The sequence below is a fragment of the Macaca fascicularis genome, chromosome 1, assembly GCF_037993035.2.
Source record: "Macaca fascicularis isolate 582-1 chromosome 1, T2T-MFA8v1.1".
In the NCBI taxonomy this organism is placed as follows: Eukaryota; Metazoa; Chordata; class Mammalia; order Primates; family Cercopithecidae; genus Macaca; species Macaca fascicularis.
Window position 1 is genome coordinate 56,608,346 of NC_088375.1, and position 60,948 is coordinate 56,669,293.

The 60,948-nt window shown below is 33.8% G+C and overlaps 1 long non-coding RNA gene across 1 annotated transcript; it reads right to left on the reverse strand.

The window, feature by feature from the left end:
• Positions 1–15,774: 15,774 nt before the first annotated feature.
• Positions 15,775–58,044, reverse strand: LOC135969425 (uncharacterized). The gene is made up of 2 exons (XR_010584688.2): positions 57,841–58,044; positions 15,775–20,814 (listed from the first exon to the last, which is right to left on the reverse strand). It is a non-coding gene; the product is annotated as an uncharacterized lncRNA (long non-coding RNA).
• Between the last annotated feature and the right edge of the window lie 2,904 nt (positions 58,045–60,948).

Below are 60,948 nucleotides of genomic sequence, written 5' to 3' on the forward strand. Positions count from 1 at the left end.
ATAGTATCTTATCTTTAAATATTAAGTCCCCAAAAACACTCTGGAAAGGTTTGAATAGTTCTTATCTGCCAAAGAGATGAGTAGATATTATCTGTGAAGAGAAACAGACAAGGTATGTGAGAGAAAAGGGTTATTAAGGAGGGCAACTTGGTATAACAATTCATATGTTAGAAAAAGGGCACATAAATATTAGACTGGTGTCACTGAAAAACAAAGTGAGTAGAGGGATAAGATGGATGTTTGAAGCTGCTAAATTTTCTGGGCTCAGAATATGAAAAATTTTTAATTCTTGGTAGGGAGTATGGACTTGATTCTATGGGTAGCAGAATGTCTAGACAATTGCAACACGAAGTTATCAGAGTCGTATATATTTTACATGGTCAGTGATACATCTACTTTATGGGCTACAGTAAAAGTCTATTTATTTATTTATTTATTCATTTATTTCTGTTTTGAGACAGGAGCTCACTGTTTCCCAGGCTGAAGTGCAGTGGTGTGACCACAGATCATTATAGCCTTGACCTCCCTGACTCAAGAAATTATCCGGCCTCAGCCTCCCAAGTAGTTGAGATCACAAGCGAATGGCATGACGCCCAGCTGATTTTTGTAGTTTTTTGCAGTGACAGATTCTCCCTATGTTGTCCAGGCTGGTCTTGAACTCCTGGGCTCAAGCAATCCACCTGTTTCAACCTCCCAAAGTGCCGGGATTAAGGGGTGAGCCATTGCACCCAGCCAATCAGTTTCTTATTTTAAAAATACTTTCAATTTGACTTGAATTGTGACAAGTGAAGGTGGAGAAGCAAGAGACAGAGTTTAAAAAGTTATTGGAATACATTACAAAGGTGTAAAAATAACTTTGGGAGGCCTTCCTTCCTCTCCTCTACTTTCTATCCTGTGCTGTGTCTTTGTAGACTGCAAGGCATGAGGTTCCTGCTCTTACACAGCCTATCACAGCATAGACGAGAGCATTACATAAACAACACAGAAACTCATTCCCCAAATCACTTGACCGTGTACAAGGTGTAAAAGTTAAAAAAAAAATCTAAATTGAATGAGGTGAAATTTAGAGCTTTTAAAAGGCTATGTGGACATGTAACGGCAATTGTAGAGAAGAGTTGTAGGGTTTCTTTAAGTAGTTAGTTCAATGGTCAAGAAAATAAAGAACAATGAAAGTTGCAGTTGCCTGTCCTCCCACACGTTTATTTTTTTCCCTCCTTTCTTTTCCCCTCCTCCTCACGCTTATTTATGCTTTGCATAGCCATCTGTGTAAAAATCTCAAAAAGCTTCCTTTAGAGACTGTGATTCACCAGTCATTGCACAGTATTGCATTTCTTGATGACTCACATGTTGAGTAACCCATGTGCACCCTTCGTTTTGAACTGGAGATTGTGTCTTCCCTCTATAGTTGCTGAATATCATTTATAATGTCAGTTGCACATGAGTTCATCTACCACAGAAGCCATAGGAAAAAATCAATATACAGTTTTCAGCAACACGATGTAAAATGCAGTACGGAAATTTAGTAGAAATCCACTTCAAAATAGATAAGTCAAAAAGAAAAAAAATGTAAAATGCAAATGCAAAGAAGTACAGATGTCTAGACTTTGACCATATTAGACAATTTCAGACACTTTCAAATCTAAAATTTTAAGTTAATTATTCAGTATATTTAAATTTAAATTTAACTACATTAAGCCAAACCACATTACCAACATAAAATAATGACTCCATTCTAGAAATGACTGTAGTGTCTATCAATATACTGTATTCAAACATGAAATTCATTGCATATGATAGTGATTATTTCTGTAAAGCAAAGGAATTATTGCACTAATGGTTTTGATTTGTATATGTATATGTGTAATTTTATATTATATATGTATATATTTTAGTAATATGCATATGTATCTATTTTTTAAATTATATAGTTGCCTTGCTTTAAGTAGTATGTATTTTTAGAAGTGAACTAATAAGTCAATATGCTTTATTTTCCTTTTCCCAACAGATCCTCATATTCTGAGCAATGACAACCACAGACACCCATATTATTTCCCCACTTTGTTCTTTTTCTTTCTTTGTTTACTTGACTGCCCTGCATATTTTAAATCGAAGCCTGAATTTACACACCTACCCTCATAATATTTTAGAATATATGTCTTGGTTACCTCCAAACTGTTCAAGTTTTTAAAACATTTTGGGTCTCACATTTTGTGTGTATTTTTACAGTAAATATTTTAAAGTGGGAGGAAGAATATCACAGAAAAGAATGACCACTTCCCAAACTTTAACGCAAATTGATTTTGGAGAAGTATTTTCTCATAGTCAGAATGCAGCTCTTCCAAAATAAATGACTATATCTGCGCCCAATGGCAGCAGGCTTTTCACAAAGTTGATGTCTGAGAGATAACTATTTCTACTTTATGTGAAAAAACTTCAATGCAATTAGTTGATCCATGATAAGGAAAACAAATGTTATTCATTTAAATGATGAAGACATGAGGGCAAATAACCATTCTCATTTAGAAATAAAATTGTGTTGTACTAATATTTCAGAATGTTTGCATTTTTAAATTAACGTTCATATCCAAATTATGTTTCTCTTTTTTTTAGTCAACTCTATTTTAGCTGCATCTGAAAATATTTTAGCATTATTACCAACTACTTTTTACCAACAAAATATTTTGTCCTTTATTTCAGCCTTAAGGAATCACTAAGCTCCATTTTGTTTACCACTAATGAAATAAAAATGTTGGAGGAAGTGAAATCAATTTAATAAAAGCAAAATGAACCTAAAATTGTCTGCTCCAGGAGACAGGCACTATGTGAGCATTGATAAGAGCTTGTTATAGCATAGGTATTACTGACAGGTTTAGAATACAGATCTCTTTAGTTGAAAATGTAGCCCAGCAGTTGTAAAGGTGATAACAAACACTCTTGTAATACCAAAGATGTAATACTATTATTTTTTTTTAAGAGAAACACAGGAAGGGGTTCTGGGGCTGTTTTTAAAAGTACCAGTCACATTTTATGAATTATTATATGAACTATTATTTATTTCATAGTTCCACATTTAAAAATTAACAGTGCCTTTTGCTCCTTCTTTTTGGAAATAGATTATGATGAAAGGAGCAAAGATATTTTGATGAAGTGACTACAGGGTGAAATTTTCAGGCCACATAAAGAGAAGGATAAATTCACTACACCTGTGCTTGTTCTTTTACATGAGCCTGTGGAAATCACAGTCCAGTTCTTTGACACGAAACTGGATTAACCCAAAGGATAATGAGTAGTTACCTTTAGGGGATTTCCCTCATGTGTTAAGGCATGAATGATATTTCTATTCACTAAAATTCAAAAAGAACTAAACTACAAACAGTCCTCATGATAATTACTAAACTTTTCCATGCATAGATAAGCACTTTGGAAGATACCAAAGTGTATTATTATCTAGAGTTACTCATAAAGATGACCTTAGGTGGCAACTCCAAAAGGTCTGGATTTGAAGCACCTATACAATTCCTACCATATCAGTTCAGGGCAAGTAGGATTTGTAACTAAGCTCAAAAATATGTTTAGTACCACAAAAGCATTAATGCTCCCTATGACTATATTGAAGGAGATTTCTGCAGTAATTCTTAAAGTCCATGGGTCTGGATGTTTGAGAACTCTTCCCAAACTCATCAAATCTAAATGTGGTGCTCAGTCTCCCGATTAAAGAAATATAGCATAGGGCAAGTTACATACTTAACTTAATATTTAAAATATGCATTCAGTATACATAGTTATGATTTTATTGCCTGGGATAAAATATTGTATGTTAACATCAGTAAAAACTAAATGGCAGTCATGGGTTGCATAGGTTATGGAACAAGTATAAATTAAAAACCAGAAGATTTGAGATATTATTATACCACTTATCAGCTATGAAATCCTAAGGAAATTATTTAATATCTCAAAGATCTATTTCTCAAAAGAAAATGAACAGCTGCCAACTCTGCTATCTACTTCATGGTGTTTTGGTGAGGAATAATTTAGCTAAGAAAGGCAGAATTTATTGTGGATAAAATGCATTTTGATACCAGGAAGACTAAAGTTTGAACTTTGATATTGCAAGTTTCTAATTGAAGGACCTTGCACACTTTACCTCTTAAAATCTGTTTCGTCTCCTGTAAAATGGTCAAGAAATGGTTGAACGAGACTGACTTGACTATCTATCTAGCTATCTATGTATCATTTATCTGTCTATTGGCTTATGTATCAAACAATCATCCGATTGTGAGTATTGGCAAATATTAATGAAGTAGAATAAAGTATTTTTTCATTAGTATTCCATGCAAATGTAACCCATTATTAAATGGAGTAGCATGAAAAAAAAGTGTTTATAAAATCTGCTCTTCAAATTAGTAACTTTACGTCTATACTTAAAATTCTAGTGGTTTCATACTATTGAAATTAGAATACAGCAACTTGGATATTGTATCAATAATGCTTGTTCATTTTTAGAAAATTAAATGCATTCATGTAACAAAAAATATTGTAAAAGAAAATATATAAAACGTGTATTGTCTCTATCCTTCCTTCTGCCAATCTAAAGAAAGTATTCTTAGGGTGTTTTGTTTTGTTTTGTTTTGTTTTGCATTGAGACACGGTCCAACTCTATTCCCCAAGTTGGAGAGCAGTGGTGCGATCTCGGCTCACTGCAACCTCTGTCTCATGGGGTCAAGCGATTCTCCCACCTCAGCCTTCTGAGTAGCTGGGACTCCAGGCACACGCCACCATGCCCTATGGTGTATTTTGTATTTATTGTAGAGATGGGGTTTCGTCATGTTGCCCAGGCTGGAGCTCAAGCGATTCACCTGCCTCAGCCTCTCAGATTGCTGGGATTACAGGCACGAGCCACCATGCCTGGCCAATCTCAGTTTTCTGTTAACACCTAGGATGGCAACTGCCCAGGATGATAACTAATGGGAGTTCTTAAAAACCTTCATAGGTAAAACTAATTGAAAGCAGAGACTAAAAAACATATTTGTATACCTCTGTTTAAATAAGCAGTATTTACAATTACCAGAAGGTAGAAGCAACCTACTGCCCTCTGTTCATCAATAGTTCAATGGATAAACAAAATGTGATATATATAATACCTTATACTGATGATCATATATATTTTATATATAAATATTTATAAATGTAAATATATAAATACATACACACACACACACAATGGAATACTATTCAGCCTTAAGGACAAATATTCTGCTACAATATGGATGAAACTTGAAGACATTATGCTAAGTGAAATAAGTCAGTCAGAAAAACATGAATATTACATGGTTCCACTTACATGAAATAACTAGAGTAGTCAAATTTATAAAGACAGAAAGTAATATGGTGGTTGCCAGGAGATAGAAGGAGGCAGGATAGGTGTTAGATGTTATTGTATAATCAGTACAGAGTTTTAGTTTAAAAAGGTAAGTAAAAGAAGAGGTAGAGATGATTGATGATGATGTTGCACATGCACAATGATGTGAATGTACTTAATGCCCCTGAACTGTATACTTAAAATGGTTAAAATTGTTAAATTTATGTCATATACATTTTACCGCAATGAAAAAAAATCTATCTAGCAATTTTCTGTACATTTCTCTGCTTTCTTTTACTTATGATTATAATTATAATCTTCAGGTTTGGTGTTAATATTCAGTATTTGCAAAAGTGATTTGAAAAGGGTATGGGAAGAAAAATGAAATGGGTCATTTTTGCACTGGCTCAATCCTTAAATTTTAATCTCCATTTCCTGAGTTTAAAATAAATTTGTTTAATTAATATTAAGATAACCAAAATGAATTCTGGCTTTGCTTCCTCTTCTAGGTAATAGATTTGGAGAGAATGCTTGTTGATTGATTTAGCAAGGCAAGTATTTTATAAAACCCCTCAAGTAGCTACTTATAAATAGAATTGATGCCTGTGTATAAATAATACTTGTAAAAATGATTAAAGTATTTAATATTGGAAAATATTTAGGTCTTTTAAAAAGAAGCTTGTCTAGTTTTATATTAATATAATATGCTTCATATATATTCATTAGCATTTTAAAGTTTTACCTTCCACGTATATACCTTAATCCATCCACAAACCTATGACTCAGAAATTTCTATTCTAGTACATACTTTAGAGCGTTTATTGCCCATGTGCACCAAGAGATGCATACAAGAATACTTACTGCAACAGCTTGTGTAATTCCAAAGCAGATAACAATTTAGATGTCCAAAAAAGAGAACAAAAAAATAAATTAAGAATACTTACATAATTTAATATTATACCCCAAGGAAAAAATTAAACATACAACTGTATGCAGCAATGTAACAATTAGAAACATATTTTGACTGAAGAAAAGCCAGTAGTTGTAAGAATATGTACAAAATGTTACCATTTTTGTAAAGTTCAAACCAAGCTAAACTTTCATTGAAAAGGTAACCCTGAAGGTCAGGAGGATGGAAAACCATCGTGAAAATTTGTGTAGGTGATGCATGGCACACTTTAAGGGGCATCGTTCATATCAGAACTGTAGGCCTTCCTTAGATTTGTAAAGTACACAACCTGCGCAACTGTGTGTGGAGACTTGGTAATAGTAACTTCTGAGAGAGAGAAGGGAGAGGAGAAGTACAGAGGTTGCTTTATCAATTTTGGTGCTGCTCTAGTTCTTAAATTGGATAGCAGATTTACAAGTGTTCATTATATTGCACATAATCTTTAGTATGTATCAAATAATATATTCCCAGAAATAATTCTGGGAATTATCCTAGTGCTGTGGGGTAGAAGAGAATGGGGATATAAAATTAACGATTTTCCACACAAAGAAAAGTGTTTTTTCACTCTGTTCTTTTGCCTCTGAAAGCCACTATTTTTTTTTTTTGCTCCCAATAAGAATAAAAGTATTTTAATGAAAATATTGCATCATATGTTCCCACTTAGCTACATAATATTCTGACAATAATTTCTTATTTGACAATGATTTCTTATCAAATGTCAGCCAAGTATGGAGACATCCAATCCTGATTCAATGAGAAAGTGTTATAATAAATCATCCCCATTCTCAATAAATACCTTCTGCATTTTTTACCTGGTTCCTCTGCTAAGTAAAATATGTCAAAGTTTCCTTGACATTTCCAGATTGAGAAAAAGACTTTGCTCCTCAATTCTGTTATGTTTCCAGTAGCCCCCTTTATTTCTACTCCATATGTAGCAAACAGAAGATGTTATTTTCTACATAAAAATAATAGGAATAAAAGTCAGTCGAAATCAGAATCAATTTATTGTAATGGTCAGCTTTTTCCAAGACAGATATACATATTCTCATAAATATTCTCAGTTGATTTTATCTAAGATAGTGTCACTTTAAAGAAATGCCTCCCATGGCCATGTTAAAATCACTTATCCTCAACAAGCATATTGCATCTCAATCTTAAAATGAACATGTGACTTAAAAATTCATTATATTTTCAAGTTATTTAAATCTACCCTTAAAAAGGCATGAAACTCCCTGTTGTATTTTGAAGCATGAAAGCAAAGTTATCCATGAGTTACTAATCTAGCACACGCTCCTGGAAAAAAAAAATGAGTTTTGCTTTTTAAAATGGCTGTAACAACTTATCAATATATATAATATTAGATATCATGAAGGTATAAGTTAACTGTGTATTCCTGATTATATCTATTTTTGAGAAAAAGCTCATTGATTCTGTAGAAAATGTAACATCTAGGAGGATGTACAGCTCAGTAGTAGAGTATTGGACTGCAGATCAAGAAAATGTAACATCTTCTTTTTATATGTACAGGAATATTCTGAGTAAAATGCTAATTTCCAGCAAGATTTTATTAAGTTACTATAATAAACATTCTGTTAGAAGTACATATTCAGATGAAAACTTATCTCTCCAGTGACATTTGAAACACACCATCTGCATTATGTGCTACAGCAGAATTCAGAAAACAGCTCCTTTCTTTTATATATAATAGTCATTCTATTATAAATCAGTTTAACATAAAATACTTTGCTTAGAAAAAGCGATACTTTAGCTATCATTTTCTGATGGGAACAATTTTTATTTTTCATGTCGCAAATGTCTATAGTATGCCATGTGCCGTGTGATACATTAGAATGAAGAAAATCCTAAAATCAAACAAACAAAAAGGTGGAAGAGGTGTATCGCAGAACAAAAAGAAGAAAAAAAATCTTTACGTTGGTTTAAATGTATTAAGTTGGAATAATGTAAGCCAAAGTATGTCTCTGTCTGTCTTGATTAGTTCAACTCATAAACCTAGTTTAAAAGGCAGTTTACTAAATTTTTCTACCAAAGGAGAAAAATGAGGGCAAGTACAGTATAGAAGAATTTTTAAATGAGACATACTGACAGAATATAACATGGTGTCCCATCAGATGATGTGGTATGATGTGGTGTTTTGACTACATGGCTACAGAGGGCTATAATTTAAATGCCATTAAAGACACATAGGCTTTAGCACGGAGACAGGAATACTGTAAAATCTTTTAGTCTGTAGTCACAATGCAGATAAAATTGTTCCTTTGATCTTGCAATGCCAAAGTCTGTTGTCCAGAAGGGAAATGTTTTTGTGCTTCCGTCGTAAACTAAGACAGATTTCATTTGTTTAATCGAAGCCATTCTGTGAACACCATGTAAAATAAAGTGCATTTTATCAAGCAGAGCTTAGTTTTCTTCCATTGTTATTTTAGGTTACATTATGATTATGTAGTGCCCAAAAAAATGTGCCCAAAATACACACATCTGGGTTTAGAGTGACGAGACGCTAACTTCAAACGTCTTGATGTGGACAGTTTAGTGGCATTTGTATGCTAAGAGTTAAGAACATTGTAGTTCTCTTCTTTATATGTGTTTCTTTTTCAGCAATAGTGATATATTTTGTCATAAGACTAAGCAGAACATAAACACACACATTTGACCTCTGTAAGAAACCTCAGCAACTAAAATCTGTAATAAAATATGTGCTGCACGATTTGTAAAATCACACCCAATGCTCTCCAGATCAAGTCTCTAAATTAAAAAAAAAATTGTAAAATGTTAACAATTTTTAAGCATTAAGTTGTAATTTTAAATGTACATATTACATGATTAAGGGGAAGCTACAATGTGGGAGATTCTCAGATTCATTGTGTCTTATTTCTTTAAAAAAACTAGGAAAAGGAAGCAGTTGTTGGGATTTGCACGTAGTCTTGATGGCTCATTGTACATGAACTATTACATTTATGCCAAATATATACATAATTTTTGAATGACAGTATGTCAATGATAGCTTCTAGCACCTAATGTATTTTAGGTCTTAATGGCTTATATTGTGATTCTCCTTTATATTAAAAGATGAGCAATATTATTTTTACAAGGTAGATAGTGAGTTTGAGTTAGATATACAGATATTTTCGCCAAGATTAAATCTAGTATTAAAAATGTTACTTATTTCTCTATTCTAATTAGACTTAAGAACTGTTTCCAGTTTCTTTCCTATGTGAAAATTTTGGGATGATTAAAGGCTGTATGTTTATTGGCCAGAACTAACATTTCCATTCTGTCAAAATTTATGTTATCAGGTGAGAAACTTTTGATAATAAACTTCACTAAAGTCAGGTTTGAGTAGCTTAAAGGCAAAATGCCTTATGCATAAATCATGTTTCTTTTATTTTCTGCCGTGATACATTTTATTTTATTGTGGCATAACAAAATTCTTAAAACCAACTTTCTGACCAAGAGGTCTTTGGAAAGTAAAGAGTGATTTTTATATGTGTAAGGAAAAGGGGGGGGGGAAGCTTAATCAGCACTATTTCTGGCACAAATCATGCTCAAAGTGAAGCAATTAAAACATATTGGGCATTTCTGCACAACACTTATCAACAAGCAAACAGTCAAAATCAAAACCTGTAACTGAACTCTTCAATCATACTGTTATAAATATTTGATAATTTCAACCATTTGTCATGTAGCAAAGGATATCTATAACTTTTAGCTGAAAGGATGTGTTTTCTTTGTTCTAAATATTTGAGATCAGTTTGTATTTAATAGAAACAGAGGCTCAGTTTGCTGTCTGGCCCAAAGTGGAGACTAATGGAAATGCTTCTGTTGAAAAGATTTCACTTAGTGTATTTTATTACATTTGACATATTATTAGTAAAGATTCTAGAGGATGAGAACAGTCTCCCAGGTATCCTCTTTGTGTTTCCCCCAAAGCTCAATATGTATGTCAAATGATGAGTGCCCTGACTACAGAATGGTGTGCCCATGTCTCCTTTGTGTAAGTGGATCCCTTGGCAATTAAAAGTACATCACTGGCATTTTGTCCAGACCTCTGCAAAACATCAATGATGTGTAAAGACACCATTATATAAAAATAATTCTGCTTTGCTGATTCTGAAAATAGTTTATCTGACTATGAATGCCCAGGAACAACCCCAGATTGATACAGAATTTTTTATGACTCATTGCAGGCTGATGAAAAGTGAATTTTAGTTAAGATAAGAAAGGCAAGCACCATGAATGGCAAGAAAAACAATCTTAGAAAATGTGTTGTATTTTTTTGTGTCTGATTTTGAAATAGCTTTTTAAAAACTTCCTATCAACGTCTTTCTAGAATCCATAATTGCTAATGGTTACAAGGATCAGCCCCAGGCAAATTGCCTAGTGAGATTTTCTGCAGCAGTGAAGGTAAACAAACCAGTCACTTTCTAAACAAACATTGCTTTTATGGTTATTTAAGCCTGCAGTATACAGTGGAGCATTAAAATAATATGAGAATGCACAGTATCTTCTGGTTACATAGGAACACTTGGATAAAAGTGATCAAATGCTTAAACATACACAGAATCAGTGTAATACAAAATATATTATAAATACATTGCAAAAATATTTTTAACCAGAAGAGGATATCAGAAATTAGTCACTGAATACAAGGCATCAGCAATCACTTAAGATGAACTATTAAATTGTGTGAGAGAGAAAGAGAGAATAAAAAAAGAAAGAGAACAAGAGAGGGGAGATTGAGATTTAATCACTATGAGTGTAAAATTCCAGAAGAAATAATTAAGCAAGGAGAAATATTAAATTTAATTGGAAATTAGGTCAAATAAAAATATACATTGAAAAACTTTGCCAAATTTTAAAAGAAAGGTAGGGAAGAGGGAAAATGGAAATAAATAAAATTTATAAACAAAATCAAAATCATATGTAATTAATTATATTTTTGCAGAGCTTTTCTGTGAATCAAAGCAATCCTCCATCTGTTCTGTCGCAAGACAGTCTAGTTTCTTGGAGATCATTGGCAATCATTTTGATTAGCAAAGTAATTGTGGGGCAGTACTAAAATCCATTTCATTCTTAATTTGATGAACAAAAGACACTAATGCTCTTAAAGTGAGAATAACAATTATTTGTAGCCATTTCAAAGATAAATTTACAGTAAATCAATCCAGCAGTGATCCCTTTGATTATTTTTAAAGAATAAGAGCACTCTGACTAAACAATATATAGGTTTATCAGCTCAAAAACACAAAATAATTTTAGGCATTTGGTGACGCTAAAATGCAGTTGGATTTGCCCAACATTGAACAGTTCTGCTCTTTTTTTGGAGGTTTCGATTTCTAGAAAATTAATAAGTATCTGAAAATCTCTCCTAACAGGGGTGCTATGTGGGGAAATACAGAGCAGGATAATTCTCGCAATACTTACTCTCTAACTTAAATTAATTAATTCTCTTCCAATGATTTAAATAGGAGTATATATTTGGGTAGTCTTCTTCCATGTTGATCATTTGAGAAAATGATGGCAGAAGTGAGTATGAGCAGAATGAGGTTTAATTCCCTACTATACTACTCTATATTTAAAATGATTACATTTGGAATATGATATCATTAAGAGAAAGACAACATTAACACCTGTAAGTTGTTCAGAATGTGACATGTTGTACATTTGTGTATAATTCCAAAATGTGGTTGCCACAAAATAATGTGTTCACCAATATCCAAGCTTTTTGAGCTGCCAGAAAATATCAAAACAATTGGTGCTCTTTGGAATGTGTAGTTAACTTCCTGCTAGGAGAGGAGTCACAGCTGCTACAGTAGCAGTGGGTTTCCAGATGTCAAGGCTGTGAGGATAGTGAGGTAATTGCAGGAAGGAAGGGATACAATTTTGTTATCACAGATTACCCTCCCCATTGAAAACTCTGGATACAGCATTAGTGTCAGTGCTTTGGATATGCACATTATGAACTGGAGGTCTTCATGTTGAAGTGTAGAGGTCTGTACATTTGCTTCAGTCGAAAAGGCTGGGCCAGACTTATTAAAATATGTGGGAAACAGAGTAAATGCTCTCAAAGCTGTATTATTGGATTTATAAAGCGTCTGTAAGTGTTAATATGCTTTATCAGCAAAAGTTGGTCTTATAAGGACAATAACCAAACAACAAAGTTTAACTATAAATGTTCCAGTACTATAGCTCATCCACTGAATTAAGAGAAAACAAAATGTTTAGATACCAATAAATTAATCAGCAAATCTGCTTAAGGCCTTCTTTGTATACTAGTGACTGAGTAGAGGAAACAGATGATGATTTTCCCAGTATTCAACCTAGAAGAATTTCTTTCTCAACTTCTCGTGCTATGTAGTCAGGAGAGTACAAATTACTGAAAACTCTGTTTTGCATTCAGAAGCTAGAATCACGGTGCCATATTTCCATATGGGAATTTTAAAGACTACAGTATTTTGATATATGTTAGTGTCAAAAACAATACATATTTGTCCACACAAATTAAAGTGAAATTAATTGAAGAAATTCACTTTGACAATTTCTGTTTTTTTTTTGTTTTTTTTTTTCGGTTGAAGGGTCCTTAGAACTTATTGTACTGAATATAGATATTAGCTTAAATTTCTTTGTATATGAGTGGAATAATGGGTGCATTCGTTTCACCTAAAATAAGGCAGGGTTGAGGATATTGCGAGAGTTATGTGAAGTTGCCAATTCTGGATTCATTCTACCAGCCATGAAGAGAGGAACTTCTCATCTCACTCATACCAGATACACTATCCTCTGCTAAAACTCTAAGCTTTTCCTAGTTTTTGAGGACAGTTACATATCACCATTGAATCACACTGAGCTATTAATGGTCAACTAAACAGCCGAAAATCCCATGTGCCATTCTTACTTCATGTCTCCCACATTCTGTAGAATTTTGAAGTTAGAGATAGAACTTTATGCCTGTCTTGCTAAACCTGGCCTATTATATCTGACTAAGGGACACTGGATTGTACAATTCCAGAGAGTGCCACTCCTATCATTAACTCATAAATTTTCTTCCCGAGGTTACACAGCCTCTATGGCTGCAGGTGGCCTTGTCTACCTTTGAATTTTTTTTTTAATCATGGATAATTTATTCACTATAGTGGATGCCCTCTAGTTTAATTAGTAATATACCTTAAATTTAATAGAATCCTGTCAAACTCTAAATAAAGTTATTGAATTAGTGGGGTCTTAAAGTACACTTAGGTGATGACATATGGAAGGACAAGAGCTATTGGTACTTTAGGGAGGGTTGAAGACTGAGGACGTAAAATGATTAATTCTTTTGTGGCAGGTGAAATAAGGACAATTGTGGGAAAATATAAAAAATATTGATAACAAAGTTTTTGCTAGTCTAGGAAGATGAACTTTGACTTTGTAGTAGGCATTTGAAAAAAAAGGTTTTGGCTAATTCAAATCCCCGTTTAGGAGTTGATTATCAGTTTTGTTTTTCTTTTAAGGTTTCCTGTCTTTCACTGGCATGTAAAGAATCTCTCATTAAAAACAACCACTCTCCTAAGTCATTCTTTCCAGTGGTAATGCTGATTTGGTCTATTGCAAATGAGAAAACCCAAATGAATACAATTTCTTTATTTTTATCTACACTGCCTTTGCTATTTTAATAAAAAGAAAGTTCTCAAGTCAAAATAAGTTGTACCTAAAACTAAGCATGTCTCCAGAACAATGACTCTCTATAGTACTGGATCACCAGAGAACTTGTTAGGAATGCAACTTCTCAGAAACTATGAACATGAAGCCCAGCAATATGCATTCCAATAAACCCTCCAAGTAATTCTGACACAGCTAACGTTTGAGACACTTTGGCCTAGCAAATCTATAGTAGCTGAGTGTTTCTTCAATAACTAAGCTGGAAGAACTAGTGACCCAGTACTTGGTTAAAGGAAATTGTAATTTCGTTTCAATTTGAACATATTCACTATAAACATGTTTTGTCACATTTCAAATATACTGGCAAGGATAAGTTCTCATATCCACTTTTCCCCTTTATTGCATGTCATATTATTTGTTATCAGGGAAAGACTTTACTGTAATTTAAAAGTGCAACATACAGAAACAAAGCATTGTTACCCTAAGCTCTTCATAAAGAAAAAACTTGAACTATAATCATGCCATCATTTTATTATTTAGTTACTACAAGTTGGACTATAAATCCTCCCAAGTTTAATATCTGAATTTTGATACTACAGATTCATGGTAATATGTTCAGCAACATTACAATTAATACCTGAAAGGAAATGATCCCATATCTATCCTTAGTGAACAATGCTGGGTCTACAAAAGAAAAATGTATTTTAACATTCATTGATCTAGATAGCTTATTAAAATCTCAAATTTTTTTGGCCGGGCGCGGTGGCTCAAGCCTGTAATCCTAGCACTTTGGGAAGCCGAGACGGGCGGATCACGAGGTCAGGAGATCGAGACCATCCTGGCTAACACGGTGAAACCCCGTCTCTACTAAAAATACAAGAAAATTAGCCGGGCGAGGTGGCAGGCGCCTGTAGTCCCAGCTACTCGGGAGGCTGAGGCAGGAGAATGGCGTGAACCCGGCGGGGCGGAGCTTGCAGTGAGCCGAGATCTCGCCACTGCACTCCAGCCTGGGGCACAGAGCAAGACTCCGTCTCAAAAAAAAAAATAAATAAATAAAATAAAATAAAATAAAATCTCAAATTTTAAAAATATAATCAAAGAGAAATACTGGTATATTTAAATTTTGGGACCTTCACATCACCTAGTAAAGGGTTTTAAAGTAAGTGACCTAGAGAGGTGAAGTGGCTCATGCCTGTAACGTCAATACTTTTGGAGGCCAAACTTGAGTTCAGGATACCAAGACCAGCCTGAGGATTTCATCTCTACAGATAATTTTTTAAAAAATAGCTGGATGTGGTGGCACACATCTATGGTTCCACCTACACTGGAGGCTGAGGTAGGAGGATTGCTTGAGTCAGGGAAGTTGAGGCTGCAATGAGCTGTAATCACAGCACTGCACCTCAGCCTGGGCAACAGAGCGAGAACCAGTCCCCTAAATAAATAAATAAATAAATAAATAAATGATAAATAAATAAATAATTCTCAGGAGCTTTGGGGAAAAAAAATCCATGAAAGTCATAAAGAATAAAGGGCAAATCAGCTAAGTCATTCCAGGTGCTCAATAAGGAAGCTATATACGCAAACACACACACTCATTAGATAGTTATAAATTTATACTGAAGGGAAATCTTCAACATTTAATAAATCATGAATAGTGCATGTAGCTTTTTTCTTTTTACAGATGAGCTAAGCTAAAAGTTACTGGTTTAACAACTTTCACCATTTTTAAAACAATAATGGATCAATTCCATATAATATATTTTTTTTTATTGTGTAAAGCTTAAGGTTTCATACTACTCTAATATTTCTCTTTTATTGACTTGCCTCCTAAGCTTCCATGTAACTATATTCCATGTAACTGTTATTTTTCCCTTTCTTATTTATTTCCACCAAAACAAACACGCGCGCGCGCACACACACACACACAGAGGTGTATTAAGTTAATAGCTTCTCTACCATCCCATCATTAGTTAAAAAAAAGTTGACAGTCCATATTTAAACATGATTATCAGCTCAATTTAATGATGATTTCCCAGGTTCTTTTCAGATTTTATCTTTCACTCTCAATATTTGTCATCTCCCAAGAAATCCGTGCTTTAATACATGGACAAAACCAACATTTATGGAAAGGCACAGTGGAGGCTACTCTTCGGTTAAAATCAGCTCCAGGTAGAATCATCATAGTAGGGTCTTGTTTTGTTCACTGCCAAAGAAAGTTACCTCTAAAAACCTATTACCGTATTTATAACACACAAGAAAACTTTTTCATGCCCAAAGGCAAACATTTTGCATCTATTTACCTTATTTACATTGCAAATTTTCAAATAATGCACAAAATATGAGCCTACATTCAACATCTTTCAACATTCAACATGTGTTGTATAGCAAATATTTCAAGAGATGAATATACTATTGATATTCTTATTTTTATATCCTGCAGAAATGTTTGCATTGTAGAGCTCTTCTTAACTTACTACATAAACTTTCCCTGTGCAACATTCCTATTAATGTTAATTCAAAGAACCAATCAAACTCATTTTGCATAAAGTTAAATGAAGAAAGCAAACTTGCCTAGACAAATAGTCTAAGCAGATTTTGTTCTCTAGGGAACATTTGGGAATATATGGATATCACCATAGTGGGAGGGGGTACTATTGGCATCTAGTGGGAGAGGTCAATAATCCTGATAAAAATCCTCAAATGCACAGCAAATTTCCTCAGGACAAAGAATTATCTGGTCCAAAATATCAATAGTGGCACCTGTTGAGAAATTCAAGCCCAGAGAAAAATAGTGTTCTCTAGGCCAATATAAATTGGCCATAGTTACTGTAATTTCCATGTTTCCTACTTGAAAAATGAAAGCCTTCCATCATAGCAGTATAACCCTGCAACATGAATGAAATTCACTTTTCTTATACTCAAAATCTCTGTTTCGACTCTAATTCTCAACTCCCAGGGACAGCTTTCCTTCTAAGTGCAGAAACTATGACTAATTATTACAGACCAGCATTGAATCTTTATTTATTAACTAATATTTTTGCACTGGCATTTTGAATTATGTGGTACATTGCCTTGTGTGAATGTTTAGCTTTGTTAATCACTTTCTTTTTCTGAAAAGGAAGTTATTACATTATGAAATTACTACTCCTTATAAAAATTAGTCATTTCACTATCTATATAATTACTATTCCTAATAAGACTTTTATTTCTATTTCATGACTTTCTAAATTTTCTTGTGATTGAAAATTAGTTGACAAAATACTAAATCACAGTCAAATTTCTAAACAATATAAGCTGTTGATCAAAATATACCTTCCATTGTGCCTTTTACTTTTTAAAGGCACAATGAAAGGTATATTTTCTAGAAATGTTTTCTCTAGTGTACATTATGATGTTTTTATTTTTTAGCCAAAGGATGTTTCTAGGCTTCCTTGTCTAAAGATGTCACTCAAAATTTAGTATAATTTGCAACATAAAGATAACAATAGACAAATGTTGCTGTGAATTTATAATTTATCTAGAAATATAAAAAATAAAAAATTGGGAATAATGTATTTTTGTGCAATCTGGTTTCAAGTTTCATTGAGTTATATCCTTCAGTGCTATTTGTAGAATATGGGCAGGTGATACACAGCTGCACTTCCTGTCCCTGAAGATTCTAGGAAAGGCAGTTGGCGTGAAGCCTAATTATTTCTGCTATATTTGATTATAGATACCTTTATTAATACCACAGATACTGCACACCTACAAATTCTGATGATATTTTCATATCAATTGTTACAGAGAAGTCTATAGAAACAACAGGAAAAAATAGTCATGTTCACTCTCCTTTGTGATGATTTCCCTCTACTTTCTTTGGCTAAGAGAATTCAATTTTCCATATATACAAATTAATTATATGATACTAGTTTATATTTTTGACATTATTATTTGAATTATGACAGCCATTGAGACAATTCAGATCTTGATAATATTCATCTGAATTTGGAGCCCATAAAATACAAATTAAGCCTGCCGACTGCCACATATTCTGATTTCTTAAAAAGAAAAAAAAAAAGATTATTTTTATTTCACTGAGATGTGTCTTCAGTGTTTTGAGACTGAAACATATGCTCTGAATAAATAATAGGTAGCACTTAATTGTGGAAATGGAGAACCCTTTAAGTATTGCTATTTCATCAAAATGTTCATCTTTAACTGAATAGATGACCATATTTTAAACATTTGAGTCAAAATATGTTTAGAATTAGAAAGCTAATTAAATTATGATTACCTAAATACATCTAAGACTTGCATTGTTAACCTTAAGGCAGTCTTGAAGGCTTTCAGAGCAATGACTTTTTGCTTTTTTAGTTTTCAAAAATCCTCATTTTCAGTAATATCACCACATACACTTTGTATGATATTTGAAATACTAATCTGAGTGGCTATTTCCTTTAAAATTGCTTTATTTCTCTAGAAAAACTAGAAAGCCAGTTTAGGGGTGTAATTTAAATTTTAAAAGCCTTGTTTAACAAAAATATTTACTGGCATATTTAATATGTTGGTTTTAAAAATATTATGTCTATTACATCTTCAAGAACAAACTATATTTTCTGTAGAATAAAACTGAGTGTCCCCAATAGTAGGATATAGCTGTTTATTGGTAATGCATTTCCTCCCCACCTCACCACTGACAATTTTTATGGGAATTCTTATGAATGAGAAGATGAGAGTTTTTTTCCTTCTTTTTTCTTGTTTAAGAATGCAAAGCTAATAATAGAAAAAAAAAAAACTTCTGATTTCCAACAAAACTGATGAAATAGCTTACCTTCTTTTCTTCTGGATAATCCCTTTGTTCTGGTTAAAACTATAGAACTGTGAGTAATAATTAACTGGAATACACAAAAGTGAAATAGGGATTGTACTGGTATCCAAAAATAATATTTATTTATGTACAGAATTTGGTTGGGTTTATATATTTTATACATATACAGAGATCAGGAGATTTATTAGCAATTCAAGTAAGTTTTGCTATATGAATAATACACTCAGGCAATTCAATACATATTCTTGCCTATGTTGAATGATGGATGGTTACATTTTACTGTGGATATATTTTGATGATTATATTTCTTCTCAAACAGTTCTAACCAGTTTCTGAGAAAGTATTTCCTTCGCCTAAATATATGCAAAACTATAATTAAGCCAACAGCACTTATAGACAAGCTGAATGGCTTAGGACAGTTGATTTTCTGTGCGTCATTTTCTTCATCTGAATATGAGAGTTGTATATACAGTTTCTATACTTTCTACCAGCTCTGAGATTCTGTTAATTCTAATGAAAAATAAGAGTAAAGACAAATTATACATTGAAATTCTCAAGATCATAGTGAATATTATGCAAGGTAAACAGGTACCTACATTTATCATTTCATTGGTGATCCTGCTTCTATCAAAAGTCATGCCTCAAATTATTTCATCTACAAATGTTTCTGATACCCATAGAGCACAACACCTTCAAACATGAACTAGTGGACAGGGGACTTCTGAGATGCACTGTCTCCTTTCTAAACATACTCTGTTTTCTGGGGACATCCAGCGTGGAACAGTAGTCAGAGGCCAAGAAACTACAGGTAAAAAAAAAAAAAAAAAAAAAAAAAAAAAAAAAAAAACTGGGAAAAGGGGAATGAGAGGAAGGAAAGTAAAATATAGAATTGTCAAAGAGATAAAATCAAGTGGAAAGTGTGGAGACACAGCAATGGGTCGGAGAATAGAAACTAAGTGGGAAATGGATTCAGCGAGGAATCACCTACAGTACATCTTCAAAACTGGGAGCCTGATTCACTGTCAGACGCAGAAGTGTCTTCTTCCCAGACTCTGAGCTCCAGTAGCCACATCTTTAAATTGCCTGACTCCAACAGCTGATTTGGTTGCCACCACATAAATAGAAATTATAGCTTTCAACCCTTCATTTTATCTCTCTTACCTATAATCCTCTAGTTCCAGTCTGTCTGACCACTTGACAAAGGTTTTTTCGTTTTTGTTTTGTTTTGTTTCAACATTATTGCAGCATTGGGGGAACACTTAAATACGTTTTACACATAGAGAACAGTAGACAGCCCTGGAAACCCTAGATGAGAAAAGATATATCCTGCTGGGAACATAAAATAGCACACAGGACACACATTAATGATTCTTGTAATTGTGATTGTCATATGTCTTATTAAAAGCCATCATTTACCTGGAGGTCTTTCTTGAAAAAAAATGCAAAGATGCTTTACAGATTTTACTTAAGAATGTTTCTCAAAGCCTTACTGATCTATTTTCATAGGTATGTTGTTTGGTTAGGTCCTTCAAAGGGCTTCAAGGTTTACTTTTATATTTAAAAAGAGTGAAGATGAAAGCTATTATTTGAATACAGCATTGCATTCAGTGGCACCAAGATGCTTATTACAAGTGCCCCGATGAGACAGTTGAAGCGTCTCATGGAAGCCAGTCTCCTCTAATGTGTATTTTGGTGCCCTGTCTGCTGGTTCGCCTAAGTGATGTGGCATACATTTGATGAAAGGACAGTAAATGACATCAATTATAAAAGACATCTACTAATGAGAGGAAGAAGAGGAAGAGAGAGAGATTGAAAAAAAGAAGAAGAAATTCTCCACAATTGAAACAGCAAAGCACTTCGATTGAACTAAAAGAAATGACGTACCTTAATGATGCCCTAATTTTAGGGTACCACCAACCAAGCTACTCACTTTTCTTTGGAAACATGACATGTTTCTTCAACTTCTGTACAACTGTCATTGAAGATTTAAATCAATCTGCCTTCGGTTTCCATCATTGATTGTTGGTAATGTTGCCAGGATCTCTGTACAAAACAAAACAAAAAGATATTATGTGAAACTCAGGCCATGCTGAGCAAATTAGCTGAAATTTATTTTTATCCTCTTATGGGGATGTTTTCCAGTTCAACAATCCATAGGGATCTGCCAACTTTTCACATTCTAAATTTTCTCCTTTCTAGGGCTACTAATTTGGTCGCAGAAAACATTTTTTTTTTTCCTCTATAAATAAGCTTTGTCAAATAGCAACCAGAGATTAGTGAAAAGATAAACTGGTTTTGGATATTTCTGGTATACTAATTGAATATAAGGTCTACATTTTCTCTCAATGCATATTCCATGCAAAGAAATGCTTTAAAATATTACATTAAATATTAGCATAATTGTTAAGAAAATCTAAGATTTTATTCTCAAACATCTTATATAAATATACTTGCTTTTAAATCATCCAGTATCTCTAAAGAGACTTTATCTACCTAATAATAATATTATTATTTTATGTTAACAACGTTCTTCTAGTCCATGATAATAAATTTTCAAATAAGAAAATATTAAACATGATTAAGAAGTGTGATTTTCCCCCTTCAATTGTGCTAAATAAAGATAAACAAATCTGTTTCTTTTCTTTTCAATATTGAAGTATAGAATCCTGATATTTTGTTTTAAAAAAATACTGTAAGAGACTGCTTAGAATTTATAAGTTTGATGACCTTCTTAGGTTAGTCATTACATATTCTCTCTGCAGGAATGAATTTCTATTACTTACATTTCAAAGCACTATCAATATTTTCTTGAACATGTTCTATATTACAATATGTTTTCTTCCCATGGTATTCTATATTCAAAGCTCTAGAGACTGCTTAGGAAGCACAACTAAAGAGGTGTGAATGACCCTGTTGGCTGAAACTGCAAGGAAGTATATTGAAAAGCTTTACATGTCATCCACTGCTGTTCTTGCCTTCCAAGGCAGAGGCAGTGGGCTTGGCAGACTGGGAAAGGGCATAATCTTGCCTGCTTTTTCTGGCTGGATTTTTGGGTCACTCTGGTTCACACTGGCTCACTCAGCTATTCTGTGTACATATACTTAGTAGTTAAATGACTAACAAAGGAAGGGTGAGTTAATATCAATCAATCATATAAACAAATATAAATAAAGCAGATATACTTTAATAAATTAAAAGTCACAGAGTATCAGATTTAATTTTATAGCATGTGAAACATTCTGAAAAGTGAACAAATACACAAATCAACTGGTCTTTGGTGTAGTGACTACATAGCTTTGGAACCTTTGGACTGATTTATTTTACTGTATTCACCAGGGACTTCCTGTCCTTATTAATACACTGAACTGTTCTGCATATCAAGCTTGAAAGTTTTAAAAGACAACAAAAGTTTTGCACACTCCCTTCAACTCGACATATTAGCGTTTTGTAGTCAGTGCTGGCTTTGTAGATTTAGTGCCCATTTTCTTCAGTTGGCAAAATTCTTCATATTATAGATAGGTAAACTAAGGCTCTAAAACTCACTGAGATTTCAGAGTAGCTGAATAGGGCTAAAAAGTCCAAATTCCCAAACCAGTGCTCCCATTTAATAAACAAATAGATGAATACTCACATTATTTTAATATCTCAAATGAAATATTAATTTTATTAATAAATATTTTAACTACCTTGTTTAAATACTCCACAGTATTTTTCTTAGATTAGAAATGATACTGAAAATGTATCCTGACATGAATGTTGCTCTGAGACTTAAAGAGTTTGTATAAAACATTTAACAGACATAGGATTTACCTAATATTCTCTTTCCTTTCAATTTCCTTTCAATTATCTCTCATTAGATTATAAAGTAATTTCTCAGTCTCTTTTCTCTGTCTGATCCTCCTATTGACCAAATAAACTTAAGAAATTCAGGAGCTTGGAAGGGGATGAGAGAGAACAAAGTGTGTTGTCAATTTTTTAAAAATTTGTTGTAAAACTTTCTTTTTAATTAAAACGTCCCCAGTGCAATTTCTTGGTCTACTACTCCTGACAGCTACTATTAATTATACTTTCACCTGTTAAGGGTCTAACACTTTCTAAAACATATTAAGCCAAGTTTTCTGTAAGTATTGAGCCTATGTGTTAAGAACAAAATGATACTGAATGGATTTGGGTGAATATGTAAGCGGGCAGGAAGAAAAGCGTAACCATCCTTAGTAAATGACAAATTTTCTTTGTCTCCCAGTCCTAGGCTTTATACCTATGCACTGCCTGGTGTGGTGTGGAGGCCAAGCAGACGGCCTTCACTGTTAGATGCCAGAAGAAGGGACTGCAGAAGCCAAGGCCCTGGGCACACAAGCTAAAACTTGCATGCTTGGCAAGGCTCAGATGCCAAGGTTTGAATCTCTAATAAACCACTCGCTGCCTCTCCAGTAATGATACCCTGGGGCTGCTGGGAGGGGATTCTTTTTATAGGAAACATACTCATAAGGATTTAATATTATCTTTCAGAACCCTTTGATTTAATGGATTTTTTTAAAAAAAAAACTTTTCCCCCTTATTTTGTAGAACCTGTGATGTGAGCCAGTGTTAATTCCTAATCCAACAGTAGTATATAATCAACATCTCTCTACTGAGCTCAAGATTCCTTTTCCTTTTTAGCCATGTGCTTAAAAAAATTTAAAATATCTTGCCACTGAATGTCTTTTTACAGACTGAAAAGACTTTTAGGTTAAACAACATTTGTTAGGCTTTGATGCAATCAAATGCAATTTCAATCTTGAATTATTCAGCCCTGCCTCTCTGAAATTGCACATATGTGTCAGCTTTCAATTTTTCTCACTAGTGTTTTACACATGAAATCTATTTTCACTGAGAAAATGGAATCTTTGTGTCTTTGTCTCTAGGAGCGCTGCTTTCAGGCATGTTCTGGCAGGGGCTTTGACTGTCTAGGCACTGGGGGAGGGGCCTGGCAGTCATTTGTCAGCTTTTCTTGCATCTGTAATTTCTGGCCACTCAGCAGTATTAGAAGGTCTTAGAAACGGGGTGAGGAGGGTGTGGGGAAGAGCTTGTCATTGATGAAAGCCAAACCCCGAATAACTGCCCAATGTTAATGACCAAAGAGAGAAGGGAGAGTCTGAAAAACTTTTATTGTGCTTTAATGAAAAAGACTTTTTGGAAATGGCTAATTTACAAAATTGCACATGGTAACATTTTCAGATCTCAGTTTAGAAAGCCCCTGTCCATATTGTGTTACCGATTTCATTGCTTTTAGCTTGGCAAGGGCTCATGAAACTATTTTAATTTTCCACCAGTGGCTTCTGGTTATTTCTGCTCTTATTTCCTTGTAACAAAACTGACAGCCCAATTAAACATCTGCATTTTTTAATCTGAATTTCCCCCATAACTATTTTGCTTTTCTTCTAAAACTTCCAGATGTTTTGGTTCCTTTATGATTTTAATGCATGCGAGTATATTTCTTCCCATTTCAAAGAGAGAGAGCTAGAGGGACTGACCAGATGTTTCTATATGAAAAGCTTTGTAATACACCAATAATCAGGTCAGTATTTTTGTCTCTTTATGAGTATATTTACATTAGAATACATCTCATTGTCTTTGAGCACTTTACAATTTGAGTCGATCTATGCAACTTATTTTTGTGGGCCATTAGATTTCAGAATCCACATTGTGATCTGCTAGTTAATCCTTGTGGCAAAGGAAGAAAGTAACCCTCTGTTATCTCAGTATCTAGTAACAGGGACAGAAGCTACTGTGATTTGTTTCTTATTACTTGTCTCCCCTCTCCCACTTCCCACTCTTGTGGGAGATAAGAAGTTGTAGGTTATGTGAAGCAACAATGTATTTAAATTCATTTTCCAGATTTGTGCAAACATTGACGGAATCATCAATATCTTGTCTTGAAGTATCTGGACAAGAGTTTAAAGAGTCTCTTGTATATTTCAAGAAAACCTGTTTCCCTTAATTAATAACAGGAAGCCTGGTAAACAGACTTTTGCTGACAAATGAAACTGAAACAGTAACATATACACAGAAACATGGGAAAAGAAAACAATAAAGCATTGTATGGTTATTCCAGAAGAGTAGCTCAGTTCAGATACACTTATGCAATACTCACATAAAACCCCAAAGACAAAGATTATTAATCGTATATTTCTGACCATGTAAACACATGCTTGCAGAGTACAATTATTTATCCCACTGCTTACTATTTGAAAATGATCTCTGGCTATTTAGACATTTAACATTTAGGCAGAAAATCATTATTTCCTGGAATATAGATTTTCCAGACTATCAAGTAAACATGAAGAAAAACAATCTTTATAAAAACAAAACAAAACAAAACAAACAAAAAAATTATTAGAAGATTGTAAAAGTCCATTCTTGCTGCATACTTCTGGAAATGCAATGGGAACACGTAATAAGATAATTTTAGTGTAAGTTTTTTTTGGGTGGGAGGAATGTATATCCTATTTGGGTAGTGTATATTTATAAGGTGTCGGGCACACTAAATGCAACAGTCATTAATTAGAGAGTTCACTGTGCAACTTGACCCACTTGTGCTTAAAGCTCTGGACAATGCTGCCCCTGGAAGGAATGGGTCTTTATCTTCCAACTGTATCATAGAATGGGAACTCACTGATCCCAATATTGACCTTGACAGTAGCAAATTGAGGTTATACGTAGTGTCCCTGCTTAGAAACACTGAGTTTGAGTTTAAAATTTTTGTTTTGATTTTTAAAAAAGAATTAGTTGCTTAAGTTACAGTTAACTATTAGGAATGAATTGCTTGATCCTTAAGTGATTTTTAAAAATTACGTGTTAAAAGTGATTAGCTGAGAATGGTTAAATGTAAAATAAGCTTAAGCAGATATTTATTTCTGTTTATTTTAAGATGAATAAGCGAATAAGCAACAAAGGGGAACATAAGAACATGCTTTTTTAAATGATGTATTATATTGCACATTAAAGGATGTATTTTGATGATTTGAGAGTAATTAAAAGACCTAAACTGTGCTACATAAGTAGAATTACTTGACTTCTTGGTAGGCTCTCATAAGTCGTATCTCAACACTAGAAAAATGAAAATGGAAAGTGTCCTGGGTGGCAAGGGCAGTGGTTTGTGACATGTGTAATATACATTCATGCAACTGACTTAGGAACTAAAAACCAAATTTATTTTTTTCTTAACCATACCCACAGTGGATATAAAATTGAGTCAAGGAAGTTACACTCAAAACGGAATAGGTCCAATTACAAATAAACAACACTTGTTTCATATTTTATATATATCTGAGTGAAAGAGAAGTACATATGACACACTTTAACTCCAGAATCTTATATTTATTGTGGAAATTGGAATCAACCAAATAAATACTTTGAATTTAAAGGAACTGTTGTGTTGGAATAATTATCAGAGTAGACCTTTGCTAATTGCAAGAGAAAGTAAAACATGTCCTTGGCTGTAAAATTTCAGTGAGTTTGTAGGTAAGCAAGAACAACATGCAAAAATTTAAAGTGATGAAAGTGTACTTATTTGAATTTTTGTTAAGTATAGGATGGACTCTATCTATTGTTTTTTAGGTATATATTAATTATTTGGAGAAGCTTTTTGGGGGAAAAAAGTGTTAATGAATCCTAAATCATAAGAAATGTCAATAGAGCTGTCGTTTGTTAAATCCTTGTAAGAAGAAGAGAAAATCAATCAGGTTTCTTACTAGAATTATGCTATTTGCAAATTGATGCTTTGGAAAATATAAAATATCTTTCAAAAATTTTAGATAAAAGTCTTCTTGGAAAACTTTTAAGTATCAACTAACTTATAAGTAATAATCATAAATTTATATAAAAACAAGGAGGATATCCAAATTTAAAATAATGATTTTCACAGGCAGATTCATTATCATACTCTCATTTCACAATTATTTAAAGGTATTCTTGGAAATGGTTTATCATAAAGACCATGTACATGATATGACTTACATTGTTTAGTGATATGATCCCAGAGTCACCCCAAATCTAGTTACACTTATTTCTCAGGTAGGTTAGGTTGAATAGAACTCCCAATACCTGGCAGGAATAAAATTTCTCCTCCTTTCTTTGGCTCCATGAGAGCACAATGTACTAGTCTTTAGATGAATCTAACAGGAAAAATTTGGTGTATACATTTCAGAGAACAATGAGCTCTGTGCATAATTGTCAGAGCATCAGTAAATCATCTTGCTTGTGTAGGAAAGTACGAAAGAAAGTTTCATTTCTTGAAAATGAGACCTGGAAGAAAAAACACTATTGACCTCAGCATTATACATGCCACTGAACTTGAACAAAGATTCTAATCAAAGAACTGAAATATATAAAGCAAAGTTCCAAGTTAGACTTTTGTAAATGTTCTCATAGTAACGTCTTTTGGTTCAAGTGGTTTGTGTATGGTGTATAAATTTCATTTTTGTTTGCTCATCCTATAAACACACGATTGGTGATTTCTCTAGTATACTGTCTTCTAGTTTCCATTTTCTTTTTAGTAATCTGCCCCAGAAAACAGTAAAAATTCGCATCTTGACTTCTGCCTTTCCCTCTATTATTAATTTATTCATTTAGCTAGTCTTTTGTAAATTTTCTCTAACAGATATTCTAAAGGGATAAAATATATGGGCATAAGTGGAAACTGAAAAAATTATTTCTTGACTACTTGGTGCCTTCTAACACTTTCAGTAGCTCCTTTAATCCATCTGATACCTAGTAAATTTCCAATACAAGCAGAGGAATTTCTGTTGTGAATGTCAGGTATGAACAGGGTAATCCCCTCAACAGAATTTGCTAAAGAGCAAGGAAACAGTATTGGTAAAATTCTTTGACAGAGAATTTAGCAGTTTCAACACCTCCCTTCCTGCTCCCTTTTAAGATTCATTGTTATCATCAAACAAAACTCTAAGACTATTTCAGACTTCCCCAAACAAGGAAGTTCTTTCAAACTCCAACCAAGTTTCTGGAGATCTTTTTGTCTTGCATTGTCGTGTGCTTTGCTTAGAACATCCCAATAGATTTCCTGTCATTGTCATCATTCTAAACACTGTGACCTGTAATACACACTGAGCCCACTGGAGGAAAACATGTTATTTTGTTAATAATGTGCTAACAGCAGAAATTATTAAGATTGAAGAGCAGTTTTTAAAAATCTATTCAAATGTGAATAAATGATGGTTTTGATAGGACCTACATTAAAGTAACAATTACAGTTTTATTTGTAGCGTAACTTTAGGTCAAGGCTGGACATGCACATTTACTATAAATATCAAGAGTGCTGATTCTTCTTTAATAAACAACAGAACATGCCTAACATATAAAAATCAACCTTTTTATTTTGGCCTTACAATTAAAACAAAATGGTGAATCATTGCTGCCATCCAATTAGCATCCTTTTTTCTAATTTCTCACCATTTACATGTCTTCTTCCTTCAAAGAGAAATCAAATTTGCTTTGCTAGAGTGTAAATTATGTTTATAAATTCAAATTTTGTAGAGCAAAAGTATAACATTTGTCTTGGTGGTTTAACAAGTAGAATATTCATAATATATCTCATCCATAATATATTCAGAAACACATTTAGCTCTGCTTTACAAAAACTATAGATATTTAAAAATGAAAATAATTTTGAAGTATAGTTTCATTTTTTTTTGTTTAAATGAGAACTCAAATGGTATTGCTTGCGAGAATTTCTGACTTTTAAAAACCCATGGATTTATTTATAGATTGCTTAGCAAATGTGTAAGTATACATTAACAATTTGTTAAATTTTACTTGCTTCTAGATAAAGGGTTTGTTGAAACCTTAAATATCGTATATAAATTCTCTATGAAAGGAAATTAGAACAATGTGTAAGCAACTTTTGGGAATTGATGCTGCTCAACTCTACATTTCTGTTCTTCACGGGTTGCAGTATCTCTAAAGTGTTCAGCTCACTTTTATTGAAGTGTGATAAATAGGCATGTCAAATTGTATACAGAGAATAGAACACAAATCAGCTCTGCCTGTTTCTGTTGTTTCTTCATTCTCTAAATAGGTATCCATTGCTCATTATAAACAGGGGATGTGCCCTTTTATTTGGCAGGTCTTATTTCTTCATTGACTTCCACATTTCATGGAATGGCAATAGAATCAACAGCCATTTATATATCTGGAAGAAAGATTTATTGGACAGAAAAACAACAGATTTTCTTTCCTTTTTAGTATATTTTGTACGTTCTCTTATAAATTCTATGGCAGCAAACAGTGACTGAGTGAAACTTGCTATACAAATTTAAATCTTATAATTTCAGGTAACAAAAATCATTCCTTTAACAATGTTTATTATGCAAAACCATCAATATTTATTTTTTGTTATGCACAGTACACAATTTTTATTATACATAATGTAGCAATATTTTAAAATAGTTTGCTCATAAAATTAACACCATAAATAAAATTTATTATTTGTATATTATTTAAAAAGTTATTTTTTATACTATGTTACTAGACTTTTATCTATAATTTCAAGAAGAATTATTTGGTTGTGGTCTTGAAGCTCTATGAGAAAAGATTTCTTGTGCTAATTGTAAGCTTAGTAAACTTAAATATTTGAGATATTTGTGGTTTTGAGTGGCAGAGTATTTTTTTTATTATTGTTAATGGGATTAGAAAATTCTGAACTTTGGAACCTAACAAAACAACCAAATAACCATTTCATTATACTCTGTCATCATATTTACGATACTCATTGGAAGTAGAACAGAACAACACTAAATAGAAGACAGAAGATGATACACTTCAATTTCTGCTCTTACATAATCTTTTGAAAACATCTAAAATTTGCAATCAGGGTTTAAGCATGCCTGACTTTCAACGAATGCAATTTCCAAAAAGACAGACTTGAGCATCAATAACTCTGACAGGATAAATTACTCTATTCTACTTTTAGCAAATCTACATGCATCTATTATAGCATCTTCTTAGAAAAAAAAAAAGTCACTTTTTCCTCTTTCATTGGAAGGAAACCTAGCATATAACCAATGAGACGACTCCCAGTAAATATGCAGTGCCATCTTGATTGCTCTTGGTGACTATCCATACTTAAACAGAGACTGTTCCTTTCTGTATTTTAATAAATCCTTAATTCTGTTTCTTATACTCTTCTATCTCCCATACTTACATCTGCAAATTCCCCTATGATCAAGGATTAGCACAACACTGAGGACTGAAATGAAAAGAAGGATCTAAGAGAAAATACCTTGAAAGAGACGACAGAACTCATCTTTGATGGAACAAAGAAAAGGTTAAAGAATTCTCTTTGGATACCTGAAAAAAATGTTTTCCTTTTTTTTTTTTTTTCTTAGAGAACAAGCAATTTGTGGGAGTCACCAGATTATCAATTATTTAACCTCTCAAGACTAGTGGCAGGTTTTCCCTTTCTTATTTAGCTTAAATGATTATTTAGGAGTTAGGTCCTCAGAAAGTAAGGATTGTTTTCAATTCTCTGTTATTCTTTGTACCACTTAGCCAGAATATCATGCATTTTAGGGGCTGTCAATAAATACACAATGCATTAAATTCTCTTTGCGTTTCCAGAGGAAGGGTGTAGGGAAAAGAAATAAATGAATGCCTGACTCAAGAGGCTGAGAGTCTATTTGAGTGAGATGTGGGTCTAGTGGAAATATGCAGAAAAGAATCTTGTAGAAGAAAAATGACTCACAAGTATGTGAGGGGGAAGACTTTTTAATGTCAGTGTCCATATTTCCTGATTAAAGTGAGGGTATTTGCATCATGTTCTAGCATTCTAAATATAAAAGCAGCTAAGAATCTCCAAGAATCCCTTAAATTCTTATTTAAGAACAAGAAGAAACGAATAGGTTAGAACTCAAATATTATAACAAAAAAGTATTCTCTAGCACAATAAAATCATTACAATAAAACCTGTTAGCTGATTGGTTAGTGTTTTAGAGTGCTGTAAATGCGTAGTAACTGAAAAATGTTTCAGAATTTAAAAAATAGGTCATTGGTTAATGATTCAGAATAAACAAATATGTGAATGGTCAGGACTAACAATAAAGTTAGACTTTTTCTCCTGGAAATAGTTTGTTAAATGATATCTTTGAGGATGCTTTTAATAATATTTATACTTTAAACACACATATTTAAAAACAAGGCAACACAGAAAATATCACTAATACGATATATTTTCCCCATAGAATGTGCTTGTTAAAATTGTTCAAAAATGAATTATTGCAGGCTTGTGTTCAGCCTAAAAAAATGCAAAACACTGCTAAAATCACTACACTAATCTTTTGAAAATAAGATGCTAACAATTTTTTATGAAGCTAACCATTTAAGTCAATATTCAGAATTTTTCCTCATGCTAAAAATACTTTACATATTTTAAATCAAAACTCCTCTTGAATATGCAGAAGAAAACTGAGAACAAAATGTGAAATTTAGTAGAAGGAACAGTAGCTTTGGAGCTCTGGGATCTGTCTTGACTTGTGACACAAAGCATGTCACCCAGGCCTCTCTGAGAGATGGGGTTAATCCTAACAGATGAGCTCCCTAGAGAGTAACTGTGAGAATAATTACCATTATAAATATGATATAATGAAGTCCTCTCAAAAAAGATGCTCTTTACATCTGGCGGAATCTTACTTAGTAAAGTCTTATATAATAATTTGACCTTCACTGTAACTTAAAATATACCAGAATCCAGCCACTTCTCACCACCTCCACAGCTGCCGCCCTAACACAAGGCACCTGCCCCTCTTGCCTGGATTATTGCCATACCAGCTTCAGTGGCCTCTATGCTTCATCCTTACACATTATCACCACCCCTAGCCTAAGCTGTTCTTCACACAGAAGCCAGAGTGATCCTTTTAATTCTAGAGCCAAATCACATATGTCCACTGGTCAGATCCCAATAGCTTTCCATCACACTCAGAATAAAATCTTGAATCTTAACCAGAGCTTTCAAGGCCCTACATGATTTGCTCACCTCACTTCTTCACTGTGCCCCCTGCCATTGTCTCCTTGTTCACTCTAATGACCTCCTTACTCTTTTGCTCAAACATCCTAATAACATTCCTGCCTCAGGGCATTTGCACTTGCTATTCCCCTAGTCAGGTGTGAAGAGCTCTTCTTTGGATATTCATATGACTCCCACCATTCTTTCCTTCAAGGCTCAGCTCAAATAATATCATATCATAGAGGTCTTTCCTGATAGCTGTATATAAAATTTCATACCACATATAATAGTCTGTTCTCATGCTGCTAATTAAGACATACCCAAGACTGGGTGATTTATAAAGACAAAAAAGGTTTAATGGACTCACAGTTCCACATGTCTGGGAGGCCTCACAATCATGGCAGAAGGCAAAAGCCACATCTTAATGGCATGGCAGGCAAGACAGAATGAGAGCCAAGCAAAAGGGGAAACCCCTTATAAAACCACCAGATCTCGTGAGACTTACTGCCACAAGAACAATGTGGAGAAAGCTGCCCCCATCATTTAATTATCTTCCACCTGGTCCCTCCCACAACACGTGGGAATTATGGGAGCTACAATTCAAGATGAGATTTGGGTGGGGTCACAGACAAACCACATCATTGCACTTTCATAATTCTTGTATTTATCTTTTTAGTATTTATAGCCACCTGATTGATTACATATGTGTTTGCTGTGTATAGGGAATTTGTGTTTATCACTGTCTTCTCAGCAACTAGAAGGGTGCCAGATTTATAATAGGTACTCGATAAAAAATTGTGGAATGAAACAATGCATGAGCTAGCAATCAGTCACAGAGATACATCAGCCATAAGATATTTTAGGATTACATCTATTTGTTGTATTTCATATTCACTTCTTCTCCTAGTCTTATAATGGTACTTCTGTTATATGCAATTCATTTGTTTCTCAACATTTATTCTTCGATAAGTTCATTATTTGTGCTTTTTAATGATGAATGTTTAGGACATACTTCCATTAAAATCTGTAAAAGTAATCATTGTCTTCAACATTGGTCATGTATTGGGCATAGATTTGTAATTCATATAATTAGAACCCCACTCCGATCTAATTCCCCTCAATTCCTAAGGTTTTTGTATTCAGTTTATTTTAAAAATAGGACTATTTGAATATTACAATTTAGGAAGAGGCAACTTAGTACTCTTCACATTTCTAGAGATATTCACGTTCTAGAGCTGGCTTTTGGATTTCTTCGGGGATTTTTCTAAATCCTTATACATTAACTCAATATTTTAACAAATATTTACTTTTATCTATTAGATCAAGGGCTCTCTGCTGAATGATTGAGATCCTGCCTCCAAGGATTGGTCTTCTAAGGATGAAAATACAGTAACACAAGAAACAGTGTTGCAAGTAGCCTTAAAAGAATAGGGGTGAAAGGTTCTTGACATTTAAAGAAGAGATTAAGTACCACAGTGGTAGATGAGTAAGTATTAGAGAAGGTGGCATTTGAGTTGAACTACATTTGGATATTCAGAAAAGAGCAAGAAAAAAATCATTTCAATAGGAGGAAATAGCAGAAGCAAATTTGGGAAGTATATGGAAAACAAAACAATAGGTTCACATAATAATGGGAAACCTTGGGCTATGATTGTTTATGCACTCAATTTCTTTGTTTAAGAGTATGCTTACTCTAATGCACAATATGGCCTAAATATAAGTGGACTTGTACATACACTTGAAAACATGTACTTCAAAAATAAAATTTTCTTTTGTTTTTCCTACTTGTGTAACTTATAAACTCCCAAAATCAATGTTTAAGTTACATTAGAAAATTCAATAAGTAATACATACAATTGCAGCAATGTAGGCATATGTAGCTTTGAGCCCTTGCAGAAAAAAAATTACGTAAGTTTTAAATATTCTTTATATTCAGGGTAATCAGAGTATGTGGCACACACTTTAAGTTGCTATTTAAATGTGTTCATTTTATCAGATATTTGCTTTTTTGCTAAAATACCTGCCTACATATGCACACTGAGATGGTTTTCATGTGTTCTATGCCTAGTGATTATGAACATGGAGAACTTGCTAGGGAAACTTAAGGTAAAACTGCTCTTCCATTTTTGTATTTTTAGTGAGAATCAACATGTTATCTCCTACATGCAATTCATGACTTCACTATAACTATTTTGATACATTGCATTACTAGCAAATACATGGCCAAAGAAAGACACAGATAACTTTTAATTGTTAGAAGGCTTGCATCATGTGTGAATCTCAGGCAGAGCAAAAAAAAAGTAAACTTCAGTTTGAATGTATTAGGCATTATCCTCATCCAAAGCATTGTTTCCTTTATATAGTTTCTTTTTTGAATGATTTTAAGCAAGGCAGAGCAATTACGTGGGGTGCTGGCGGAGGCCCATGCAAACATCAGCCCCAAGTGACCAGCCACACACTCTCGGGAAGTCCATATGTGAATTAACAACTGAGAGTTTTTCCTGTGTGGGTTGCATTTTGCTTTTTATACTTTGAAATAATAAAATTATATCTGGCCTGAAACTACACCAACTTAAACATGTGCTCCAAATGTGTAAATAAAGACAAACGCGAAGAGAAAAATTAATGGCTGCCTGTTTTTAAGTCTTTTGTTTAGAGAATAAACACTTGAGGAAAAATATGAATTACATTTCATGCTTGAATCCATATTTCATTTTTGGCAATTATGATGTCACCTCATCTGAACTGATGCCTGAGTTATCTTTCCAAATGCAGATTTGATCCTGTCATAGTTTTGTTTGCAATCTTCAGATGACTGTCAATTACCCGATACATAGAAGTGTTCAATGAACGTGGTTGTATAAATGAATCAGGTGTTTGCAAAGGAGCTAGATGTCATTCCCAGAATAAAAAGGTACACATATATGTTGAGATCCATTTTGAGAATGGAATGCTGTATAAATGCCTCCATAAACCCATGAGATTTTTCTGAGAATTCTGCCAGCAGATTGCCTTCACACTCAAACTGCAGCTCCTTTAGGTCCCCGGCCTGATGGCCTGCTCTACAGATTTTGGACTTGCCAGCTTCCACAATCATATAAACCAATTCCTTAAAATTAATATCTCTCTCCCTCCCTCTATACATATGTATATGTATACATTTATATATATACACCTTATTTTTTTTTTCTCTAGACAACACTGACTAAAATAGGAAAGTTGTATGGCTTGAAGATGACCATCTGAATACTGACCAGCCTCTTCAAATATATTTTGCTCTACAACTCCTTGGTAAATCCTGTCAAAGACTCCTTCTTAAAATTGTTTTAGAACTAGGACACTTGAAATCTGTTGGATGTGTCAGCTTCACTTTTGCACTGAAATTATTCCAACATGCAGGACTGGCTTTCCCAGTAGTCAGTACAGTATCTCTAGAATGTCTGGCCTGAAAGGTGACAACTTTGAAGGCTATTTCTGCTACGTCACAACCCTCCTACTGCTAGCTACCCTGGAAGGCAAAGGGTTGATAATGGAAGAACCAAGAACAGATGATAATGGAGGAAAAGCATGAGAGAATTCCATGCCTCATCAACATCTTTAGCAAAATTGTTTCTACTCTCTGCAAAAATTAATACTACATGGTAACATGATGTGGCTGGTGATGTTCTCATCTCATGATCAGGATATAAATAACTTTTAATTGTTGTTAGAAGGCTAGCATCATGTGTGACTCTCAGGCAGAAAAATTTTTCATATGATCAAATACTTTTTTAGATATTTGCCATGTCCTATTATTTTTGAGTATTTATGATAGGCAGTATAAGAAGGACACTTTGTAGAAAAGTTGAATGAAATCCTTTAGTTAATAAAAAAGTAGGATTAATTTAATATTTCAACCAGAGTTGAAGTAGTTGGTGGAGTGTAGACATGACATTGAGGGGCAATTTTCTTTTAGCTTGTTTGGATGGAGAATCAACTTGCTCTGCCCTCTACAGTTTGGAGCCCTATTCCAAGTCTTGGGAAATAAAGGGCATATGCCTCTCGTGTAAACCCCCAATTATTCTTTACCTATTGTTTTAAGTGGAGATTTCTGGCAATCACTTCAAGCTTTGGTAGCTCTTTCCTGTAGAGAATTATCTACTTATTACTATATATGTGTAGGTTTTTGTGAGCTATCTTTATGGATATTAATTTAAATAAAGAAATAAAGTTAGGGCCGGGCGCGGTGGCTCAAGCCTGTAATCCCAGCACTTTGGGAGGCCGAGACGGGTGGATCACAAGGTCAGGAGATCGAGACCATCCTGGCTAACACAGTGAAACCCCGTCTCTACTAAAAAATACAAAAAAAAAAAAAACTAGCCGGGCGAGCTGGCGGGTGCCTGTGGTCCCAGCTACTCGGGAGGCTGAGGCAGGAGAATGGCGTGAACCCGGGAGGCGGAGCTTTCAGTGAGCTGAGATCAGGCCACTGCACTCCAGCCTGGGCGACAGAGCGAGACTCCGTCTCAAAAAAAAAAAAAAAAAAGAAATAAAGTTAGGATTTTTTTTACTTTACTATACTATATTTTTACACTTTATATTTGATTGCCTTTTATTTCTTTTATGCATACCTTTATGGGGAAAGGTTTCTTTCCCTACACTTGTCTCTTCATATGTAGTGAGTTTCATTAATGTAACACTTTAAGCTCTCCTATTTATTCTACTCCAGACACACATTTAAATGGGAAGTTGGGAAGGAAAAACTGTGCACACGAGCCTGCATATCTCCATATCTTCTTTTTCTTTCTTTCTCCCTCATCCTCTCACTGTCTAGCTCTCATGTTCTCTTCCTCTCTTTGTATTGCCTACAGAAGGCAAATCCTCTCAGGTGACCTCTCCATGCTATAAATTTTCAGCCTACATACTTGAAGGTGTGAGTCACATTCTGCAAAATGATCAGCCATAGCAATAATAAAGGTGATATTCTGTCTCCACTGATTTTGCTTTTTATTTCAGAACTTGAGTGGGGAAGAAGGGTGCTATTTATTGACTTCCTCAAGAACTCCAACTATCTAATGCATGGATTCAAACAAATATAACCTTCTTTTCTGCGTGGAATGAAGTATTATCAACACATATTTACCAATATTTTCTACTACTGTTTTGGTACCTTATTTTGTTTTTTAATTGTGATTCAGAAATATATGTGCAGTAGGTCCTAATTATCACATTCTTATTTTTCTTCTTAAACAACAAATCAATTGTTTCAATTAATTGTGCTGACACTTCATTTCTCTGAGGTGCAAAGATAATCTGTACCTAAATTAGGAAAATAAGTCAAAAGAATACGGATTAAGACTTTTGATGGCAAACACCTGGATTTTGCTCAATGAACGAATGAATATAAACTTGACCAAAAAAGAAAACAACTTCAACAACTTTCTTTTTAAAACTGCTTTACCACAGATTGTGTTATTTTACAAAATTGACATATTTTACCCTTAATATATCTTTTTAAATTCTCATTGCATTAAAGCACAAAGGGAGTCTCAGCACAGGGTAACTCTGCTCTGAATTATGATTTCCTTATTTCTTCGTACAGTGTTCCCATTAATTCAGAGGTGTTATTTCTCTCCAGTGAGAAAAATCATCAAAATCAAGAGCAGGAAAAAAAAAAAGGCTATCTTTTCATTTACTCTCTCAGTAATTGAAACCCCCATAACACTCTAGCATCTAACATTGAACTACATCAAAGCTATAGCAATTCAGTCAAACTCTGGAAGCTGGCTGTATTAGGGACAATGAGCTACAATTATACTCTAAAAAACATCATCTGAGACTATACATATGCCAAAGTCAACACTTTAGAGGTGGCTAATAAAGAGCCATATTGATACCGAAAAGCTCATTAGGGACAATCAGCTGTGTTAACGGGAAAGAATGACATATTCCAGAGGGAGCACCATGGCTGTTGTTATCATAGCTGCTGGGAATCCTACTGGAATGCCATTTCCACAAAAATTAGAAGAGAGCATAGACTGTCAGGGGCTGCCTTTCATGGCACTTGAAATCCCTTTGGAGCTAGCATTGCACACCTGAGGCTCTATGACCAAAATAAAAATGTGGCTGTTGCTTCTGAAGTCTTCCTCAGCTTCATCCAGATTCCTAGGTCAGAGCACCCCATGCACGGCTTCTGTTTAGTCCTGACAATGTGTTTCTTTGCTATCTCCTTGCAATTTCATTTTCTTTCTAAATCAATTCCATCTGTTATCTTAAAAACCATCTTAGCTTAAAATCTTTTTAGCAGTTTCATTTGTTACCTCTTCCAGGTTTACCCCATAGAAAGAATAAAAACCCCTGATGTTTATGTGGCCAGTTTCTAGGAAGTATAATTCTGTCATCTGGCCAAAATACAGACGTACCGTACTTTATTACACTTCACTTTATTGCACTTTGCAGAAATTGTGCTTTTTGCAAATAAAATGTTTATAGCAACCCTGCATTAAGCAAGTCTGTCTGTACCATTTTTCCAATAGCATGTGCTCTTTTTGTGTCTCTTTGTCACATTTTGCTAACTCTCTCAATAATTCAGAACTTTTCATTATATTTTATCTGTTATGGCAATCTATGATCAGTGATTTTCTGTATTACTGTTGTCATTTTTGTGGGTGCATGAACTGCACCTATGTAAAATGGAGAATTTAATTGATAAATGTTGTGTGTGTTCTGACTGCTCCACAGACCAGCCTTTCCCCTGTCTCTCTCCCTCTTCTTGGGCCTCCTTCTTCCCTGAGACGCAGCAATATTGAAATTAGGCCAGCTCTACAATGGCCTGTAAGTGTTTAGGTGAAAGACAAGAACCACACCTCTCATTTTAAATTTAAAGCTAGAAATGATTAAACTGGGTGAGGAATGTATGTGGAAAGCTGTGATAGACCAAGAGCTAGGCCTCTTGTGCTAGTTAGCCAAGTTGTGAATGCAAAGGAAAAGTTCTCCAGGAAATTAAAAGTGCTACTTCACTAAACATACAAATGATAAGAAAGCAAAACAGCCTTATTGCTGATTTGGAGAAACTCTGAGTGGTCAGGATGGGAGATCAAACCAGCCACAACATTCCCATAAGCCAAAGCGTAATCCACAGCAAGACCCTAACTCTTTAATTCTATGAAGTCTGAGAGAGGCAAAGAAGCTGCAGAAAAAAGTTGGATGCCAGTAGAGGTCAGTTCATGAGGTTTAAGGAGAGAAACTGTTTCTGAAACATAAAAGTGCAAAGTTACACAGCAAGTGCTGATATAAAAGCTGCAGCAAGTCATCCAGAAGATTTAGCTAAGATAATTGATAAAGGTGGCTACACTAAAAATATATAATTTCAACGTACATATACAGTCTTCTATTGAAAGAAGATGCCACCTATGACTTTCATAGTGAGAGAGGAGAAGTCAAAGCCTGGCTTCAAAGCTTCAAAAAACAAGCCGACTCTCTTGTTGGAAGCTAATGAACCTAGTGACTGTAATTTGAAGCCAATGCTCATTTACTATTCCAAAATTTCTAGGGCCCTTAAGAATTATGCTAAATCTACCCCACTTGTTCTCTGTAAATGGAACAACAAAGCCTGGGTGGCAGCATATCTATTTACAGCATGGTGGACATGCTGTATTTTAAGCCCACTATTGAGACCTACTGCTCAGAAATATAATTTTCTTTTAAAATATTACTGCTCATTGAGAATGCTCTTGGTCACCCAAGAGCTCTGATAAAGCTCTAATGCAAGAAGATTAATGTTATTTTCATGCCTACTAACACAACATCTATGTTGCCGCCCATGGATCAAGGTGTAATCTTATTATTTAAGAAATACATTTTGTAAGGCTATCACTGCCATAGATAGTAATTCCTCTGAGGGATCTCAGTAAATTGGAAACCTTCTGAAAATGACTCATCATAGTAAATGCCATAAAGAACATCCGTGATTCATAGGAGGAGGCCAAATTATTAATATTAACAGGAGTTTAGAGGAAGTTTAATACAACCCTCATGGATTACTCTGAGGAGTTCCAAGACTTCAGTGGAGGAAGTAACTGCAGATGTAGTGCAAATGGCAGGACAACAAGAATTAGACGCGGAGCTTGAAGATGTGATTGACTTGCTGCAATCTCATGATAAAACTTTAAGGAATGAGGAGCTGTTTATAATGAACAAGCAAAGAAAGTAGTTTCTTAAGGTGGAATCTACTCCTGGTGAAGATGCTGTAAATGTTGAAAGTACAACGAAGGATTTAGAATATTACATCAATTTAGTTGGCAAAGCGGCTACAGATTTTGAGAGGATTTACTTCAATTTTGAAAGATGTCCTACTATGGGTAAAATGCTACCGAATAGCATTGTATGGTACAGATAACTCTTAAATGAAAAGAAGAGTATATCAGTGTGGTGAGCTTCACTGGTGTCTTATTTTCAGAAATTGCCACAGCCATCCCAAACTTCAGCAATCACCCACCTGACCAGTCAACAGCCATCAGCATTGAAGCAATACCCAAAACCAGCAAAAAGATTACAACTAACTGAAGGCTCAGACGATCTTTAGCATTTTAAATAATATTTTAAATTAAGGTATGCAATTTTTTAAATAGTGCCATTGCACACTTAACTCACTATCATATAGGGTAAACACACTTTCATATGCACCAGGAAACTAGCAAATTCATGTGACTCACTTTATTGCAATATTTGCTTCGTTGCAGTGGTCTGAAACTGAAACCACAAAATCTCTGAGGTATGCCTGTATTCTTCAGGTTAATTGTGGATTGGAAAAAATCAAACTAAGCTCTTTTACATTTGTTTGACACATAGAGAAGTAAAAAGATAATGATGGTGACATTGATGAACAGGATAGAATTAGTATCAAGCTTCAATGATAAGAACAAGGATCTTAGAAATGTAGTCCCAAGTTTTAACATGACAAGCGGTGAGAACTCACTTATCAATTGGAAGGTGCTAGATGACCAATTTTCTAAAATCAGTGGTTCCATAAACTACTGCTGCTATGAGAGTCCAAGCTATTCCAGAATTTACAGTTTGATGAGAGTATTCTGTCTTCATCCGTCTAGCTCCAAGAGCATCATGGCATCCTACCACCTCTCCTGCTCTGAAATGATTCTGAAACCACTAGTTTTTTAGGTCTAAGGATTGCTGAAAAAGCTAATGGCATAGGGCATCAAAAGGACACAGTCATAATCTTGAAGATTCTTGAGGAAATCATAGGTCATAGTGTATTGGATCAGATCATGTGGTCAGTGGTTATGCTAATTGTGCTTATGCTACGTCCATCTAAACTCTCAATGATATCATTTGATGAAGATAGATCCTGAAACACTGAGAATGACATGAATGAATGTTAAGATTCCAGTTGTTATTTGGAGTATATCTGAACTCTTCCAAAGGTCTGTACATTTATTGGAACAAATATCCTACAGCAGATGCCACTTATTTGATCACATAGACAATGTCCCTGCTTGGTGATTTTCTTTTCTTTCATGACATGTGCATCATTTAAGAATTGGGGAAAATATGACTTTAGTAAACTAATAACAACATTTTTTACATACTATCAAAGCAAGAAGTAATTATTTGATTTAATAAAATGCCCTAAGAATTACATAAGAAATATTATACAGAAATGCAGATTTTTTTCTGAAACTGTTACATTTGATTAATTCTTGGAGTCTTATTGTAAAAACTGCAGATTTTATTCTAATATTGCCCTAAACATAATTTAGTGTTTATTTTTATTTTTTATTTTACTTATTTATTTTTTTGTGATGGAATCTTACTCTGTTGCCCAGGCTGGAGTGCAGTGGCATGATCTCGACTCATTGTAACTCCACAGCCTAGGTTCAATCTATTCTCCTGCCTCAGCCTTCTCGATAGCTGGCACTACCGGTGCACACCGCCATGCTCGGCTAATTTTTATATTTTTAGTAGAGATGAAGTTTTGCCATGTTGGCCACTCTGGTCTCAAACTCCTAACCTCAAGTGATCCACCTGCCTCAGCCTCCCAAAGTGCTGGGATTATAGGCATGAGCCACCGTGCCTGGCCAATTTAGTGTTTATTTTTATAATTCTAAATCTTTAGGACATTTACTCCTCTGGTCAACATTATGAACATCAATTATATTAGCAAAGTATTGAAGAAGGACAATTTAAAAAATGTAATTCCTGAAATTTATTGCTATTCACAAATTTATGATTTTTACAATAAAATGTTCTGCAAACATACAGAAGATATATTTTGAATACAAAAGAAGAATTAATTATGGTGCATATTTTAAAATGTCATTTTAAATCAATTTGCTTATGAATATATCAAGGGCAGAGAATACATTTTTCTCATATTTTTTATATCCTCCTACCTGTGTAGTGCAGTGTTTAGAATAAACAAAGGCTTAATAAATAGATATTGAATTAAAGTAGCACAGTGATCCAGTCTCTGTCTTCCTACCCTGAAAATTAACTAGGGAATTTGGTCAGCATCTCCTTTTTTGCCTTCTACTCCTCAAGGACAAAGTAGTAGATTAGCTTTACTCTTTACTTATATAATTTAAAAAATGAATATATGAATGTTTGAATTCATGACTCAAACATCATTTATGAATATGCAAGTTGAAGAAAAAAACTGATGAAAAATTATAAATGAGTACTCAAATATAAGACATTCTGGCTGGGCGCAGTGGTTCATGCCTATAATTCCAGGATTTTGGAAGGCCATGCTCGAGGATTACTTGAGGCCAGGCCTGCAGTGAGCTATGATTTTGCCACTGTACTCCAGCCTGGATGAGAGAGCAAGACCCTGTCTCAAAACCAGACACAAACAAACAGAAAGCATAAACAAAACTGTTTCTAATAATAGTTTCTGGTTTCTTTAATGACTTTTGCAGTGACTACTCAACATTTGGAACACTGATTCGTTTTTCAGGGATAAATAATGGAACTTCTTCAGGATACTCAACATGACTTCAGCAGACAATTTCAAATTTATTGTAGAATTTCTTAGAAGTTAGGGCAATACTGTAGAAAACTTTGCCACAATTGCTTCCTGTTCCCTACTATTATGTTGCATTTGACCTTCAAGAAAAGTTCTACCATAGTAGGCTGAAATTGCATATAAACACACTAGAGACATGTTTTAAAATAGTGGATACCTTCAAAACGAAGGTATTCTGAGGTATTCCTGCCTCAGCCTCCTCAGTAGCTGGCACCACAGGCACACACCACCATGCCCAGCTAATTTTTATATTTTTAGTAGAGATGGGGTTTCACCATGTTAGCCATTCTGGTCTCAAACTCCTGACCTCAAGTAGTCCACCCACCTCAGCCTACCAAACTGCTGGGATTATAGGCATGAGCCACCGGGCCTGGCCAATTTAGTTTCTTATATATATATATATGTATATATATACGAAATTATTTCAGCTCTAGCAAATAATAAAAACTGTTTTTCTGTTGTTTATGGAATAAATGAGTTTCTATAGTGAGTTTCACTACCTGACACAAAATTAAGAACTGTTTTTTTAGACAGCTGGGAACCAACAAGAAAATTTTCGGGCAATGACTTAACATTACTTCTCTAAGAGAGAAGTTGACTTGAGTCACACTTTCACATCTTGTAACTTTCAGTTGATTAACGCTTAAAGAGTCACAGGAGAGAAGAGAAGGACTTGTGAGTCCAACCAAGTCTCTAACTAAACCGAAATTTAGTTGTTTATGGAAATTTTAGAAAATGCCAAAAAAATTGAGAGGTGTGAGATTTTTGGATTTCTAAGTACTTCTAAGTACGTATTTTTAATCCTTGACAGACTCCGTTAACCCTGATCCAAGATTGAGACCATCTACAGATTTTATTTTTTAAACCATGAGAACATGAATTACGTTGATGCCCAATGGCTTCCCCAGAGCTAACATTCAATAAACATTTGAGATTGATTATAAAGTGACTACATTGTAACAATTTGATAACACTGTCCTTGGACTGAGTTTTATCCTTTTGTAAGGATTATTGGTGGCTACATGGATTTGGATGGAAGCCACTGCAGGCTGGACTACTGTGAATTGTCTTGTAACCAAGCTCAGTACACTTACTAAAACGCTGTGAGATTATTTTTTAAATTTGCAGCCATTATTGGTATATTTTTTGAAACATTAGTTCTATTTAGATGGAATAGAAGAATATAACAGGTAAAGGAGATAAAAACACTAAACAGATGAGCCATAGGGAAACATGACAGAACAAACTGATATTTATAAAAAAATATATAAGTGGTGTGGAAATGAAAAGTGTATTTCCACATAGGTAAAATCTTATTATGATGAATTTTAAGAGAGTTTAGTATACAGTAATTTTAAATAAATAAGTAAAATGAATGGAGTTTTCCATTTTGCTTATACATGTTCTATCTCAATCTTCCTTGTAATGGAACTTATTACAGAGATTTGACCTGTGCATCTAAGTATTGATTACTGATGATAATCTGAGATAGGGCCCACATCCCTTCTAGTATTAATATGGTCTTGCATTTGAAAAATTATTTATGACTTTGATGTTTCCCCCTCTCCCCACCTATTATTATGTTTTAAGACAAAAGTGGTGGGAAGCTATGAAGCAAAGCAGTCAGATGCAGAAGTAAAAAGTCTCTCTAGCTTCTGAGTTCAATTCCTAGCCGTATCCCATAGGCATTATAGCATCTTGAGCTTATGACCTGGCCATCCTGTTTCTAAGTTTCTTCATTTCCAAAATAGGATAATAATGGGAGAGCTGTCTCATAGAAATTTTATGAAAATTAGGTGCAATATACATAGTTCTATGATTTACCTGTAGTAAGCACTTAATAGATGTTTCTCGTATTATGAGATATATAGAGCATGTGCTGTTATGACTGTTCACAGATGAGGAAACTGAATAACAAAGGGGTTATGTCCTTCTGTAGGAAGTCTGATGTTTCTTATTAAAATGAATTGCTCAGCTTTATCCTTAGCAGGACTTTTATCAGAGCTAATACTTTTAACCAAATGGGTTCATTGTGACCTTTGTTTCCCTTGACGCAGTCATTTTTAAGGGGAAGTCCAAGGAATTGAAAGAATTATACTTTTATCACTCTAGATACTACATGAATATAGATTACTTGCTTCTCTTCTCAGGCCTCAGTTTCTTTGTCTTTCTGTAATCTCTAAGGCTCTTTTCTGTTAGAAAATAATGTTACATTATTTCACAAACTAGATCATTAAACTCTTGAACTCTAAATTTGACTCTAATAAACAAACCATCCTAAATTAAAAGAAAAGCAACCCACATTTTGACCATAAAAATGGTATGGATTATTTTGTGATAATAACTAGGTACTGATATTAGTCACTCCTAGGCCAGTTCTTCCTTTTTTTTTTTAACATCCCAATTCAAAAAATGTTGGAAGGGAAATTCAGATCTGTAAACTTAGTCTAACATTAACAGCAGTTATAGAAATAAAGTTTTTCCTACCAAGTCCAAATATGATCATTAATAATGTACTGTGTATTAATAGGTGCACATGGTGTAGACACATCAATGCCTAATGCAATGACAAATCACATCCAAGTCTAATAGAAGTAAATATTACTAAAATTCTACATGATTTTTATTAAATAATTAATTCCACATTTTCAACTAAGAAACTACTTTTGATATTTATTTAATATGGTCTGCCATTGCATCTCTAACTTTTTTCCCTTCACTTTCCTCTGTCTAAAGATTGGGCTTATAGGACCAAATATCAGTTGAATAAATTGATATTTTTTTAAAAAGAAGGATGAAGAAAATCACAGACATTTCTGCAATTTTCATATTATGGATAGATTAAGAATAACTGAGTTTTGGATGCTATGAATACCTAAAAAGCAATTTAACGTGAATCTATTCTGTGTTTATAGAATATTCCAGACCCAGAGATAGTTTTGGTAAACAAATAGATTTAAAAATTTGTTTCTAATTATCTGTTTTATGGCATGATCTAAATAGTTATTGATTATAATTTCGTAAATGAATAAATTAAATCTTTTGTATAGACTTCAGTGGAAAAAATATTGTCAATATAATTATAACTATTTACATTTCAAGTATGTTTCTAATTCATGTTACATTTCTTCTTTAACTCACTTGTGATGTTTTTCTCCACAGACTACCATTACTCATGCTACACTCTTCATATTTAGATTTATATTATTATCACTACTTCTGACATTTGAATCTATAAGTTCAATCCCTTATGCTTATTCTTAATGGAAGTTCATTATATGTACATCACAGTTATAAACTAATTTAAACCTAAAGCATAGTCTGAATTAGTAAGATAATTTATAATTTATTGTCATTTATTTAGAAATAAGAAATCTGAGTTAAGTTTGCAATGATAAAATTCAGAGTAAAAGTGTTGGCAACAGTCACTCAATGATCAATTTTCCTATAATAAAATTTTATAATAATAAATTTGACAATACTCTGAGGACATCCATTTTGTAACTCTTAGTATTAATGTCTAAATCAGCGGTTGGAAAACCCCCACAGTCATATCATGTGGTTTCAGTAATAATAGCTAAAATCTATCCTGCAGTGAATCTTTTCTTTTTTTGAGCTACCCAATGGTTCCATATTATTACAGAATTTGCAGAGAATAATTTCTACCCCAAAAGAATCTTTACAAATTATTGCCCATGCTGTTTCCTGACTTTACTTGGCTTATCTGTAAAATACATTATCAGAACTGAGTAAGAGCCTTTTAAGCTATGTGATTTTAGATGTGATACTTCATAGAGAAAATCAGTGGGTTCTGGTGAAGAATGCTTTTCAGAAGACACATACAGGAACAAAAGTTCATATACAAATGAGTTTAAAATACGAAAATTTAATACTAGAAGAGAATAACCTTGAACAAGTATAAGTGAGACCACATTTTAAATAGGATGGACCACTTGGCACATGCATAATATAGAGATTATTTTGAGAGCTCAGAATTTATTAATTGGCTAATGGTCTCATTTTTAGATAATCATGTAGAGATATGTCCTAAGACCTTGGAGATCCACCAGCCCTACATCCCTAAATTACTGATAAGGAAAATGAGGTCCACAGAGAGCCACCCAGCTGTTGAATAACATGTCTTCTGACTCCTTACCCAGTGCTTTTCTTGTTTGCTATTTTACCATGAGAAACAGATATAGGCATTCTGAAAGATAATTAATTGACCAGAATTGTGGAGAAGAAAACAAAAAAGACTGAAACAATAGACACTGACTGTGTAATTATCTGGAGGAAAGAATATTGGTAGCTTTTAAGTCTAATAAAGATACAAATGTCAAGAAAAAGAAAAAAATTAATAAATATTTAGTAAATATATTTCAAGTTCTTTTGGCCAAAGTATAAGATGAGAGCCTTTAAAAAGCAGCTTTCCATATTCTTGAATGTATTTTAGAGCAAAAATGTGATGTCTTTGAATAAATGACTTGGTATACAAAACTTACAGAATAAAGAATTTTAAATATATTATTGTATAGTCATAATATGTTCTTTTGAGAAATGGTATGGCTGCAATCATTGTATCAGCATTTTTTATGTATATCTAGTGTAAAAAGTCAGGAGTCACATTTATTGAGGGCTATAATATACTCTCTCTGAACCTGAGAAAAAACAGAGTCTTTCATATTCACCTGTCTTCATCTTTAGACCATGTAAGCCCAAACATTGCCTGGAGTAAATATTTACTAGTGGATACTAATTGTCCAATTTTGAAATAACTCGTAGTTAATAAATGTGAGTTGAAGATAGTTTAAGTGGATAGCAATCTCAAATATCTCAGAAAGGTAGTATAGTTGCTTACATCTTTTAGGCATTGAGATCTTGACTAAAGTTTTAAATTGACTATAGGTATCTCTTGATATAGTGCTACCTAGATAATTTAATTAGTGAGGGGGGAAATCATTTAAACTCACCTTTATGTACCTCTGAAGTTTTTTGTCTATAGATTATGTTTAGGATCACGCATGATAGGAAAGGTGCTGATGCAGATTTCTACTCTGATGCCGTGGCAGAGACAGAGCATTAGAGGTTTGTATGGCAATGTATTACCACATGGTTCATGTAAATCTGCAGTAATACTGTATTCAAATAAGGATCTTGGTTTCAGTACACTTGTTCAGAATTGCGTTTGCCCCTTTTAAAGGAAAATCTAGTTCCAAAAAGCAACCCTACTGTCAATGCTCTTTCTTTAACTATGCTATTGGTGCCATTTTCTTGGCAAATAAGACAATTCTTATGGATTCTTAGAACATTTTACAATAAGCACCTTACAAAACCCCTTGAGAGTGTGGCATATGAAAATTAATGCATGAAGCTAACTGTAATACATGTTTCTTTATGAAAACAATAAAATGGGAGAAACAGAAATAATGTTAAAGAATAATATTTTAACCATATTACCAATTCCTTATGTAACATAAAAATAGCTAGAATGTAAGACTTAATTCCAAAGAATTTGAATAAAAGAAACGCATGAGGCATATTTTCTCAGTTTCTGCAACCATGAAAGTTAGTTGAAGCAGGTAGAAAGATCTTTTAATTTAAATCTTCAATCAACGTTATGGTTTTAAACTAAAAATCTATTAATAAGTATAGTATCCAATGAATATACTTATTTGAAAAATTTCAATAACTTAAAGACAAATTTAAAAACCGGTTAGGAATTTTATATTTGAGACCTTATTCTTTTTATTGTTTCTGATATGTAGGTGATTAAAGTGTGACAATAGACACACGAAAGATAAGCTGCAAACTATGAGACAGTGATTACTTCCATAGCCAGAGGGAAATCAGGATATGAAATGAGGATGGGAGTCTTCAATTGTGTATAAATAATTCTTTTTTTTAATAATTTGGGGGTAAGTATAGCAAAATATTATAAATTGTAAATCTTTTTTATAATGCATAAAAAAGTGGTGGAAATATGCATATGTATATTACATTGCTTTTACTTTTCTGTGTAGTTTAAAATATTTCAAAATGTAAAATAAAGTTTTTTCTACCTTTTAAAATTCAAGCTAAAAGAAATGTTTATATATTATTTCTCCAGTGAGATTTTAAAACCAACCTTTTCCTCAAGTTAGATATTTTATTGTCTTCACAATTCAAAAGCATGTATTTAAAATACATGAATTTACGTAATGTGGATAATTCTTTGCTAAACAAAGCATTCAGCAGAAAAGTAAAATAAAATTCTAAATGTTTTTAATGTAATCCAATACTTGCCTAACTTTATTTCCCTTTTTATGTTTATATAGTTAATATTGAGTCATTTTATATGTTTTATGCATGTTATCTATAATAACATTAGATTTTAGAGGCATATACATGGTTGGTTTGTTAAAAATATCTGTTAATTAGTATGTAAAAATGGATTTTCATTTATATTTATCAAACACCATGTAAATACATAAATATATTTTACAAAATGTTGTAGTAAAACTGTCTACTAAAAGTACTAAAGTAGTTTGTGTATTCATCTCTTAGTTTATAATTTTTAAAAGTAAAATTAATCCTTTAAACAAATACAAGCCTGGAATAGAAGAGCTTTATTTATTACTAAAAGTGTATGTGTGAAAATATAGAGGAAATAATTATATAAAGTTTTCTATGTCCCCCTCAAAGTAAAGTAGCTTAAATAGAAATCACTGTTTTAGATATATTCTTACAAGAATTCATTCTAACAACAAATGTGCTAATCTGGTTTAAATGTAAGTTGCACTTGAATAGCCTTCGTTATATTTTGAAGAAGAGCAATATGCACTGTTTATTAATTATAAAAGGAAACAAATCTAAGTTTACTGAGTTTTTACACTTTCTAATAAAAATGTGAGCATCATAACTACTGGATTATTTGCTATGTTCAACACACTCCGTTCACAATTTAAAGTTTGCACATAGTGTCTAATAATGGTCAAGCACTGGCAAAAATGTTGCACCTGGAACAGGGAGGAGTGAGAAGGGCAAAGGTCAAAACCAGGCCTTAATAAGCATTGACTAAATAGACTTTAGACTCAGTGAAAAGTCCAGACGACCCCTGCAGCGTCATCTTACAGCTCTGATTTTCCTCTTTTCAACATGTAGTATAATCCATAAATACAACCAAATCACTAACAGCTTAGTCTTTGGTTTGGTTTTTTATCTTCCAGAGTTTCCCCCCACTACCCCCTTTACAAAGATTTGAAAAATTAACCCCTTTCTGTCCTCAGACTAACCAAAGAATGAATTTCTTCATAGTCACTGTTGTCAGCTTAAATCGTTAACTCTTTTCAGGGCAAGAGGCACTTTGTAAAGTGGTTCATAATAACCAGAGTAGTGACTGAGTGTTTCATTTTCTCCCAATATATTTTGAATAATGTCCTGATAGATAACTAATAGTAACAGCCAATCAAACAATTATACAAATCAGTGAATTATGTCTCCTATATAAATGTTTTTAAAGCAATAAAATTAGATTAATACTGAAAACCTTATGAGGAATTTTTACTTCTGGTTTCCCATCACACAGTGGTTGCGTTTTCATGAGGTTTTCTTGATAATTCACAGGTATAATAAAAATGTCTGTAACCAATTTTTGACACACCCTCCTAATTTCAAATTATTTGATACAGTTTACACCCTGATATTCTTATTGACATAGTCTCCTCTTTTCATACTTGTGTTTTATTTTTCTAGTCCAACATGTGCTGAAGGAGAAGTTAGTTCCTTTAAGTTAAAACAGTAATTTCCCTACAGGAAATATACCGAATCAAGTATAAACCACAAGAATGAGTCGAGCATCTACTTCAAGTGCATTAGTTGAGAGAAGCCTTCCACTCTGAAGTGGGCACACTTCGTGAACCAGAAGTGAGAGCTGCCCAATCAAATTCAGTGTAATCGCGTGATTCTGCCTACTACCCTGCAAATTTTCAGAATGCCAAAGACATCTGTGTCTGTCCCTACATGTATCCTTTTGATGTCATGTCTACCCTGTTAACCCCGTTTCCCTTAGAGTTAAAAATATAACGTTTTAAAACAAAAATGTAAGAAGACAGCTCTGCCTGTGAAACATAAACAGCACCATGGAGGGTGAGGCAAAGTCCTAACTAAGCAGAAATAACTGGGAATGTAGCAAACTGGGTGGAAGTTCAGAAGTGTGCTATAGTCTGAAGGAGGATCCTTTAGAAGGAGCATGAAAACAGATAGAAGTAGTGTCCCTGGAGAGTTAAAAGAGGCCTGGGTTTCTCAAGGATTCCTGTTCCTGATTGTCACAGTCTTAGAGAACAGGAAAGAGGATATAGCAAAGGGCAGACATTTTGCACGATTGCAAAGCTTCCCTAACTGACCCTATTTTTTTATGCTCTGTTCGCCTACAGAATCAGGATACACGAAAACAGAGCAGTAAATCTCAACCATGACCCCACACAAATAAAAGTACCAAAACTTGTTTCAAAGATAACTGGAAAGTGTTTCTTATTTTATGTAATATTTTTGATTATCTACAATCTTGCAGAATCAAGACCAATTTTTCCAGAGTAACACGGAAAAGGAGAAAAATGGGAGTAGCTCAGAGTTCTATTCCTTATTTAAACCTATCTGTTCAGAATATCTTAGCATCAACCATCTGAAATTACCACACCAATGATATTTTGCTATTTTTTCCCAAGATCCTATTATCCATTACCTCCGACCAACAAAGTTAGATTCAGCACTATTAAAATGTATAGTTTTAAAAGTAAAGCAAAGTTGCAAATATGTATAATGTAACACTTTTATGCTTGGGTTTTTTTGTGTATACTTGGCTTGATTTTTCAAGCTTCTAAAAATATTGTTTTTATTTGAGGCAGGAAAACAAGAATTGGCTAAATCACTGCCCTTAGTTTTCCTAATGGATTTTTACACCTACATTGATGGTAAAATCATCAAATATTGGAAAATTCTTATATTTTGGAAGCACAAATTGATTCACAGAACATATATATAATATATACATTCTATATATAGAATGAATACATATACACACACATATATATATAAAAGATGATCTCAAATATTTAAATTTTACATGTTCATAAAGAATTTGCTTCATATTTTGGTAGCTTAGAATGTTCCTTTTATATTTGTGAATCCCATGAACAAATACAGTTCAGTTTTCTCTGAAATTTTGATTTTAAAAAATTCTAACTGATCTCATCTTTCATAAGACTTGCATTTTTCAAACAATTGAAAAAACATGGCTTTTGATGATTAGGCAGCACATATTTTTGGACAACTAATAGATTTGCTTGAGATATAAGGTACCTGAAGAAGAATCAGCAAAGAACACCAAATCAGATAGTATTGCCGTGAGGCCACTTCAATAACCCTGATAATTAATTTGGAGTTTTTCTTATGTCTATTATATATTTTTTAAATATACACCTTTGGTTTATGGTTTTTTCTATCTTTATTAGGCAAACAAGTGTCAATATGTCTGGATAATTTGTTTTCATCTAATATTTTCACCATTCGAATAATAAATGTTTTTTCAAAAAATCTTTGACTATTTGCAGTAATAAATAAATTATAAAGATATTTATCTGAGTCAAGAATTTTTCAAAAAGAAAAAACATCTGGGAACTTAGATGCCCATTTTTAATACATACGTAATTCGCTAAGCTATACAGAATATGGAGATTGCCTTCTATTCTTGATTTTTTTTACTGGTTCAAGTTCAAATAAAATTTACATATTTTCTTTATAAAATGACTATGCAGATAATGAACTAAGAATATTATATAGTGAATATTTTCATGGTAAATTTAAAAAGCATATGTATCTTTCAAAAATAATGTTTTTTTAAATAACAAGAAAAATAATTTAGTACAATCATTCTTTCATCTTAATACAACCAATATTTTATCTTTTAACCACTAAAGTGCTTACTTGACAGTTGAAACTGTGTAAGCGAATAATAACTTTAAAAAATTACTTGTGATAAAATGATAGACAAAGCCAACTCAAATAATTTTGATTGAGGATGAATCTTGCAGCTATATTAATATTAATAAAAATTAAATGCTTTTGATTAGTCTAGATTGGTTTGTAAGGGCAAAACACAAAGACAAAACTGAGGCAGTGAGCCTCACAATGCCTCTACTGATTTCTCTACTGGCCCTTCCTCTGCACATGGTCAATTAGAATTGAAAATCCTGTGCTGATTTCATTCGCTGGAATTTTTAAGCAGGTCAGGAAGAAAGATGTTATTGAAAGGAAAAGTCTCATCTAAATAAGAAAGGAGCACGTGGCCATCTGGTCTTAGCTATACATATAAAAAGTTATTTCAGCTGAACTGCAGGCTTAATGTTTAAAAAGATGTGCCAGAAATCAAACCAAAATCTGTTTACGGTAAAATATCCCAAATGTTTCTTTTTAAACTTTCAAATATGCAATACACAGTTCATTTCCTATCTGTGATTCATGAGCCCATTTGACCCCAGTGCCTCACTGAGCTTGACTGAGTTTCACTCAGTAGAATATTCAATCATTTTTAGAACACTTTTCCTTCATAGAGTGTCAACAAGACAGTGGATCTTTTGAAAGTTGAGAAAATAACTTTGATAGTTTTCACTCAAATTAATTTTGAGTATTATCTTCATGTAGGATTGCAAGAATAAAATTTGAAACATAAAGCAGACAAACCAGTTTCCCTTGTTTTCTCATCGCAACTTGAGGTTCCTGTGCATTCTCTGCACAGTGCTCAGGTATCTACTCACAATAATTTCAGGCCCTATGCCTAAAGGCTAAGTTAAAAAAAAATTCTCTTTTCATGAAGAGAAATTATAACTGTTGAGTCTTCTTTTACAAATCATTTTCACGGTAGTAAGAAACAGAGATGGTTTTAAAAATCACATTTTACACTGTTTGTCAAATTAGAGTCATATCTTTTGATACTCTTTTTTGACATGAGGTATTTGTGGTAATTATAACATCAATACAGTAATTCATCCAATATCTGATAATGCTCTTCTGGTGGTATAGACATAGCTAATTGATGTCGCAATCTGAATTTTATTGTATTGAAATACATTAGCAGTCTTCAAGAACTCTTATAATAAAGTGACAACAATTATTTGGGGTCAGAAGACTATATTCAAATACATTATATATATGTATACTAAATATGCTACATGCATGTAAGAGACATATGTGATTTTAATACCAACACATGCTAAACAAGGATGTAGATTTAAGCTAAGTCTTCAAATAAGTAATTGGATTAAGGATATTCTAATATATGAAACAAAAGACTCTTGACATATCCTTGACATAAAATACCCATTGGTTGTTTTTGTATATCCACTATGTTTGTTCTGCCATTTCAAATAAATCATTGCCATTGTGTAAGAAGAATAAACTGTACTATAGTAAATTGTTCTTTCTCCGTTATGCTCTGAAAAACCATTTGTTCTTGAATTGGCGTTACGTAGTTCAACTATTTCAATCAAGTCCATTATCTTCTTGTCTTTGAAAGATGCCTTTTCAGTAACCTGTATCCCCAATGGGCAATGCCATGTATTGTTTTTTGAAAGTAGGTAAAATTTAAACACAACTATTTGCTCATTTTAATCTTTGATAAAGAAATTATATAATTAATCATCAATCTTCCACTATATGTTGGAAGAACTGTTTATGTAAAATTATAGATTCAGGCCAAGAATTTCTTAAAGAAGTTATTTATTAGTTCTTAGTGGAGTCTTACCCCATAGAATGTCATCTAACTTGTGTAGCTTGTTTTCTCTAAGTACAAAATGTGTCAACTCTTTAGCTATATACTTTTCTTAACAATAGTAACATGAAAGCAGCAAAAGAACAAACATTTTTTCATTTGTTTTAAAACAATCACACAATACATTGGCAAAATGAATCTTATTAATTTGTTGACATATACGTAGTGCTGTTTATACATATATGCTTTGAAAATCCTTTCAGATTAATCGCTTTTTAGTATGCAAGAATGAAGAAGTATTAAGAGCAAATTCCAAAATTTTAAAAATTATGTATCAGATACGTGGTATTATGTAAAAACTGGTAAGTATCGCAGTCATTCTATTCTAATGAATATTAATTTAAATTACATATCAAAACTTGGTAGTTAAGGGGTAGTATGTATACAGAGTTGTTCTATATCTACATCTCAAATCTGGCAATATGTTTTGGTAAAAGTTTTAAACTTTATTTGCGTGAAATAAAATAATGTACTTAAATCTGTGCATTAATAAAAATCTGTGCACATGTTTGGTGACTAACTATCCAGTGTAAGGCCCATAAAACAGACTTGAAAATAAATAAATACAAACACTGTACTAGCTCACCCAAAAGTTAATTCAACTATTATCTAATTCAGAGATATACCCTTATTAAAGCACACGAGAGAGCATTACTTCTAAATCATTGGTATAAAATTATTCTCTCCTTAAGAAATAAGTTAAAAGTAAAAAGGATTTAATTGTTACAAAATGTTAAGTGGCAAATTAAAAACACCAAGTCATAATAAATTGCAATATTGTAGCATTGTTATCCAACTGGATTTCAAAATGCTCACCATTTCTACATCCTATTTATATCATCGAAATTCAGCCGCCTTTCAAATGTTCAAACAGCATATTAATAAGGCTTCCTAGAACCAGGAAACTCTGACTACATATATCTTGATAAACATACCCATCCTGCCCCATAAACACATCTTCAAAAGAAAGATAGCTGCAAATAAAATAGTCCTTTCCTGTGGGTGTCGGTTAACCCCACGAGCACGTGAACTTCCTATGGGCACACACCCAACATACATTAGCGATTAGGTGATTGAAAATGTTGCCCACAAAGGCAAAATTTTATATATGATGACATCACCAGCTAACCTGGATTTCTCTGTGATACAATGATATAATTTCCTGATTGAGTGTGTGTATCTTGAGATAGAGAGAGAAAGAGAAAAGAGAGCGTGTATGTATGTGTGTGTGTGTGAGAGAGAGAGAGAGAGAGAGAGAGAGAGAGAGAGAGACAGAGAGATGCTTAGAGAACAGCATCATCAGAAATGGTATGTAACCTTCTGCAAGGTTTGCAAGAATCTTTCGACAGACCTTTGACTTGTTCCAGATTTCATGCAGCGTAAGTTCATTCAAAAATGCATTCCCCACACAAACAAATTACGTTATGTTTAGTTAGCACACTATTAGTCCTAAAATATTCTGATAGGATCTGTTGAGATGTGATTTCTACACCAAAGGAGGCATGTGCATCTGTATGATATGGTGTGGGAGTTGCAAAGTCCCTTGAGACCTGCCTTTGAATGGGTAAGACGTCTTGGTTTCAAAGGTAATGAAAGGGTTAAAAATTGAGGCTGTCTAGGGTAAGAGAAAGGGGATATTGTTGTCTTTAATCTTTCCGCAGTATGTGTAAGACTTCCATCCCGGATCTGCACATAGCAGTGGAATAGGCTCGGCATGCATTGCGTGCAAGCTCCTTGATTGTAGAAGGGGAAAAAAATCTGGCTGGAGTCCAGACAGGCTGGAGCTCTGTTGATCATTATGTCTAGCCTTCAGGTGTCTCAGCACACAGTGGGCGGCGGTGGGGGAGGTGTAGATAACATGAGAGCAGACAAAGAAAAAAAATGGTGTATTTTTATAAGATTATGTGAAAATTTGTATTTATTTTCAAGTCCTCCTTAAGAAAATGAATCCTAACGTCTTGGACTTTTATAATTAGAACACAGGCTCTGCTCTGGCAGCTCTCTTTAAGCCATAATTAGTTATGTCTGGAGCCTTTGAATAATTCTTTTCAATAATTGATGGAGTTAATATTCTCTTTTAAAAATGAGGAGGACAATGTTTTTCACAAACTCTTTTTGTTGGAGGCTTTGTCATTCAAAATCTCCATCAGTCATAATCACACTGGTGTGATTTGCCTTTTAATTTCTTGTAAGACTTAGCTTATAACTTTTTAAGGATGTGGATAATTCTAGAAGTAAAGGCATAATGCATTGCTAGATTACTCTAGCTGAATATAAAAAGAAAGCAGTAATACAGCAACATTCTATCCATTTGTTTCCAATTATTTTATAAATTTTAAAACTGCATTGTATGTTGCTTCTGTTTGAAACTCCATCAAAAAACCTTATTATGAATGTAAGGAACTTAGATGCTAATCATATCTTTTGCTCGCTAGCAAGAAGAAATGCCAAATTATTTTATTCTTCAAGCATTCTTCTATAAAGAAGCTTCCGCATGCTTCCTCCCCACCCCCACATCCTCACTCCACCCTATTAGGAATTTCAAAAAAAAAAAAAAAAATCTTTATACATGGAAGGCTGGATCCTAAGACAGAAAGCTGTCTTTTCCTTCTCTCTTTACACTGGCCACTTTCAGTCGCCTTCACTTCTGCCGAGACTTTATTTCACATTGTGTGGACTACAACACCGAAACCAGTTCAGTTTCTATCCTTATTATAAAATTAAAAGTGGTAGTTAAAAAAACATATAAAGAAAGCCCTGGCTTGAAGCCATTGTTCAGAATTTAAGAGCTATTTGCCCCCAAGTGTCTTTGCAGTCTTTCATAGCTAATTATAATAACTGTCAGATGTGTGGAAAGTCTATGGTGCCCTTGTCAGTGGAGTCAGCAAAGTTTGCCTTTTATTTTTCTTGGGGACAGAGCAAATCTGATTAGACATAAAGAGCAAAAAGAAGTGAACTAAGTACATATGCGTGTGCCTTCATTTTTTCTTATGAACAAAGCAGCACACTAGAGCGATGTTCCGACGCACAGCCTCCTACAGCTACTCTTTGGAACGCCTGACTTTTATTTTTAATTCTTTATCCTTCACAGAATAAAGTATGCAACAATTGTCCCTGGAATATTTTCCTGCCAGCTGAATACCCTTCAGTATACACATAAAAGAGTTCCCTTAAGAAATCTTCGAATATTGGATGTTTATGACATAAAACTATTTTAATCAGTTCACTTGACGGAAAGGAAGGTATACTTACAATTTCAAAACGGTTATTTGCTCTAGTTTCTTGTCCCCGGAGGCAGAGCAGAGGCTTTTGCCAGACTGTCCATGATGCAGGTGCAGAATCCCTGTTTTCATGCCGGAGAGGAAGGTAGAAAGTGCTTCATAAAGTCACTCGGAACTCAGCCACTTGTGCTCAGACATCCCTTGCTCCTGTGGAAGCTGTACTATCTGCAGTTCTGAATTGAACTAAATTACAGCCCATGTGAAAGACAGGAGCAGTGAGTCATGTGAGAGATACAGAGCTATCCTATTGGCCACGAAGACATAGCTTAGGCATTCTGCCTTTTCCACCATTGGTGAATAGTTAAAACTGAAAGCATCTATATCCTCCTCTTGAGCTTATTTGTCCTTTATGTGTGGAAGAATGACTGTAGGATTTTACAGTGACAGAATTAGTTAAGAAAGGGACTGAAGTCATCCTTCACAGAGACTGGTGGGAGGTGATTGGAAGCTCAGCTTTTTTAAGATTTCTTTTTTCTTTTTATCACCCTGCCCTGCAGTTTTGTCCAAAATTTGCCTGTTTGCCTGTCAGAAAAATGTTTTTTGTGTGTTTCTCTCCCTTCAGTTAACTTTGGAAGTGACAGAAAGTAAATTATCATCATATTCCTTTGCAGAACTGTCATGTTTTGAAGCACAAAATCAATTATTTTCCGTGATGGATTTTCAAATTTTATTTTTATCTTTACAGAGACTTTATTGCAGTTCTAAACTAACAAACTAAATTGTTCACTAGTGACACCAAACACGGAATTAACTTTTGAGTATTTCATTTTGGAGAAAGGAGGGGTAGAAATAACTGGAAAATAATAAAAGGCAACAATATCAAAACAAATCAAATAAGGGGCTTTAACTAAGCAGGGATGAAGAAGAAATACATTTCTCCATCAAAGTCACTCTTTAATTTACCACTTTAGGTAAGGCAGAATGTCCAGAAAACTGCCAGGCAGAAGGTATTTTTTAGTTATGCTAGGATTCTTTAATTCATCTAATTCCTTAAAAATCCTTAAATGTGTCTGTAAAGATTTAGAGGCTGTAAACTACTTTAGAAGTCATCAAATCTCACATTCCCTATGTTAAAGGTGAGGAAGGTAGCCTCTGACAGTAGTGACTCTCTTCATCACACTGATCCACCAAGTTATGCAAAATAAATGAAGGAAACATTGAAATAAATACTAGTTTCCTCTGTCTTACGTACCTACCAAGAGCCAGTTACCTTCTCATGTAATTCAATAATTGTACAACCCACAGAATAAGTTTGGCTACTTTCATTTCTCCTCGGCAAAAACAGACTCAAATGTTTTACTACCATGATAGTGCCTGGATTTGAACCCAAGTGGCTGATTCCATGCCTACTTTTTCCTACTAGGTATGTGTCCTTCCAAAATAACGATGGTTCTCATGCATAGTTCCTTCCTCCTGTATGGTAAGTAATGTGCAAAACCCTTTAGAGCACCTCATTCCATTCTCACAACTGTTAATGAGTCACTTATTCTATTATGCCCATTTCATTGATGAGGAAATGAGGTGTGTACTACTCAGTATTATGTAGGTGGTAGCTGGTAACTCGTGATTCAAACCAATTCTTATCTGTTTTACACACCATATGGATTCTCATCACAGTGTTAAATAAGGCTTGATTTTTCTTTTTTTTTTTTTTCTGGCCTAACACATTAGAATATTTTGGCATAAATATGGAATATTAACTGTAGTCATGTCATTGTCTGGTTCTGTTTGGTTCAGACCCAGATCATACCATTTAGTGACCCATATGGGACTGGAAATAGGCATCAGAGGAGCAGTCATGGAACCATATTTATCTTGGGGCTCTACAAGCAGCCTCACACAGGGTCTTGCAATCATAGGAGCTTCCGTATCAGTTGACGGGGCACATGCTCTCAGAACATCAGCCTGGGTCTTAAGGAGTCCTGCTGCTGGTTCAAAATCTGAAACCCACTGTTCAGCAGAATAGGCACCTGATCCTTTCAAAAATGGTGTCAAAAATTCCACTTCAGCCAGGTATCAAGATCCACCAACGAGTTTCCTGAGTTGTACCCCTCCTGCAGCAGCTGTAATCATACAAATGGGAAATTTGCATTGGCTCCCGCAACCCTCGTGCGGTTTGTTTGTAGACAGGAGGTGATTACTGAAGTGCAACTGCATCTTCACCTGCACTTTCTAAAGCACACATTGCTGTCACTTAGAGTATCATATAGGACAGGTTAGGCAGGTCCCAGATAGCATCGGAAGAGAGTTTTTAGTCATCTTCTGTTCGGAATACTTTTGTTTCTTTCCATAAGTGGTGCTTGCTTTCCTAAACAATCCACAATCCAATCACCTACCTCATGCTGTCCGGAACCCTTCCAGGTCAGCCCTCTCATATAGTGAGCATGTGATAACATTATGTTATCCCTATCTTCATCAAATAAGCTTCTCTATTATAGTGCAAATATTTCAAAGACTGAGCTGTATCTTGTTATATTTTAATCCTGCATAATAATCATCACAGTAGAGATGAGATAAATATTTGATTTTTTTTTTTTTTTTTTTTTTTTTTTTTTTGCCTTCAGTGACCTATTCACTGGTACACAACAGATCAGAAATAAACCTGGTGAGATAATGCCAACATACTTTTTAAAAACTCAGCACTTTAAAATATAGTCTAAAACAGTGAATCAGACACTAGAGAACAAGTAGGAAATTATTGTGAGACCACAGACTCTCCCTAATATAGGTCTAAATCGCTCACATACAACACTTATACTAACTAAACTAATGGTCATGGTATTAGCACGCACTTACCTCAGACTCTCTGCTGTCATCTACCAACTTCTTCTTTGTTCCTCTCATTCACTGTTTTTCAGATTTCCTTTTTGTCTCTAGCCCTGCTTTAGTTCAGTGTTCACAAAGGCAATCTATTCAACACTAATATCTCAGTTCAGCAACTTCCTCAATTTCGATGAGGTTCACCGCCACTCCCCATGACAATCACCCGTGCTCATGTGTTAAAGCCTGGAAACTTTTACTTTAAAATTGTGAAATCAAACCACCTGCTTTTTTTTTTTTTTTTTTTTTTTTTTTTTTT